The sequence below is a fragment of the Zea mays genome, chromosome 4 (assembly GCF_902167145.1).
Source record: "Zea mays cultivar B73 chromosome 4, Zm-B73-REFERENCE-NAM-5.0, whole genome shotgun sequence".
Taxonomy (NCBI): domain Eukaryota; kingdom Viridiplantae; phylum Streptophyta; class Magnoliopsida; order Poales; family Poaceae; genus Zea; species Zea mays.
In genome coordinates, this window is record NC_050099.1 from 132427998 (window position 1) to 132500086 (window position 72089).

The 72089-nt window shown below is 45.6% G+C and overlaps 1 protein-coding gene across 1 annotated transcript; it reads right to left on the reverse strand.

Annotated features, from left to right (window-relative positions):
- Nucleotides 1-29349: 29349 nt before the first annotated feature.
- LOC103653689 (pentatricopeptide repeat-containing protein At5g65560) lies at nucleotides 29350-57531 on the reverse strand. Its single transcript, XM_008680517.2, has 6 exons — nucleotides 57378-57531; nucleotides 56034-56101; nucleotides 37903-40548; nucleotides 30301-37818; nucleotides 30107-30220; nucleotides 29350-29970 (listed from the first exon to the last, which is right to left on the reverse strand). Exons 1-3 carry the CDS (start codon nucleotides 57529-57531, stop codon nucleotides 37903-37905), a joined length of 2868 nt encoding a protein of 955 aa, XP_008678739.2. The 3' UTR covers nucleotides 29350-29970; nucleotides 30107-30220; nucleotides 30301-37818.
- Nucleotides 57532-72089: the final 14558 nt, after the last annotated feature.

Sequence of the window (72089 nt, forward strand, 5' to 3'; positions counted from 1 at the left end):
GTTGCTAGCCTCCTTGTGCAGGGACGAGTACCATAAGGTGAGCGGCTTGGACAATGCTAAGCAGATCTGGGACACCCTCAAGATCTCTCATGAGGGGAACGACGTCACCTTACTCACCAAAATGGAGTTGGTGGAGGGCGAGCTTGGAAGATTTGCAATGATAAGGGGCGAGGAGCCAACCCAAACATACAACCGGCTCAAGACCCTTATCAACAAAATAAGGAGCTACGGAAGCACGCGATGGACGGATCACAACGTCGTCCGCCTAATGCTAAGGTCTTTTACTGTACTTGATCCACATTTGGTGAACAATATTCGTGAAAATCCTAGGTACACCAAGATGTCACCCGAAGAAGTCCTTGGAAAGTTCATAAGCGGGAGAATGATGATCAAGGAGGCAAGGTACGTGGACGACGCGTTGAACGGTCCAACCCATGAGCCTCAACCCATTGCTCTCAAGGCAACGAGGAGCAAGGAGACGCTACCTAGCAAGGTGGCACAAGTTGAGGCGGCCGGGCTCAATGATGAAGAGATGGCCCTCATCATCAAGCGCTTCAAGACGGCGCTAAAGGGTCGCAAGGGACAGCCAAGCAAGACCAAGACAAAGGGGAAGCGTTCATGCTTCAAATGCGGTAAGATTGGTCATTTTATTGCTAACTGTCCCGATAATGAAAGTGACCAGGAACAAGGGAGCAAGAGGGAGAAGAAGAAGGCATACAAGAAAGCTAAGGGTGAGGCACATCTTGGAAAGGAGTGGGACTCGGATTGTTCGTCATCCGACTCCGAAAATGAAGGACTCGCCGCCACCGCCTTCAACAAGTCATCCCTCTTCCCAAACGAGCGTCACACATGCCTCATGGCAAAGGAGAAGAAGGTATGTACTCGAGACAGTACTACTTATGATTCTTCTAGTGATGATGAATCTAGTGATGAAGAAATAGATTACTCTAGTTTGTTCAAAGGATTGGATAGAACTAAAGTAGATAAGATTAATGAATTGATTGATGCCTTGAATGAAAAGGATAGACTCTTAGAAAAACAAGAGGACCTTTATATGAAGAGCATGACAAATTTGTAGAGGCACAAAAATCTTATGCTTTAGAAGTTAAAAGAAATGAAATGCTTTCTTGTGAACTATCTTCTTACCATGAGACAATTTCTAGCTTAAGGAGCATGAATGATGATTTGAATGCTAAGATAGAGATAGCTAGTAAATCTAACTCTTGTGTAGAACATGTTATGATTTGCAAGAGGTGTAAAGATTTTGACATTGATGCTTGTAGTGAACACCTAGTGTCAATTTATAAATTGAATGATGAAGTGGCTAGTCTTAGTGCCCAACTTAAGACTAGCAAAAACGAATTTGATAAGTTAAAATTTGCAAGGGATGCCTACACGATTGGTAGACACCCCTCAATTAAGGATGGACTTGGTTTCAAGAGGGAAGCCAAGAACTTAACAAGCCATAAGGCTCCCATCCCCGCCAAGGAGAAAGGGAAGGCCCCTATGGCTGGTAGTGCTAAAAAGAACCATGCTTTTATGTATCATGATAGGAGACATGCTAGAAATGCAAATAGAAGTTATGATGTTTTTGATTCACATGTTTATGACTCTCATGCCATGTTTGCTTCTAGTTCTTCCTATATGCATGGTACAGATATGTCTAGGAGATATTTTGTTCATAGGCCTAGGAGAAATGTTGTTAATGTTCCTAGGAAAGTAAATGAACCCTCTACAATATATCATGCTTTAAATGCTTCCTTTGCTATTTGTAGAAAGGATAGGAAGATAGTTGCTAGAAAATTAGGGGCAAAATGCAAGGGAGACAAAACTTGCATTTGGGTCCCTTAGGATATTTGTGCTAACCTTGTAGGACCCAACATGAGTTGGGTACCTAAGACCCAAGCCTAAATTTGCCTTGCAGGTTTATGCATCCGGGGGTACAAGCTAGATTATCGACAGCGGATACACAAACCACATGACGGGGGAGAAGAGGATGTTCTCTTCCAACGTCAAGAACAAGGATTCCCAGGATTCAATAATATTCGGTGATGGGAACCAAGACAAGGTAAAAGGGTTAGGTAAAATTGCTATTTCATCTGAGCACTCTATATCTAATGTGTTTTTAGTTGAGTCTCTTGGATATAATTTGTTATCTGTTAGTCAATTATGCAATATGGGATATAATTGTCTTTTCACAAATGTAGATGTGTCTGTCTTTAGAAGAAGTGATGGTTCATTAGCTTTTAAGGGTGTATTAGACGGCAAACTGTATTTAGTTGATTTTGCAAAAGAGGAGGCTGGTCTAGATGCATGCTTAATTGCTAAGACTAGCATGGGCTGGCTGTGGCATCGCCGCTTAGCACATGTGGGGATGAAGAACCTTCACAAGCTTCTAAAGGGAGAACACGTGATAGGTCTAACCAATGTTACTTTCGAAAAAGATAGACCTTGTGCAGCTTGTCAAGCAGGCAAACAGGTGGGAAGCTCTCATCACACCAAAAAAGTGATGACCACATCAAGACCTTTGGAGATGCTTCACATGGACCTCTTCGGACCCGTCGCCTATCTAAGTATAGGAGGAAGTAAGTATGGTCTTGTTATAGTTGATGACTTTTCCCGCTTCACTTGGGTATTCTTTTTGCAGGATAAATCTGAAACCCAAGGGACCCTCAAGCGCTTCCTAAGGAGAGCTCAAAATGAGTTTGAGCTCAAGGTGAAAAAGATAAGGAGCGACAATGGGTCCGAGTTCAAGAACCTTCAAGTGGAGGAGTACCTTGAGGAGGAAGGGATCAAGCACGAGTTCTCCGCTCCCTACACACCACAGCAAAATGGTGTGGTAGAGAGGAAGAACAGGACGCTTATAGACATGGCGAGGACGATGCTTGGAGAGTTCAAGACCCCCGAGCGCTTTTGGTCGGAAGATGTGAACACGGCTTGCCACGCCATCAACAGGGTCTACCTTCATCGCCTCCTCAAGAAGACGTCGTATGAGCTACTAACTGGTAACAAACCCAATGTTTTGTATTTTCGAGTTTTTGGGAGTAAATGCTACATCCTAGTGAAGAAGGGTAGGAATTCCAAATTTGCTCCCAAAGCCGTAGAAGGGTTTCTGTTAGGTTATGACTCAAATACAAAAGCGTATAGAGTCTTCAACAAATCATCGGGTTTGGTTGAAGTCTCTAGCGACGTTGTATTTGATGAGACTAATGGCTCTCCAAGAGAGCAAGTTGTTGATCTTGATGATGTAGATGAAGAAGACGTTCCAACGGCCGCTATGCGCACCATGGCAATTGGCGATGTGCGACCACAGGAACATTTGGAGCAAGATCAACCTTCTTCCTCAACAATGGTGCATCCCCCAACCCAAGATGACGAACAGGTATCTCAAGTGGAGGCGCATGATCAAGGGGGAGCACATGATGTTCAAGTTGAAGAGGAAGAAGCACCTCAGGCACCTCCAACCCAAGTTCGAGCGACGATTCAAAGGAATCATCCCGTCGACCAAATTTTGGGTGATATTAGCAAGGGAGTAACTACTCGCTCTAGATTGGTGAATTTTTGTGAGCATTACTCTTTTGTCTCTTCTATTGAGCCTTTCAGGGTAGAAGAGGCCTTGCTAGATCCGGACTGGGTGTTGGCCATGCAGGAAGAGCTCAACAACTTCAAGCGCAATGAAGTTTGGACACTAGTGCCTCGTCCCAAGCAAAACGTTGTAGGAACCAAGTGGGTGTTCCGCAACAAACAGGACGAGCACGGGGTGGTGACGAGGAACAAGGCTCGACTTGTGGCAAAAGGTTATGCCCAAGTTGCAGGTTTGGACTTTGAGGAGACTTTCGCTCCTGTGGCTAGGCTAGAGTCCATTCGTATCTTGCTAGCATATGCCGCTCACCATTCCTTCAGGTTGTTCCAAATGGATGTGAAGAGCGCTTTCCTCAACGGGCCAATCAAGGAGGAGGTGTACGTAGAGCAACCCCCTGGCTTCGAGGATGAACGGTACCCCGACCATGTGTGTAAGCTCTCTAAGGTGCTCTATGGACTTAAGCAAGCCCCAAGAGCATGGTATGAATGCCTTAGAGACTTTTAAATTGCTAATGCTTTCAAGGTTGGGAAAGCCGATCCAACTCTTTTCACTAAGACTTGCGATGGTGATCTCTTTGTGTGCCAAATTTATGTCGATGACATAATATTTGGTTCTACCAATCAAAAGTCTTGTGAAGAGTTTAGCAGGGTGATGACGCAGAAATTTGAGATGTCGATGATGGGCGAGTTGAACTACTTCCTTGGGTTCCAAGTGAAGCAACTCAAGGACGACACCTTCATCTCCCAAACGAAGTACACGCAAGACTTGCTAAAGCGGTTTGGGATGAAGGACGCCAAGCCCGCAAAGACACCGATGGGAACCGATGGACACACCGACCTCAACAAAGGAGGTAAGTCCGTTGATCAAAAAGCATACCGGTCAATGATAGGATCTTTGCTTTATTTATGTGCTAGTAGACCGGATATTATGCTTAGCGTATGCATGTGTGCTAGATTTCAATCTGATCCAAGGGAGTGTCACTTAGTGGTCGTGAAGCGAATTCTTAGATATTTAGTCGCTACGCCTTGCTTCGGGATCTGGTATCCAAAGGGGTCTAACTTTGACTTGATTGGATATTCAGATTCCGACTATACTGGATGTAAGGTCGATAGGAAGAGTACATCAGGGACGTGCCAATTTTTAGGAAGGTCCCTGGTGTCATGGAACTCTAAGAAACAAACTTCCATTGCCCTATCCACCGCTGAGGCCGAGTACATTGCTGCAGGACAGTATTGTGCGCAACTACTTTGGATGAGGCAAACCCTCCGGGACTTTGGCTACAATCTGAGCAAAGTCCCACTCCTATGTGATAATGAGAGTGCTATCCGAATAGCGGAAAATCCTGTTGAGCATAGCCGCACAAAGCACATAGACATCCGGCATCATTTTTTGAGAGACCACAAGCAAAAGGGAGATATCGAAGTGTTTCATGTTAGCACCGAGAACCAGCTAGCCGATATCTTTACCAAGCCTCTAGATGAGAAGACCTTTTGCAGGTTGCGTAGTGAGCTAAATGTCTTAGATTCGCGGAACCTGGATTGAATTATAGCATACTTGTGTTTATGCCTTTGATCATGTTCCTTATGCATTTTGTTGCTTACTTGTGGTGCTCAAGTTGTACAAACACTCCCTGGACCTCACAAGTACTTTTTGCAAGTGATGCTCATATTTAGGGGGAGTTGTGTGACAACTTGACCCTTTGAGACTAACCGTGTGCTTAAGTTTGCTTGTTTTAGTCTCAAAGGAGGTTTGAAAGGGAAAAGGTGGACTTGGACCATGAAAGACTTCCACTGCACTCCGATGAGAGGGTAACTTGTTCCAAGTTCATCTCATGTACTCTTATTGCCTTTGTATTCTTATTGAAGATTTTGGTGAGGCAATGGGGTTCTAGGGCCAAAATTGATCTCGTTTTGGTGCTTGATGCCAAAGGGGGAGAAAATAAAGGCCAAAGCAATAAATGGATCAGCTACCACTTGAGAATTTTGAAAATAATAGAATAGAGCTTTTGTTTTGTCAAAATACTCTTATTGGCTCTTTTTATCAAAAGTTGGCTTCTTGTGGGGAGAAGTGTTGATTATGGGAAAGAGGGGGGGTTTTGAAATCTTGAATCAATTTCTATTAGAATGACTCTCTTTATGTCTTAACAAGTGTGTTTGACTTAGAGATAGAAATTCGAGTTTGATTTGCAAAAACAAACCAAGTGGTGGCAAAGAATGATCCATATATGCCAAATTTGATTCAAAACAAATTTGAGTTCTTATTTGAATTGATATTGCACTTGTTCCAGTTGCTTTATGTTGTGTTGGCATAAATCAACAAAAAGGGGGAGATTGAAAGGGAAATGTGCCCTTGGGCCATTTCTAAGTATTTTGGTGATTGAGTGCCAACGCAAGTGCTTTTGTGTTGATCTATGCAATGTAGTGGACAAAGTGCAAATCATGTCAAAAGGTATGTTTCTAGACTTAGTACATTGTTTTATGGACTAATGTATTGTGTCTAAGTGCTGGAAACAGGAGAAAACAAATTGGAGAGAGATAGCTTTGTTTCAGCCAAAGCTAGCTCTGTCTGGGTGCACCGGACTGTCCGGTGGTGCACAGGACAGTGTCCGGTGTGCCAGACTGGCTCAGGCGAACTTGCTGCTATCGGGAAGAAATTGACGGCGTAGGGCTATAATTCACCGGACTGTCTGGTGTGCACCGGACTGTCCGGTGAGCCAACGGTCAGCCGGGCCAACGGTCGGCCGCGCGATCCGCGCGAGACACGTGGCCAAGCCAATGGTCGGGAGGGGGCACCGGACTGTCCGGTGTGCACCGGATAGTGTCCGGTGCGCCAACGGCTCTAAGGCTGCCAACGGTCGGCTTCGCCAAATAAGGAAGGAAATCCGCACCGGACAGTGTCCGGTGGTGCACCGGACTGTCTGGTGCGCCAAGCGACAGAAGGCAAGAATTGCCTTCCCGGATTGCTCTCAACGGCTCCTAGCTGCCTTGGGGCTATAAAAGGGACCCCTAGGCGCATGAAGGAGTACACCAAGCATTCCTTGAGCTCTCTTGATCACTCACACTCCATTCTTGCGCACTTGTTCGACATTCTAGTGATTTGAGCTCTGTTCTAGTGTGCTAGTCTTTTGAGCTTAAGTCTGGGTCTTGTGTGTGCGTACTTGCTGTGATCTTTGTGTCTTGTGTGAGTTGCTAATCCCTCCCTTACTCCGTGCGTCTTTGTGAACTTCAAGTGTAAGGGCGAGAGACTCCAAGTTGTGGAGATTCCTCGCGGACGGGATTAAGAAAAGCAAAGCAAAACACCGTGGTATTCAAGTGGGTCTTTGGACCGCTTGAGAGGGGTTGATTGCAACCCTCGTCCGTTGGGACGCCACAACGTGGAGTAGGTAAGCGTTGGTCTTGGCCGAACCATGGGATAACCACCGTGCCATCTCTGTAATTGATATCTTGATGGTTATTGTGTTTTGTTGAGATTCCTCTCTAGCCACTTGGCAATTATTGTGCTAACACTTAACCAAGTTTTAGTGGCTTAAGTTTCAAGTTTTACAGGATCACCTATTCACCCCCCCTCTAGCTGCTCTCACTTTGCTTTAGTAGATCAATTGGACACTTGTTTTGAGATTCAACTTCGTTGTGCTGTCTTTGTGCTCTTCTCTCTTGTTTTGTGTGCGTGAGTTGTTGTAAGTTGGTCTCGTGTGTGTGATTATAGTTCCCCCTTACTCTTGTATTCACTTGAGATCTATTGCGTACGGGTGAGAGACTCCAAATTGTGGAGATTTCTCACAAAGGGAAAACTTGATGTAAGGAAGAAAATCGTGGTACTCAAGTTTGATCTTTGGATCACTTGAGAGGGGTTGAGTGCAACCCTTGACCGAAGGAGGTCACCACAACGTGGAATAGGCATTGGCCGAACCATAGGATAAAATCATCGTGTCACTTGTGCATCTTTTTACTGTGATTGTTTTCTTCCATAGAGTTCTCACATATTCACTTGCGGTATTATTCCTAAGTTTAATACATATCTTAAAGGAACAATCAAGTGAAGAGTTCTCTTCTCTCTGCCTCTATTCATATCAACTTGGTTTTAATTCTACTAACACTTATTATAAACCAAGTTTGTCTTGTTTAGAGTTGATTTTTGTAGGATCACCTATTCACCTCCCCTCTAGGTGTTCTCAGAAACCACCCTAGTTTTCATATTTTTCTGTACACAGATGTGCCCCCTAGAAAATCTTTGAAAAGTTTAAAAAGCATGTAAAAACTTTGGAGCTTGATTCCTCCAGCTTTCGAGCCAAATTTAGCAAATCTAAAAATGTCGAAACCAACCAAGTGGGTCAAGAATATATACATAATTTTTTCTAAGCTATTTTAAAAAAAATCTTAATTTCAAGTTTTTATGCCAAAGTTATGGATGTTTTAATAATGTCAACAAAATCAGGGTTTCAGTGAAGCACAAAATATTGGGAAATAAGATCGGTGGGTGGATTTTTTAGATGGTAATTGACCGGTGAGTTGAATTTATGGTTGGCAGTGGATGGGGTGACAAAAACCAAACAAAAAATGATCTAAACCAACAATCGGACTTTCCCTAAGACACAAACTCAAAATTGCGACTCCAAAACTGAATTGTGTAAAGGCTAAGTTATAGTTGTAGGATGGAGAAACACAAATCATATTGTGGGATTTCTATAGACTGTGGGATAAGCACAAAAATAAATCTAAAGGGCACATGAAATTACCTCGCTAGCATCATTATATTTGATACCACTTGATAGAAGGATTAGGCACGGTCTTTTGAAAGGTAAGTAGTTCTAGGTGGAGATTCAACATTGATGATCTAAGGCTCCAAATGAATGACTCCTCACAATCACTACAATATTGTTGTGTTGGTTATCACCCATGTCACATGGATGACCTTCCTAAGAAGGATTACTCTTGCAAGTGCAACCGATAACACAAGCAAGAATAGAGTAGTTGCAATCAACGGAATCGATTATGGAGACTGGGTTCAACAAATCAATGATCACGATACTATTCTTGATATATTGAATCTAAGCTAAAATCTAAGCTCTAATATGGTGGTGACTAATGAATCTATATAAGGGGTTATAGGCATGCAATACGTCTAATCATGCTCTTAGTGGACTCCAACATGATACATGGTCCAACGAGCCAAAATATGGTAACACAATACCAAGACAGAATCTGGATGTTGTCTTGTTTCGATGATTCCCATTGATTCTGAAGGAATTTTAAAGTGACATTAGTTGGATTAAAAATCTTATCTCATTAGCTTTCCATGCATATAAAGAACATTGAAAATAGAGTATGTATGAGCCATGAGCATAAATTTTGATGTGGACTGGTCCTAGAGTCTGAATTGGAGTCAAAGTTGAGTTGAGCTTGGATTCTTGCGTGATATAGCCATCCTACCTGATCCTCCTTGACCGTTTGGATTTTTCTAAGTTTATTATGGTTTACTTCTAAGTTTCTAGAGATTTAGTTGACGTACTCAAGCTCTTGTAACTAGACAATGTGTCCAAGAAAGTGATTTCCGCATCACTACCCTTCTCATCGTCATCATCACACCATCATCAGGGATGGAGGAGGTCGCGCAACAACGAGGATTCCCTCATATAAAACCCTAACCCATAGTAGATTGATTGTCTTTCGTGTCTTTTAGGGATAATGCCCTCTCTATTATATATGGGATTTGGCTTAGGATAACTACACACAAAAAGGAAGAAACTAACTCGATTACGATCTCCACCATTTGATCGCTTTAGTTCCAAACTAGTCGTGTAAGACAAAGTCAGATTATTGTAGAAAACAATAAAAGTTAGAAATAAAATTGGCGCTAATCGCCAATGCTGCAAGTCACAAGCCACGAAAAATTAAAATGCATGCATATGTGGCTTTAACTTTCTTTCTCTCAATGAATAGCAAGGGATAACCCCAATAGTCTTCAACAAGAACATAAGTTTATTTAATTTAGGATTAAGGGGGTGTATCTTATCTTCGGTTAGTCTCCTACTATGTTATGTGAGCAGTCATTTGCATTTATGCTAGAATAATAGGTGTTTTGGCCTATAATTTGCATGTACTTTGCTAAAAGGCTAATTTTCTTAGTGTAAACACCCTGAATCTTAATTTTTGGGGTTCAAGAAAAAATTCCAAATAACTTAGATTAAAATGTCCTTTAATACATGTTTTCTTACTTTGAAGTTATATTATTAAAAAATAAGAGTAGTATTAAATTTGATGTCTCAAATTTAGATTTGCCTTTTAAATTTAAAATAGAATTTTAATACTAAAAATAGAAATATTTTCTATTTTATTTGAGTTAATATTCATTTCATCAATATTACATTTAGAGGCATTTATTTAAGTAATAAATAAATAAGCAAAAGAATTTTTTACATCCATGCCGAGATTTTTGTTTGTGCATTTAAATTGACTTAAAGTTTGAACTCTATTTGAATTGAATTTGAAACTTAGAAATTAGAGAAGATGAAAGAAAAGAAAAACTGAAAATAGAAAAGAAAATTGCTACTCGGGTCGCTTTCTCCCTAGCCCAGTTTGCTGCCCCACTGTTTCCGCGGCTGAACGGGCTGACACGATCCATTCTTGTTGCTCCCACATGGCCTAATTCCAACCCACCGCCTCCTTTGTGGGCCCGCCGGTCAGACAACTCGGTCGCGCTTAAGCCGCTGCCCAATGGCCCCTGCATGTAAGTGGCATGGTCATGCATGTGGTGGCTGACGTGTGGCCCCATTATTTGATTCACCTTCGACGAATAGAAGGCAGGGTTGTTGCGCTTTCACTGCCATTCGAGCCATGGCCAGCTACCCCATAGCCACCCACCAAATTTGGTGCTAGATCCAGCTTCTAGAGTATATATGTGAGCGCCTTGTGCCCCGAACCCACAAATCCATGAACCTTGGTCGTTTAGCCAACCGAGAGCGCGACATTGGGGCAGAGGGAGGAAAGGGGAGCCACCATCGTAGGGCTTCAACCGCGAAACCGACGGAGATCCAAGACCGGTGTCGGCGTTTCGACCCCGGGGGGTCCCTGGACCGACGAGTAAATTGTCGCCGCGTGCCCCAGCCCAGATGGGTCGGCGCGAGACGGAACACGAAGGGGGGAAACTAGAGGGAGACAGGCGTAAAGGGGAAACCCGCGGCCTTCGTGTTGTCCTGCGCCCAGGTCGTGTGCGCTTGCAGTAGGGGGTTACAAGCGTCCGCGTGGGAGGGGGCGAGAGGCCTGTACGCGCCGTCCCGCTCTCCCGCGCGGCCAACCCTCTCGTAAGAGAGCCCTGGACCTTCATTTTATAGGCGTAAGGAGAGGGCCCAGGTGTACAATAGGAGATGTAGCAGTGTGCTAACGTGTCTAGCAGAGAGGAGCTAGTGCCCTAAGTACATGCCGTCGTGGCAGCCGGAGAGGTTTTGGCACCCTGTTCATGTGATGTCGTGGCCGTCGGAGGAGCGCTGGAGCCTTGCGGAATGACAGCTGTCGGGGCTGTCGAGTCCTTGCTGACGTCTCCTTGCTTCTGTAAGGGGCTGAGAGCCGCCGTCGTCATGGAGCACGTGGGGCGCCATCATTATTTGTTTACCGGGGCGAGCCAGATGGGACGCCGGTCTTGTTCCCCGTAGCCTGAGCTAGCTAGGGGTAGGGTAATGATGGCCCCCCTGTGACGTGAGGTCGAGGTCGAGTCCGAGCCCCGGGTCGGGCGAGGCGGAGACCATCGTCTGAGGCCAAGGCTAAGTCCGAGCCCTGGGGTCGGGCGAGGCGGAGTCCGTCGTCTTCCGGGGCCGAGGCCGAGTCCGAGCCCTGGGGTCGGGCGAGGCGGAGTTCGTCGTCTTCCAAGGCCGAGGCCGAGTCCGAGCCCTGGGGTCGGGCGAGGCGGAGTTCGTCGTCTTCCAGGGCCAAGGCCGAGTCTGAGCCCTGCGGTCGGGCGAGGCGGAGCTTCCTATGGCGCCCAAAGCCGGACTTGGTTGCTGTCAGCCTCTCTCTGTTGAGTGGCACAGCAGTCGGAGCGGCGCAGGCGGCGCTTTCTTCTTGTCAGGCCGGTCAGTGGAGCGGCGAAGTGACTGCGGTCACTTCGGCTCTGTCGACTGAAGGGCGCGCGTCAGGATAAGGTGTCAGGCCATCCTTGCATTAAATGCTCCTGCGATACGGTCGGTCGGTGTGGCGATTCGGCCAAGGTTGCTTCTCGGTGAAGACTGGGCCTCGGGCGAGTCGAAGGTGTGTCCGTTGCTTGAGGGGGCCCTCGGGCGAGACGTGAATCCTCCGGGGTCGGCTGCCCTTGCCCGAGGCTGGGCTCGGGCGAGGCGAGGTCGTATCCCTTGAGTGGACTGAGCCTTGACTTAATCGCACCCATCAGGCCTTCGCAGCTTTGTGCTGATGGGGGTTCCCAGCTGAGATTACGAGTCTTGGGGGTACCCCTAATTATGGTCCCCGACAGTAGCCCTCGAGCCTCGAATGGAGTGTTAATACTCGCTTGGAGGCTTTTGTCGCACTTTTTTGCAAGGGGACCGGCCTTTCTCGGTTGTGTTTCGTTCCGGTGGGTGCGCGCGAGCGCACCCGCCGGGTGTAGCCCCCGAGGCCTCGGAGGAGTGGTTTGACTCCTTCGAGGTCTTAATGCGTTTGGTGATGCTTCGGCCGGTCTGGTTGTTCCCTCATGCGAACTGGCTGTAGCCCGGGTGCACAGTCGAGTCCCAAGTTCTCGGGCTGGTATGTTGACGTTGTCAACGGTTTGGCCGGAGCCGGGTTTGCGAGAGCAGCCCCCGAGCCTCCGCACAGAGCGAGAGGACGGTCAAGGACAGACTCGACTTTTTTACATACGCCTCTGCGTCGCCTTTCCGCAAGGAGGAGGGGGGAAAGCGCCATGTTTCCCTTAGAGGGCGCCGAACATGGTGTCTCCAGTGAGTTGCTAACGGGTAATCCGAGTGGACGCCCATGCCCCATTCGTTAGGGGTCAGCTAGTGGCCCGGAGGCGCGCTCCAAAAGTACCTGCGGGTGATTTGCCGGACCCGGTCCCCTTTTGACGGGGTCCGAGGGATCGATGCCTCCCTCTGGTGGGATTCAGTTACAAGATCGTTCCCGTTGGTCTCAGAAATGTCCTAGGTTACCTCGGGAGCGTAGCCCGAGCCTTGGTTATGTATCGAACGTACCCAGGGTCATCCCTCGCTCTGCGTCTGAGGCGGCTGTCGAACCCTTCGGGTGCCAGCCTACGAACCCCTGATCAGTAGTGGGCGCGGAGCCCGAGTGGCCTGAGGCGGCCGTTGAACCCTTCCGAGGGGCCAGCCTTCGAACCTCTGACCAGTAGTGGGCGCGGAGCCCGAGTGCTCTGAGGCGGCTGTTGAACCCTTCCGAGGGGCCAGCCTTCGAACCTCTGATCAGTAGGGGGCTCGGGGCCCGCTTCCTTCACAGAGAAGGATCCCTTTCGGGGTGTCCCCTTTCCCGGTCCCTGTTGTAAGAGAGAGAAAGAGGAAGAGGAAAAGGATACGAAATCGAACGGCGTGGCGCACTTTTTTTGACGCGGTCATTATGGCGGAAGCGAAGCGTCGCTTGCTTCTCCTGCCAAAGGTGCCACCTATCCTGCCGCAGAGTTAATGCGACGGGACGAGTGGTTCGCGGGGCAGCCGTTGCGCGTGCGCGAGCCGTTCGAGGAACGGAACACTGGCGCGTCGTCTTCACGTCGTGGGAGAGGGTTCTCTCGCTGTCCCAGGAGGGGACGTGAGCTTGCTGACGACTTGACCGCTGCTTCCGCCCGCCTGCCACCGCCATTACTGCCGGCCCATTTCTGGCCGTATCGACCGTCGTGCCTTCTCCCGCGGCTGACGGACCCGTGACCGATGTGCTCGGTTGGCACTGTAGGGCCATGCGCAGGGTCGCCTCGAGTCGCGGTACTGGTTCCGCAGTCGAGGAGGCGCGGTATTGGCGCAAGTGGCGGTGCGGTTTCTCGCACGTAGTAACCGGCGCGCCGGTTACATGACGTGTGGGCCTGGGCCTCCATGCTGGACGCATTGAAGTCGAAAGGGTGCGCCCCCTTGGTGCGGTTGCACGCCGCCTGCGTGGCGGTTCGCCCTTTCACACGCTGGTCTGGGCGAAAGTGGAGGAATGCTTGTAACTGCTGGGCAGTTACGCGCATTGCGCACGACGGTTTTGGCTCCTTCCGTTCCGGGCCAACTTGCATGGTGCGTGGGACCCAACCCTCATGTCGTAGGGGGAAGGCCTTGGAGTGTGTTGGAGAAGACTCATCCCGCGACGGCTGAGGACGCAAGTGGGGAGAGTTGCCTTTAAAAGGAGGGTGACCCCCTCGAAAGGCAACGATGTCTTCGCGCTCCCCTCATGCATCGCGTCTTTCCACCTTCCGAGCCCCCAGATGGGGGGCGCCCGCAGTTCTTCCGCCTTGTCGTCGTTGGAGGAACGCAACTTCGCGGAAGTTGGTACCTTTCAGCCATCGTTCGGCTTCAAGGATTTTCATCAGGCAGCCCGGCTGCATCCCCTCATCGGTGGTCGCCCAAGACGGTGACCACCAGTTCGATGGTGGGGAGAAGCGAGCCGGGCTGCGATCTTGGTCCCTCCCTCAGCTTCAAGGATCTTCATCATCCTGGCTGGGGCGGAGGCCGGGCTGAGCCGGAGCTCTACCTCCCGCGCGGGTTCGTGGGTCACCTTCTCCCTCAGCATTCAAGGGAGAGGGCGCTCACCGGCCTAGCGGGAGGGTCGGACTTCGACAACGCGGGGCTGGTCGGTGGCGAGCGTCGTCAGCTTCAGCGCGTTGGGCTCGCTGGCTCAGCTGGCTCTGGCTCGGCTCCCGGTGCCCCCTCCCGCCGCGAGAGCGGTTGTCGTGCCGCGCGCATCGAAGGACCGCCCAAGACGTTGCGCGCTGCTAGGGCGGCGTTCGTGTTCTGGGGCTATCCTGCCTTTGCCCCGGTATGGCGCCTCTGCGCGGAGGTCGGTGCTTCGCTCGTCCGGGAGGATCCGAGTGGGGATCTGCCGGTGGGCAGATGGCTTCCACCGTCGGCGCTGAGGTGGTGGCGGCTGAAGAAGTCCTCGTCGCCGACGGGATCACCGCCACCATCCGTGCTCTGGGCCTCCGGCTCTTTGGCTTTGATAGCTTGTCCTCGCCCCTCGAGTGGAGACGTGGGCGAGGGCATTGTTGCAGCGGCGTCCGCCCTGAGGCCATCGACGCTGCAGTTTGGCCACCTGGAGCAGAGGTCGTTGTCGCTGCTGCCGGAGCGAGCGGCGGTGAGCCACTTGGAGCCTTGTCGCCCCGCAGGCCCTCCAATGTGGGGGGTTGTTCGTACCCGCGGGGACGGAACCGGAGTTCCGTTTGTAATGGCACCTTGAATGCCGGTGACTGTTCATTGTGGCTGTCGGGGCCTGAACATGTATGTATTTTTGGCACGGAGCCGTGTTTTTTCCTCATTTCGAGCGCTAGGACTCTCCTGTCGGCTAGCTGGACCGCTTCGCCAAGCGTGAGTTGCCTCGTGCGAAGGTGACGAGTGAGGTATCTGTATCCCGGAGGCGTAGGAGTCCCTCGGCTCGGTCGGCCTTGCCGCCCGAGGCTTCTCTTGCTTAGTTAAGGGGACCCTCGGTCGCTCTTCGATGAGCCGAAGCTGGAGGCAGCGGTGTTAGCATGGACAGAGGCAAAGTTGGCTCGAAAAGAAGACTTCGTCGGCCGGAGCCTGGCCGGGCCGCCCACTGGCGGGACCGACGCCGGAGTCGAGTTGCCGAAGCCACGAATCGGGCTGGTGTCCTCGGAGGACAGCTGGCTGAGGCTTCGGGGCGGCCGGCCGAGCCGTCTGCTCGGGCCGGATTCCTGGAGGAGACCCTGGCGGCGATGGCCCAGGCGCGGTGCTGACGTCGTCCTTCGGAGTGGAGATCCTCCGACCGCGTTGCCGTCCGAGGCTCGGTCGGACTTCGCCGAAGGCAGAGTTGACGCCGAGGGTGCTGCTGCTCCCCTTCCGTCGATGTCTGAGCCTGCAGGATCGGTTCATCTTGTAATGTGCGTATGTTTTCTGCGGTCGCCGAGGCCCAAACATACTGTCGTCGTGTTGTAAAGCTGCGTTTCTTTGCCTCTTGTTTCGAGTATCTGGACTTATTTGTCGGTAACAGAATTGTCTGCGCGAGCGAGAGTTACTTCTCGCGGAAGGTGACGAGTGAGGTATCTGTATCCCAGAGGCGTAGGAGTCCCTCGGCTCGGTCGGCCTTGCCGCTTACGTGTACTCTTACTCGTCCGTAGGATTCTGCTATCGATATAGTCGAGAAGGCACGAAAAATCGTTTCGGCAGAAGAGTTTTCGAGCGTTAAGACTTGTTCGGTCCGTAGAATCGCTTATCCGAGCGTGAGTTACTTATCGCAGAAGGTGATAAGTGAGGTATCCGTATCCCGGAGGCGTAGGAGTCCCTCGGCTCGGTCAGCCTTGGCTGCTTACGTGTACTCCGTCGTTTTCAGGATCCCACTTTCGAAGTAGCCGAAAAGCACGAAAGACGTTCTGGCAGAAAAGATCTTTTCCGAGGAAAATTTTGACGCAGAGGGGGTTCCCCCCTTCTAGCCCCCGAGGGAGGTCGGGCTTTGCTGAGGCAAGGCTGACCCTTCCTTGATGGTTAGACTTTGTATGTGAACGAGGTGTACGAACGACTTGAAAGCATCTTAAGGGTAGAAGCGACGTAGCTGTCGGATGTTCCAAGCGTTGCTGTAGACCTCGCCTTGACTGTTGGCCAGCTTGTATGTCTCGGGCTTCAGAACCTTGGCGATGACGAACGGCCCTTCCCAGGGAGGCGTGAGCTTGTGCCGCCCTCGGGCATCTTGTCGCAGCCGAAGCACCAAGTCGCCCACCTGGAGGTCTCGGGACCGAACCCCTCGGGCGTGGTAGCGTCGTAGGGACTGCTGATACCGCACCGAGTGTAGTAAGGCCATGTCCCGAGCCTCTTCCAGCCGGTCCAGTGAGTCTTCTCGGTTTGTTCGATTGCTTTGGTCGTTGTAGGCCCTCGCCCTCGGGGAACCGTATTCTAAGTCTGTGGGCAAGATGGCCTCGGCCCCATAGACTAGAAAGAACGGTGTGAAGCCCGTGGCTCGGCTCGGCGTTGTCCTCAGGCTCCAGACCACCAAGGGGAGCTCCTTCATCCATCGCTTGCCGAACTTGTTGAGGTCGTTGTAGATCCGTGGCTTGAGTCCTTGCAGAATCATGCCGTTGGCACGCTCTACTTGCCCATTCGTCATGGGGTGAGCCACGGCAGCCCAGTCCACCCGGATGTGGTGATCCTCGCAGAAGTCCAGGAACTTTCTGCCGGTGAACTGGGTGCCGTTGTCGGTGATGATGGAGTTCGGGACCCCAAAGCGATGGATGATGTTGGTGAAGAACGCCACCGCTTGTTCGGACCTGATGCTGTTTAGGGGTTGGACCTCGATCCACTTGGAGAATTTGTCGATGGCGAGCAGCAGGTGCGTGTAGCCCCCGGGTGCCTTCTGCAAGGGACCGACGAGGTCCAGACCCCACACAGCAAACGGCCAGGTGATGGGTATTGTCTGCAGAGCCTGAGCGGGCATGTGGGTCTGTCTTGCGTAGAATTGACACCCTTGGCAGGTGTGGACAATTCTAGTGGCGTTGGCCACCGCGGTCGGCCAGTAGAAACCTTGTCGGAAGGCGTTTCCAACAAGGGCTCGGGGCGCTGCGTGGTGACCGCAAGCCCCCGAGTGTATTTCTTGTAAGAGCTGCTGGCCTTCGGCGATGGATATGCATCGCTGGAGGATGCCTGAGGGGCTGCGGTGGTAGAGCTCCTTCCCGTCCCCTAGCAAGACGAACGACTTGGCGCGGCTCGCCAGTCGCCGAGCTTCGGTTTGGTCGAGGGGCAGCTCTCCTCGATGGAGATATTGCAGGTACGGGGTCTGCCAGTTTCGATTAGGCGTGACCCCGCTCCGCTCTTCCTCGACGCGCAGAGTCTCACCCTCGGGGGCCGAGGGTGCCTCGGGCTGAGCCAAGGGTGCCTCGGGCTGAGACGAGGGTGCCTCGGGCTGGGCCGAGGCCTTCTCGGGCTCGGGCGTGTCGTCGGTCTTGACTGAGGGTTGATGTAGGTCTCGGGAGAAGACGTCCGGGGGAACCGTTGTTCGCCACGAGGCTATCTTAGCCAGCTCATCCGCAGTCTCGTTGTATCGTCGGGCGACGTGGTTGAGCTCGAGCCCGTGGAACTTGTCTTCCAGGCGCCGAACCTCGTCGCAGTAGGCTTCCATCTTCGGGTCGCGGCAGTGGGAGTGATGACAAGCTGCGAGTCGCCGCGAGCGTCGAGGCGTCAGACCCCTAGCTCGATGGCGATGCGCAACCCGTTAACCAGAGCCTCGTACTCAGCCACGTTGTTGGACGCCGGGAAATGGAGGCGCAGCACGTAGCGGAGGTGCTTCCCGAGGGGCGAGATGAAGAGCAGGGTCGCGCCTGCCCCTGTTTTCATCAGCGACCCGTCGAAAAACATGGTCCAGAGTTCCGGTTGAATCGGAGCTGCTGGAAGCTGGGTGTCGACCCATTCAGCCACAAAGTCCGCCAAGACTTGGGACTTGATGGCCTTCCGAGGGGCGAACGAGATTGTCTCACCCATGATTTCCACCGCCCACTTTGCAATTCTACCTGAGGCCTCTCGGCACTGGATGATCTCCCCCAGGGGGAAGGATGACACCACAGTCACCGGATGAGACTCGAAGTAGTGTCGCAACTTCCGTCGCGTCAGGATCACCGCGTACAGCAGCTTCTGAATTTGTGGGTAGCAGATCTTGGTCTCGGACAGTACCTCACTGATGAAGTAGACCGGCCTCTGGACGGGCAATGCATGCCCCTCTTCTCGTCTCTCAACCATGATCGCGGCGCTGACCACCTGAGTGGTAGCGGCGACGTAGATCAAGAGGGCTTCTCCGGCAGTGGGGGACACCAAGATGGGCGCGTTCGTGAGGAGCGCCTTCAGGTTCCCGAGGGCTTCCTCGGCCTCAGGGGTCCAAGTGAAGCACTCGGCCTTCCTTAAGAGGCGCGAGATGAAGCGGCTCAGAGCCGCAAGGCATCCCATGACCCTCTGTACGCCTTTCAAGTCCTTGATGGGCCCCATGTTGGTGATGGCCGCGATTTTCTCCGGGTTGGCCTCGATGCCCCGTTCGGAGACGATGAACCCCAAGACATGCCTCGGGGGACCCTGAAGACACACTTCTCGGGGTTGAGTTTTACGCCTTTCGCCTTGAGACACAGGAATGTCGTTTCAAGGTCGGAAAGGAGGTCGGAGGCTTTCCTCGTCTTGACTACGATGTCATCGACGTAAGCCTCGACCGTTCGACCAATGTGTTCGCCCAACACGTGGTTCATGCACCTTTGGTATGTCGCACCCGCATTCCTCAAACCAAATGGCATAGTAACGTAGCAGTACATGCCAAAAGGTGTGATGAAAGAAGTCGCGAGCTGGTCGGACTCTTTCATCCTGATTTGGTGATACCCTGAATAGGCATCGAGGAAAGACAGGGTTTCGCACCCAGCAGTGGAATCCACGATTTGATCGATGCGAGGCAGAGGGTAGGGAACCTTCGGACATGCTTTGTTTAGACCAGTGTAGTCTACACACATCCGCCATTTCCCTCCTTTCTTTCTCACAAGCACAGGGTTGACAAGCCATTCGGGATGGAATACCTCTTTGATGAACCCTGCAGCCATCAGCTTGTGGATATCCTCGCCTATGGCTCTGCGCTTTTCTTCGTCGAATCGGCGCAGAGGCTGCTTCACGGGTCGGGCTCCAGCTCAGATGTCTAGCGAGTGCTCGGCGACTTCCCTCGGTATGCCAGGCATGCCCGAGGGACTCCACGCAAAGACTTCGGCGTTCGCGCGGAGAAAGTCGACGAGCACTGCTTCCTATTTGGGGTCGAGCTCGGAGCCGATCCGGATCTGCTTGGAGGCATCGTTGCTGGGTCGAGAGGGACGGATTTAACCGTCTCTGCTGGCTCGAAGTTGCCGGCGTGGCGCTTCACGTCTGGCGCCTCCTTGGAGAGGCTCTCCAGGTCGGCGATGAGGGCCTCGGATTCGGCGAGGGCCTCGGCGTACTCCACGCACTCCACGTCGCATTCGTACGCGTGTCGGTACGTGGGGCCGACGGTGATGACCCCGTTGGGGCCCGACATCTTGAGCTTGAGGTAGGTGTAGTTGGGGATGGCCATGAACTTGGCGTAGCATGGCCTACCCAGCACTGCGTGGTAGGTTCCTCGGAACCCGACCACCTCGAACGTGAGGGTTTCCCTTCGGAAGTTGGAGGGAGTCCCGAAGCAGACGGGCAGATCGAGTTGTCCAAGGGGCTGGATGCGTTTCCCGGGGATGATCCCGTGAAAAGGTGCCGCTCCTGCCCGGACCGAGGACAGATCAATCCGCAGGAGCCCGAGGATCTCGGCGTAGATGATGTTGAGGCTGCTGCCTCCGTCCATGAGGACCTTGGTGAGCCTGACGTTGCCGATGACGGGGTCGACAACGAGCGGATATTTCCCCGGGCTCGGCACGCGGTCTGGGTGGTCGCCCTGGTCGAAGGTGATGGGCTTGTCGGACCAGTCTAGGTAGACTGGCGCCGCCACCTTTACCGAGCAGACCTCCCGATGCTCTTACTTGCGGTGCCGAGCCGAGGCGTTCGCCACTTTCCCACCGTAGATCATGAAGCAGTCGTGGACCTCAGGGAACTCCTCTGCCTTGCGATCCTCCTTCTTGTCGTTGTTGTGGGCCCTGCCACCTTCCGCAGGTGGTCCGGCCTTGTGAAAGTGGCGTCGAAGCATGACGCACTCCTCGAGGGTGTGCTTGACGGGCCCCTGATGATAGGGGCATGGCTCCTTGAGAATTTTGTCGAAGAGATTAGCACCTCCGGGAGGTTTCCGAGGATTCTTGTACTCGGCGGCGGCGACAAGGTCCGCGTCGGCGGCGTCGCGTTTCGCTTGCGACTTCTTCTTGCCTTTCTTCTTGGTGCCGCGCTAAGTGGACGCCTCGGGGACATCTTCCGGCGGGCGGCCCTGGGGCTGCTTGTCCTTCCGGAAGATGGCCTCAACCGCCTCCTGGCCAGAGGCGAACTTGGTGGTGATGTCCATCAGCTCGCTCGCCCTGGTGGGGGTCTTGCGACCCATCTTGCTCACCAGGTCGCGGCAGGTGGTTCGGGCGAGGGACTCCGATCCTCCCCGCTGTCGTAGCGTCCCCCACGCCTGGGGTGGTAGCCTCGGCGCACCCTCTCGTCGAGGTGGGTTCGATGGTTGCGGTGGTGGTGCTCGTTGCCGAGGCGACCCAGGGCCGCAGGCGCTGTGTTGCGCGTGCGCCCGGTGTGGACCGAGGCTTCCAGCATCAATCGGGAAGTCGCGGCGCGATGCTCCGAGGGGTACCCCTGCCTTCGGGAGGCAGAGCTTTCGGCCCGTCGGACCGCGACATCCTTCAGGAGATTCTTGAGCTCTCCCTGGATACGCCGCCCTTCGGTGGTTGATGGCTCCAGCATCGCGCGGAGAAGTATCGCTGCTGCAGCCAGGTTTTGGCCGACCCCACCGGAAGTCGGTGGCGGCCTCGCCCTGACGTCATCGGCAATGCGGAGCTGGATGCCCTGGGGCAGATGACGCGCTTCTCCGGGCGGAGCTCGGTCTGCCCATTCCTGCCTGGTGTTCCGCTGGAACGGCTCAAGTGTTCCTGCTCCCTCGTCGAGCCTGGCCTGCATCTCGCGGATTTGCTCGAGCTGTGCGTCCTGACCCCCCACAGGGACTGGGACCATAGCTAGCTCCCGAAGGATGTCAACGTGAGGCGCAGGCCTAGGGGATCACCGTTTTCCGGTATACCAAGATGGTTGCCTTCGCCGGGACCCCCTAGATCGACGTGGAAACATTCACGACTTGGGCCGCAGTCCTCGTCGCTGAAGCTGCGGCTACCGTCGGAACAATCGGGAAGGCAGTAGTTGCATGCGGTTATGAAGTCCCGCATGGCACTGGGGTTACCGAGTTCGGAGAAATCCGAACAAAAGTCGGGCTCGTCATCTTCCTCGGATCCCGAGGGTCCGTAGGTCGAGACGGCCGTCAGCCGGTCCCAGGGTGACCGCATACCGTACCCCGGAGGGTTTGGACATGCCTCTATGAAGGCTTCCACCGAAGCGAAGTCGCCTGGTGGGTCGAGGCTGAATCCAAAAGGCACGAGATGTGAATCGGTCGGTACCTCTTGGTCGACGGGCGGTGACGAAGTCGCGTCAGGGGCAGACTGCACCGTCGTCTCAGGTACGAGGGTGACGCCCAGCAAGTCCTTTGCGAGCGTGCTGGCGTCGTCCGTCCGCTTGGAGTTGGCATGTTGCGGGGAAACAGCACTCGTCTTCGTCTCAGACACGAGGTTGACGCCCGACGTGTCCCCCGTTGGGGCGCCGGCGCCGTCAACTCGCTCGACAGCCGACGAGGTGCCGCCTCCTGCTTGGCCTTGGTTGCCCCGCCTCCTCCTCCGTCGGCGGGGGAGGCGACGGGACAAACCCGAATGTCGTTCTTCCACCGCGTGGGGAAGACATCGTTGATTCCGCCGCCGGCGGGCGGGTTGTCGGTCGCCATTGTCGCTGTCGCGCGGCGGAGGAAGGAGTATCATGTCGTAGCTGCCGTCGAGGGACATGAACTCAAGACTCCCGAAACAGATCACCGTCCTGGGCCGGAAAGGTTGTTGGAAACTACCCATCTAGAGCTTGACGGGAAGCTGTTCGTCAACACGCAGCAGGCCCCTACCTGGCGCGCCAACTGTCGGCGTTTCGACCCTGGGGGGTCCCTGGACCGACGAGTAAATTGTCGCCGCGTGCCCCAGCCCAGATGGGTCGGCGCGAGACGGAGCACGAAGGGGGGAAACTAGAGGGAGACAGGCGTAAAGGGGAAACCCGCGGCCTTCGTGTTGTCCTGCGCCCAGGTCGGGTGCGCTTGCAGTAGGGGGTTACAAGCGTCCCCGTGGGAGGGGGCGAGAGGCCTGTACGCGCCGTCCCGCTCTCCCGCGCGGCCAACCCTCTCGTAAGAGAGCCCTGGACCTTCCTTTTATAGGCGTAAGGAGAGGGCCCAGGTGTACAATAGGAGATGTAGCAGTGTGCTAACGTGTCTAGCAGAGAGGAGCTAGTGCCCTAAGTACATGCCGTCGTGGCAGCCGGAGTGGTTTTGGCACCCTGTTCATGTGATGTCGTGGCCGTCGGAGGAGCGCTGGAGCCTTGCGGAAGGACAGCTGTCGGGGCTATCGAGTCCTTGCTAACGTCTCCTTGCTTCCGTAAGGGGCTGAGAGCCGCCGTCGTCATGGAGCACGCGGGGCGCCATCATTATTTGTTTACCGGGGCGAGCCAGATGGGACGCCGGTCTTGTTCCCTGTAGCCTGAGCTAGCTAGGGGTAGGGTAATGATGGCCCCCCTGTGACGTGGTCGGTCCGTGCCCTGGGTCGGGCGAGGTGGAGGCTCCTCCGAGGTCGAGGTCGAGTCTGTCTTCCGAGGTCGAGGTCAAGTCCGAGCCCCGGGTCGGGCGAGGCGGAGACCATCGTCTGAGGCCAAGGCTGAGTCCGAGCCTTGGGGTCGGGCGAGGCGGAGTCCGTCATCTTCCGGGGCCGAGGCCGAGTCCGAGCCCTGGGGTCGGGCGAGGCGGAGTTCGTCGTCTTCCGGGGCCGAGGCCGAGTCCGAGCCCTGGGGCCGGGCGAGGTGGAGTTCGTCGTCTTCCGGGGCCGAGGCCGAGTCCGAGCCCTGGGGTAGGGCGACGTGGAGTTCGTCGTCTTCCGGGGCTGAGGCCGAGTCCGAGCCCTGGGGTCGGGCGAGGCGGAGCTTCCTATGGCGCCCGAAGCCGGACTTGGCTGCTGTCAGCCTCTCTCTGTTGAGTGGCACAGCAGTCGGAGCGGCGCAGGCGACGCTGTCTTCTTGTCAGGCCGGTCAGTGGAGCGGCGAAGTGACTGTGGTCACTTCGGCTCTGTCGATTGAAGGGCGCGCGTCAGGATAAGGTGTCAGGCCATCCTTGCATTAAATGCTCCTGCGATACGGTCGGTCGGTGTGGCGATCCGGCCAAGGTTGCTTCTCGGCGAAGACTAGGCCTCGGGCGAGCCGAAGGTGTGTCCGTTGCTTGAGGGGGCCCTCGGGCGAGATGTGAATCCTCCAGGGTCGGCTGCCCTTGCCCGAGGCTGGGCTCGGGCGAGGCGAGGTCGTGTCCCTTGAGTGGACCGAGCCTTGACTTAATCGCACCCATCAGGCCTTCGCAGCTTTGTGCTGATGGGGGTTACCAGCTGAGATTAGGAGTCTTGGGGGTACCCCTAATTATGGTCCCCGACAACCGGGCTAAGGTGGTGCGCCATCGTGTGAGGATTCATTTCTCGTGGTTAACTGGGCGCTTGGATGGTCGGGCGTACGACAATTGCTCGTCGGAGCAAAAATCGTGCCGCCAAGCCGCCACACACCATGGGCAGAGCATGGAATGACACGGTTCTTTATGAGTGATTCTCTGTGAGTGCCTTATCTTCCCGTTCTCCTTAGCCTGTATTTCGATTTCCACCGATTGGCTGAGAGTTTAGCTCTCGGGGGGAGTTACCAGCGTTAACGTGTTGCTCTATTGTGGAGGCCGGTGACATCACTGTTCTCAGCCGATGAGAAAGGAAGATGCAATATGGGTCATTGATCGGACATCTAGCGGTCGAGATCAGAAGAAGAATAATGTTTCAGTTATTTAAATCAAGCGCGTAGAGGCTTATGATAGATGTTGACTTGATGAAGGGTCCTTGCACCCCGACGTGTTGTACCCTTCTCTGTGCCTCCTTCTTCTGCTTCTTGTTAGCTGGCTCTGAGCATGAACCGCCTGTTATCGGGAGTACCAGCTTCGGAGCCGAAGCAGCTCCAGCTTGAATGTTGAACGAAGTCATCAGCTCAAAAAAGTGGAAGTGAGTTCACCGAAGGTGGGCGCCAATGTTGGGGACTTGTTCTCAAATGCTATGAATTAAGAACAAGGCAACATAAAATGTTAAATTTTAATGCCCTTCGTCCGTTGAAGCATTATTTCCCCAAGGATATGCTTCGGACGAAGGGTATAATGTCAGAATTACGAAGGTAATACCTTCGTAATTTAAATCACAAAGATAATATAAAATAACGTAATACATAAGGCATTAAAGATAAGTAAATTGGAGATAAATATCATCATTCACATACTATAAATTTAAGATGTTTAAACATAATACTTAGACACATTTATACCTTTGCCTTGACAAAGGGTAATCTCCGAGTGATGCAATCGCAATTACAGGAATGCGTGAACAGTAAAGGAATACTGTTCACTATTTATAGGCACAGGACACAGTCTGTGAGCAATTACAATCATACCTCTCATAAAAGTTTACAACAACGACTCAAACTCTTATGGACTAAAAGGTCATTCTATCTTTAAGTCGGTTTGTAATTCCGAAGCTTCATGAACGGCACCCTTCGGCATCACGTACAGACAGCTTCAGCCGAAGCTGTTTCTTCCTGCAGGACCTTCGGCGATGAAGCATGGTCCCAACAGGCGCTTTCTCTACCAGGGATCTAGGATCCAACGACATCCATCATGTACTGGTTCATGAAAACACCCAGATCTAATCTGGGCCACCAGTTTCAGATCAAGCGGTCCAGATCAAATTATACACCTTTGGCCGAATAGATTTGCAAAAGAGACCCTGTCTTTCTAAGAAACCAACCTGACGTCCATTAGTCAATTAAGATAAATGAATATAAATCAGGATTTTGCAGTTTAGCCCCTAAAAGATATTTTTAGGTATAGATTTAATATTAAAACACTTAGAAACTTGTAAAATCCATATCTTATTTGTTTTAACTCAATTTTTAGGGGTTCTCAAACCTACGATCTTGTAGCGACGCATCCAATATTATTGTTTTGTTTGTTTCCATCTTTGGTGTAATGTTATTTTTAGTTTTTCCTTGTCTATCTTTATGTATTATTGCGATAGAAAAGTGAGGTTACGAGGAACCTAGAGATCAAATTGGAGAAGTACTTGTAGTTGCACCAGAAAAGGAAAGTTGTGTCCTTGATCATTTTCTTTGACCTAATATTGTTCATGATTTTTAATCACCGTGGCACTGTTAGGTTAAGTTGATGGGACCTAATAGGTTATCTAGTTTTGTTTACCTTACACCTTGCATATAAATGAATTATTGGGTAGTCTTGCTAGTGCTATACCTGGTTTACGGATTAATGTTACTTATGATTCATGCTCATGTTCCATTATGATTTACTATTGTTGCCTTTATTATTATACATGATAAGATCATTTTGTTAATTAGAACATGGAGCGACCACCCGAGACAACAGTGCTACCACAAGACTATATGGCTCTAGTCTTGGCTAATTAATTAGGGAAGCTAGTGTGTGAGGCCTTACCCGAAAGTGCCAAGCGGGGAGGAGTTGTACAAGCATAGTGCTGACTGTAATTACTGCGATGGAGTTACAGGCCGTGGAACATGGCTTATGCTCCTCTACCTGAATCCGTAGCGGGTTTTCTCATGCTAGTGAAACTTTGTAAAGGCCCCGTAGTGAACCATTGCTTACTCACCTTGGTAGTGTTTAAGAGTCTACGCAACCCGAGGCAAATAAGGGACCACAACTTATTGGTAAAGATGGGCAATATTTGTAGAGTGTAAAACTGGTATATGAGTCGTGATCATGGTCAAGAATGGCTCGGACCCTCACATGAGTAAATTATGGAATTAAATTTAATCTGTCATGCATTGCATTGTGGGTTTTATTCATCATTGTGATCAATTATTTAATTGGGTTGGTATACACTTATACTTAGTAATTACTAATAAAATTTTGACCAACTTCTTTAAAAGCAATGCTCGATCTTAATCAATTTCTTTGGTAAGCCTTACACTACACATGAGCCCCCTTCCCCGCCCCGCGTAAGTGAGCTCATGCACATTATTCTCCACACTTGTTAGCCATGTACCACCAAAGGAGCTCATTCTTGCTATAATCAGACTATGGAGCTCATTCTTGCTATAATCAGACTAGGTGAAAAGCATGTACCACCAAAGGAGGACTACTACGATGAATTTGATGAGATCTAGGCGTCGTCTCACAAGCAACTATGGAGCCGTGGAGATAGTATCTTAGTTTGTTTATTCTACTATCAGTTATTTTTGTAAGACATTCTCTTTATGCAATAAATATTATGACATTCATCTATTACAATGAGTAATTGTATATGTTGATCTTATTTTGGCGCACATATGAGATGCATCTGGACTCATCCCATAAATTTTGGTGGAATCAACACATTTCTCATGTATATACTAATTACTATCTTATGAGGAATGAGGTGATGATAGATCAACTCATTCTATTCCGCAAACTAAATAAAAAAAGTAAGGAGTGAGAAGAAGATGGATCACCTTATTCCTCAAATCAAAACACACTCTTAATTGCCACCGTAGTCATCACGGTTTGAGCAAGGTGCGGCTGAATACAAAATAGCCCACAATTTCAACCTTGGATGAATTGTCTTATGTTTCCTTCGTTCAAAGTCAACTTATAGACCATATATGGCATGGCTCCGAATGACTTCGACTTGTTGGTACATACATAAAAATGTTGGAGCCAACGGAACAAAAAAATGTGATTTTCTCTGACTTCTATTCTATTTTGTTGATTCATTTCATCATTTGTGTAGGAAGTGCCTGCGTATTGGCTCCAAGACAGAGCTTAGTCTGCCAGGTGTTGGAACAGCGTGTAATCTATTCATCATGACAGTATAATCTTCCGTTCTACTACGCACGTAGTACGAATAAAACTCGCAACGCAAGATCATCTCTGATTTCTCAAAAGAAAAAGGAAAAAAACAGTCAAACAGCAGCAACAGATGATCAAGGACAGCCATCACGTAACACACCAACATCGTAGTGAGTTAAGAAAATTTCCTAAAAATTTAAAATTTCAAACGTATTATAACAAAGTTATGAATTCAGACTTTCTTACCTAAAATTTAATAAATAGTAAATATAAAATGTTGGCTATATAAAAACTATAATAATATGATAGTAAGTTTTTCTATATAAATTACTCCTATTGGACTATATAACTACGTGAATTCCATTCTTATTAAATTTCATGCATACAAATATTTATTTGAGCAAAGTAAATAAATGTAAAATATTTGCATTCATGTTGGTATTTTGGTTGTGCATACAAATATGGTTTCAAAATTTAAAATCAGATTTGAATTGGGATAATTAAATCTAGAAATAAAAAATAGAAAAAATAGCAAATAAAAGACTTAAGGAACACAACCCACATGATTTTTTCCTCCTATTTTTTTATTGTTCCATTTGCCGGATCTTGCATCATTGTTACCTATTCTAGATTTGAGTTTGTTAGTGTTCCTAATAAATAGGATATAATTGTAACAGATAAGTACCAGATTAGATCTATCATGTAACAGATTTGGGTTTGAGTTTGTTAGAGTCCCTAATATATAGGATATGGTTGTAACAGATAAGTACCAGATTAAATCTATCATGTAACCGTCCACCTCTGAGCCTATATAAATACATGCCACCATAACACCTCAAGCCATCAATCAAAGACTCATCTCATCCATAGCCTCGCAGCAGCCACCGCTCGCCGATGGGCCTGTCACCGCGGGCAGGATGCCGCAGCCCAGTACCTGCGTGAACAGGATCGTGCAAGGGAGAAACGGCTCTGGCCGTCGATCCAGTGATGAACGCTCATGATTGAATTTCAAATACCCCATCGTGATCGAAAATTGTAGCCGTTGATCTTGGATCTGTTGGCCGAGATCAGATTGCGGGATCCTTTAATCTCGAGCGTTGATTTTAGATGCGGCCACTGTGATAGAATATCAGTTATTTATGATCATGCTTTTATTACAAATGTGCTATTTACTGTTCATGACAAGATCATTATGTTAATTAGAACATGGAGCGACCACCCGGGAAAATAGTGCTACCACAAGGGTGGTATAGCACGCCCTTGGCTGACTAATTAGAAAGCTAGTGGAGGACTACCCTACCCGAAAGGGGCAAAGGCAGTAGGGGAGTGGTCGGTATAGTGAGGTTCTCGAGCTGATTTTGCTGCGATGGCTTTTCAGACGGAGGATTCCTATGCTGCGCTCCCTAGAAACTGTAGCGGGTTTTTTGAAGCTAGTGGACTTTATAAAGGCCTCGTAGTGGTACCCTGCCTCACTTCCTTGGTAGAGGTGTATGAGGTTTGATCAACCCCATGGCAAATGGATAACACGACTTGTGAGTAAAGATGTGCAACCTCTGCAGAGTGTAAAACAGGTATATCAGTCGTGCTCACGGTCATGAGCAGCTCGGACACTCCCATGATTAACTTATGTAATTAAACTCAATTTGTAATTTGCATTGCATTGTGGGTGTTGATTAATCTTGATCTCTTATTTAATTAGGTTGATAACTACTTATATTTAGTAACTGCTAATAAAATTTTGACCAACTTTAAAAGCAATGCTCAGCTTTAATCATCCTCTTTGGTAAGCGTTACACTTCACATGAGCTCACACCTTTGGTGAGTTCATGCACATTATTCCCTACAACTTGTTGAGCGATGAACATATGTGAACTCACCCTTGTTGTACTCACATCCCCAAGGTCAAGAACAGATACCCAAGATGAGACGCAAGGAGAATGCTGCAATGAGCTCGTGAGATGTCTAGGCTATCGTCTCCCAGTCAACTGTGGTTGCTGGATCGTTGTCTTCATATGATGTAATTAGTTAACTATTTTATACAACACTCTGTTATATATAAATGATATGACATTCGTTTCTATATAATGAGTCAATATATGTGTGAGACTTGATCGCAACATACTTGATGATTTATTTTCGCGTTACTACCCACGGAACCCGGGTGTGACACATCATGGCGTGCAATCAGGCCTCAATTTGCACGTCCTCAATAACCACCACGGCCAGTCGGCCTGGGCCCTGGCCTCACACGGCCGGCGGGGACCACACAGGTCCATGATGATGCATTCACTTCATCTGATACATTTGCCTCCGCAGCAGTGGGAGTCCAGACGAGGACCAGTAGAAGGCGACAGGCCATATACGAGGGCACGCCTCGGCAGTAGGCGACCCTTGTTTGTTCTGCTTGGGGCCGTCGGGCCGACGCCGACCGCGACCGAGCCCTGATGCCTGTAGCTGTTTGGCACGTTCCGGACGGTGACCCCACCAACGTGTCACGTCACGTGTGGAGGAGGGGCCGCAGCCCGCAGACACTACTGCCAATCTGCTACGGGTACAGGGTACTCCTGTAGTCCTGTTTTGGACCATTGCTGTTGCTGAATGCAGTTGTTGGGACCATCGGCAGTCGGCCCCTCGACTGGTAGGCGAGCAGTCGGTCTCCTGGACAGCAAGTTAAAACAGCACAACAAGGCTCAGTTGGCCCAACAACGATTCCAAGTTTCTGAACGAAAGATATGCACTGCAACACATCCTCTAAAATTGCTCTTCAACGCCAGTATTTGCTGAAATTTGATACCTGCAACAGTTGAGTGAAGCTATTTGTAATCTCATACTGTTGGAAGTCCCGCATGTTGTGCTCGAAAGTGCTGTCTTCTGCTACCTGTGCTTGCGAGCCATGGCTCTCTTGCAACTTTATCCAAAGAAAGCATCAAACTGATTAACCTCTGCTGAAGTTGTGACAAAACTATAGCATAGGAAATGACAATATACCTTTGTTTTTTTTGTGCTCTGCTCCTTCCTTTTTTCCTTGTCTAGCCATGTTCTTGGCCTGAGTGAACTTCTTGTTTGAACTTTTTTTTTCTTCTTTAGGCGTTCATTCCTCAGTTGGTCATCATCTGGTACCTGAACATCCACAGGAGCTGCACAAGGACCTACATCCAGAAGCATCGAATTGCTCCAAAACATCCTTAATGAGGATGTCAAGTTTGTTATCTATCAACAAACACCATTCCAATGAACTTGCTACTTGCCCTATGAAACTGAGAATTTTTTGAGTGAGATAATTTTTACGATGCATAGCATCCAACTTCGGATTTTCAATTACGCTTCTTCCATGGTTATCCTATACATCTCCATAGTATGCTTCTCATGTCCATCGCTTCAATATATATTGTGGTGGTAGTGTCTTGATGTTCATCAAATCAAGAACTTTCAAAGCATGACCGTATTATTTTCATGTTTGGTGTAATGTTATTTTTATGTACTCGTTGTCTATCTATATGTATTGCTACGTATAGAAACGAGGTGACGGGAATTTGAAGACCAACATTGGAGAAGTAACTGGAGTTGCACCAAAAAGGCAAGTTGCGCCCTTAATCACTTTCTTTACCTAATAATGTTCTCAATAATCATCGTGACATGCTCAGCTTAACTTGATGGGACCTAATAGGTTACCCTAGTTTTGTTCACCCTACACCTTGCAAACAAATGAACTATTGGGTAATCTTGGTATTGCTCTACCTAGTTTTGGGATTAATATTATATCTGAATGATGATCATATTCCATTATTATTGTTGGTTTAATTATTGTCCATGATAAGATTATTGTGTTAATTAGAACATAGAGCGACCAACCGAGAAAACATTGCTACCACAAGGGTGGAATGGAACTGTTGGGGGTCTGCTTCGTCGCCGAAGGTCCCATGAGAAGAAACACCTTCGGAAGATTGACACAAAGCCGAAGCTATCAATCAGAAGGCTTCGGAGTACATTTCCAAAGGCACCGACTTAAAGATGAAATGACCAATCGGCCCATGATAATTTGTATTATGATTGTAAACCTTTGTAAAGGGCATGAATGTAATTCCCAACAGGCTGCGTCCTGTGCCTATAAATAGATGAACAGTACCCCTGTACTGTTCACGCTATCATGTAATCACTCGCGCGCAACACTTGGATTTTTGCCTTCTGTCAAGCCAAATGTATAAATATGATTAAACATCGTGTTTAAATATTCAAGTTTGTATAATGAAACATATGAATGACATAATGTGTTTGTTCGTGCTATCTTTCATGTTTCATATGTTTCACCTTTTATTATCTTATAACCGTGATGATGAAGGTATGTCCTTCATGACCTTCGTCCGAAGATCGTTATATCCTAAGGGAAATAATGTTTCGATGGACAAAGGACTTTAACATTTAATACTTTGTGTTGCCTTGTTCTTGATTCATAGCATTTGAGAACAAGTCCCCAACAGGAACGCCCTTGGTTGATTAATTAGGAAAGCTAGTGTGAGTTAATCCTTTCCCGAAAGGGGCAAGCGGGGTGTGGGGAGCTGCCGGTATAGGAAGGTTCTCGGGTCGATCTGTGTGTGATAGCTTTTCAAATGAGGGATTCCTATATTGCCCCCTCCTGCCTGATTCCGTAGCGAGTTCTCTCATGCTAGTGGAACTTTGGAAAGACCTCGTAATGCTACCCTGCCTCGCCTCCTCGGTAGAGGTGTATGAGGTCCGTACAACCCCGTGGCAGATAGGTATCACGGCTTGTGGATAAAGATGTGCAACCTCTGCAGAGTGTAAAACTGGTATATCAGTCGTGCTCACGGTCAAGAGCGGCTCGGACCCTCACATGAGTAACTTATGAAATTAAACTTAATCTGTCATTTGCATTGCATTGTGGGATTTATTATCAATTGTGATCAATTATCTAATTGGGTTGGGATTTATTATCAATTGTGCTCAATTATCTAATTGCTAATAAAATTTTAACCAACTTATTAAAAGCAATGTTCAGCCTTAACCACTTTCTCCTTGGTAAGCCTTACACTTCACATGAGCCCCATCGTAAGTGAGCTCATGCACATTATCCCCCACAACTTGTTGAGCGATGAACGTATGTGAGCTCACTCTTGCTAAACTCACACCAGGTCATGAACAAGTACCGATGGAGAAAGATGAAGGATGCTACAATGAGTTTCGGAGAGGTCTAGGTCGTCGTTTCCCAGTCAACTATGGTGTTGTGGAGGATCGTTGTCGTCATATGAAGTATTTATTTAGTTATTTTGTACAAACCCCCCATATGTGATAAAGATGTGACATTGATTTCTGTATCATGAGCCATCATGTGTGAGACTTGATCCTAGCACACATTTGAGACCCGCCCGGGTTTGCCCTTAAATCCGAGTGTGACACTTTGGAGGTCAACTCGTGAGAGGACACCACTATGCCATCCCCGCTCGAGCCAACTTTGGCGTAGGGATCAATGACATAGCTCTGTTGGCCATGTCATCTTTCTGTTACCGGAACCGCAATGCTCTAAGCCAGACTGCTTTCAGGTACTACCCACAGCGTCGGTCTAGATAGGTTCTCACCCGAATCCACTCGGGCACAACAGAGGGCAACATTCGCTTAGAGACTTTGCTAGAGTACACTACAACTTTGAACACAGAGCATGATGCTGCCCTAATAGAGCTTGACTACATAAGGAGGAAGTATGCCAGACTATAGACTTAGCTGGATAACGGAGGACAACACCAACCAGATATGGATCCAGCAAACTCACCAGAGCACCCAGCTCTCCCATACCATCACTTCGATGTCTGTACCCATCTAGGTTTCCCTTGAGATGTAATAGGAGCAGGGCTAAGGAATAAAAGTGTATTAGAACAATGTTGCTATTATTAAATGATGTAATGGTTTGATGTTTGAATAAATGAATGAGTTGGATCTTTGATTGAGTGTTTAGGTCTTGTGGATTGATGACCACAAGAGCTTTTATAATCTATTTGAACTCAGAATGATACTGTGTTCAAGATAGTTTTACCAAAATCCTTACCATTTGCATCTTTTCTAAGGCCTCATTTTCTAACCCTCCAGATGGTAAATACTAGGGGACAGAGTCAAGGCCTCATTTTACAATACGCACATCTTTTCCATTCTTCTATCGAGGGAATTGTATGCGACATTTAATGTTGTCATTCTTAAGTAACTCATCAAATATTTTATCACACTTAGCAACACTAAATGTGAACTTAACTTTCCCCTTTTGTGCCAAGTGCAGGTGAGAGTGAGCAGAAGATTTAGTCTTAGTAGGCCAAACAAGCTTAGCGACATGTAACTTTTTCCATCCCCTGAACTACCATTGTCGTGATATTCATCCTAGGGCTCAGGTGGCCAACTATCTTTTTGTCGGTCTTCTGCACTAGAAGTCTAGAACGGTCACAGGTGACTTCGATATTCCGGATGGTCCGACCTGTGTGACCAGGCTTCACCTTCGAGCATTGTGGTGGGCTCCGTGTGACTTCGGACTGTCCGGCATAAGGTGTCGAACGGTCCGATGAAGGGCCAAACGGTCTGAGATCGTGCGTAGACTGTCTGGTCGTGCTCAGAGCCGATCCACCGTATAATGAAGAAGACAACTACAGTTTCCCCGGATACAAGTTCATCGACATATCATAATATAGTTGGGACTGAGAAAACACATTTGTTGTCGATGTGTTTGGCACAATTGTTTCGGTGCCCAATTCATGTGACAAAAAATTAGGCGTATGAGATTTTACAAATGCATGCGTCATTTTCTCTATATCCTATGTCATACTTTCAATCCGGTTATCAAAAGAAATTTTAATAGATTGAATATCATCGAATGATGCGGTGTCACTTACAATGGGGAGTTGCTGCAACAAGCTGACAGTGAATCGCAGTTTATTTCATTCTCCCGGACGACCTTCTGGTGGCAATCTATGCTGAAGCGCGAGAGGTACCGCTTCTCCATCCCCTCATGCTTCTAAGCTTGTTGTCGCTAGAACTCCTCGTCCCACTTCTTTATGTACTCTTTTAATTCCTCATGCTCAATGGCCGATAAATTAGTTAGCCTTGTGTCGCTGTCTAGAGAAACATCGTTGAGACCTTTAGAATCGGACATAGAAACCGATTTTTGTAGATTTGCAATCTTCGCCCCTAGCGGAATCACCAAAAAGTGTACTGGCTCCGATGTGGTACCAAACACTAGATAAAATAACCTGACGGTGCTCTCTGTAGGAGCACGAGAGGTCCGCGACCTCGCTACAGGAGCGAGTCTCCTCTGGTCGCGTGCAGGACGGTTTGCTCTCTGGGCAGGACGGTCCGCGACGGCGCAGGGTCTTCTTCGCAGGAACCTGAATCTTGCCTCCCGGGAGGGACCTCGTCGAGGAGGAGAGATCATAGGGTTGTCTTGGGGTCGATAGGCCACCCAAGACGCCTCTAGATGACGTCGAGCCGAAGAGAGGTGAAGAAAAAGGTGGAGGAAAAGTAATACTAGGGCTAAACTAAGGCTAGGTTACTCCTACTCCTAATGAAAAGAAAAAAACAATGCAAATAAGGTAGATTTGATAAATAGATTTGATTGGATCAATTATGGCGTGTCAATCGGTCGTACCCCTTCGTTTATATAAGGGTGAGGTCTCAACCCGTTACAAGTCGGTTTCCAAACAAATCCCATGGAATTTGCTAACAAATCCCGCAACAAATCAGGAACCCTAATTGATTCTATCCACACGCGGACCGTCTGCACCGCTCCCACGGCCCGTCCGGCATGCAGGCCGGACCATCCAGCTGCACATTTTTGTGCTCATCAAGGTTCCTTGTAAACTCACTCTTCTACTCGCAGCAATACAAATAAATAGGCAAACAATAAATAAAAATAGGATTACACCAAACAATGAAACAAACTATGTAAGACTAATACATGCATTGAGATGAATTCGTAGGTTCAAGAACCACCAAAATCGGAGTTAAAACGCAAAAATATGAAATAAACAAGTGTATGGGTTATTTTTAGGGACTTATTTGTGAATTCCATGGACCTACACATAATTATATATACAAAGTTGAGGGCTTTGGTGTAAACCTTCTCTGCTAGGATGGCGGGTTCCATGTTTATGAAGTTCAGGGTCTAATCTATGAAAGACAGGGACCTGTGTAATGATATTTAAATTCAGGCGGACTACGAGTTATTTGTTATAAACATCAGGGTATGTCTAGCAAAACAGCTCGGCCGGCTACTCGTGCGCGCTCTGGACCATTCATCTAACGATCTACGGTTCCGACCTAATCACACCGAACTGTTATCCTCGTTATAATCATATCCGCTCGTTGTCGAATCAATGATCACGATGTGTCTTTGTCCCCTAACAACGCTCAGTGCGACGGAGCACCCGCCCCTACGGCGGCGAGCTCGCCGACATGATGTGCCATCGCCCCTAGTGCATGATTTACCATGCTACCTACTGCGACATCATGCAAAAACCTTAGCGAACACATTCAAGGAGACATACCAATGGTTGAGGCGACGACAAGTGCTGACCATGGCGAACGGAGGCTCCACCATGACGCTCGGCTCCTTTGCTCGACTTTCTTGTGCTCCAAAAGATCTCATGCCCATCTACGCACTCGTGCACATTCCACTTGATCTTGCGATGCTCCCTTACTCGCCCCAAGGCCTCGCCACCAACCCGATCGTGACTAGGTGAAAAAGGGTCTAGACAGCGTGGGGGGACATGGCTAGGCGAAAAAGGAGTCCAGCCGAGCGCTGCTGACCAAGGTCCAAAGCGGACACAGGTAAACGACACAGTGTCACAAGCGCACGAGCGGGAAACCCTATCTTGCGGGTCTCATGTGTCGGTGCACAAGATCATAGCGATAACGCCAGAAACCGAACGAGATTTTCAATCGTGATTCAGGAGTCATGCGCTGCGTCGATAGAGTCATCCTGCACTAAATCCAAACTGATATTTTTTTTATCCTGGTGCAGCAGCAGCAAAAAGCAAAAGGAAAGGTAAGAGAACCCGGCTAATGGCCACTTCCACTCTTCTAGCTTCCAGCATATAGTAGGTCATGTTTGAGTACACTATAGCTACCTACTAAAATTAGTTGGAGACATTTAAACTGTCTAGCTAACAGTTTAGCTATTACCTGCTTTTAGCTGAAGACATCCAAACACTCCCTTATTATAATAGGGAATCCGGTCATAAATATTAAGCAAAAGACAACAAGTGTATATATGCTTTCAATATATAAGATCAGCCATTACTTTTACACCCATCATATGCCTCAAACCAAATGAACAATTAGTATTTATTTTCTCTCACGAATTATGTACTCAAATCAACCTATATTGATCTTAGAATTGAATAAGAAGAAAATCTTAAGAATGTTTCCCCATAAAATTGTAAATGCTGAAGATGGCTTATTGGCTCTCTTGTTATTCTAATGCTCTACAAAACTGATACTTTTTTTAGCACAACTACAAACTATTTTCCTAAACCGTGCAATGAACGTGTCCATCTACAATTCTCTTGGACTGGCTCGATTACACATGGTACTAAGATAAGGGATGTTCAAAAACCATAAATACCTACCAATCTTTTTCTTTTGATAAAATCTTGTAGGAAGTGAAAACCTGATATGCACTTGTGGCTCCAGCAGAAATCAACTCCCTCGAGTTGTCAAAACTCGAAATGCATAAATAAACAGTCAGAAGTCCCACGTTTAGCTTCTCAGGCAAGTCAGCAGCACCATTCTACAGAACTCCAATGATGCACAGTTCTAGAAAAATTAAACATAATTCCATATTGATGATTGTGAAGGAACGGCTCAGCGTAATGGTGAGAAGTCTTTCCACTAAGCCCAAAGGTTCTAGGTTCGACGTAGCCTCTCTTTAAAATGCAGGGATTAAATCTGTCTCGGTTATTCCATCGCCAAACCCTACTCATGTGCAAGCCGCCAGCAGTGTGGGTCTATCCTGTCCAGATTGATGATTGTGATTCCATAGGAAATATTATTCTTTGCATTTTAAATTAAAAAAACAAAGTTAATAGTTAAGTTTATTGAACTAACGCTTTGACTTTAAAAATCTGTACCATATTGAACAAAAAATGTACAAGGACAAATCCGGAAAGCTCATGAAACATGTGTCAAGCAGTTATGTTGTCTTTTAAGAATTGTCAGAATTCATGCACCATTACTGAACTATTTCTCCATAGTGTTGGGCTTTTACTTTTGTATTGCTCAGTCAACATAAAGTTAAAGGTTACTCGTGGTCATGTGTGGAGCAAAACAAATTTGATATGAAATATCTACTTCAAAAGCTTTCGGCAGGGCATTATAAAACACACAATGAAACATCACAACACTAGTACACAACAATATAAGAGTCAAATAATTACCTTTGAGGGCATGAACACAGTGTGACTGTGCATCCAACGATCCATGATCTATGCAATTCTGGCGTGCATTGCTTGGCACAGGCTGTGCTTGAAAAACAAGCACCTGATGAGCACAGATTGACTTATGGAGACTTTGCTGTGAGTTATGAAAGTGTTAGTTGACAACCTATTCCCTGGTGGGCAATTCCTCTGTCAGCATTGCATATGTTTCATCACTTGGTTTGCATTTCATCTGTTCTAACATGGATATCATGTCATGGCACATATCTGCATGACCCTTCCTTATGAAGCCATCAATTATAACTTTCCATACAATTTCATCGGTATTGTACTCTTTCCATCTCGAACTTCTGAAAATTTCTTTAGCCCTATCTGCTTGTCCCTCAGCAGTAAGCCCAGAAAGCAGATACTGGTAAAATATTAAGTTTGGTAAAAAACCATGTCCAATCATGGAACAAAGCAATGCCCAAGCATCAGAATACATCCTTAATTTGCAAAAGCAATTAACAAGAGCATTGTATATATCTTCATTCAGAGGTAGATTCTCTTCTTTCATAAGAGAAACCAAGGAAGTCACCTCATCCAATCTTCTTTCTTCAGAAAACCCCTCCAGAATGGACAAATAAGTTCTTGCACTAGAAGGGACGCTGTTCTTCTTCATTAGCTCAAATAATTCAAAGACATCAGCAAGCTCTATAGTCTTCCACACAGAAGTTGCTTTCAAAGGTACATGTTCTGCTAGCCTCCTCTGTAAAAGATGTCTAAGCAAGATAAAAAAGGTAAAATGATTTGGCATAGAAGCAACACCCGTCATGTGCTTCAAGATTGTAACTGCACGATCTGTCTGTCCAATACTTGTATGGCCATCAATCAAAGTGTTATATGCCATTGCATCTACAATGGTCCTACATTTTTTCATCTCCGTCACAACATTTTCTGCTTCATCAAGCCTGCCTTCATTGCAGTATGCCCGCACAGAAGTAGTATAAGTGACAACATCAGGACTACACCCCTGTGACACCATTTGCCCCCAAATCCTTGTGGCTAACCCATAGTTCCTCTCGTTGAAAAGTCTGTTGATTACAATTGTATAATTCACCGTTGAAGGCTTGACATCTTTTTGTAGCATCTCATCTATAAAGAATAATCCTTCTTGTGATCCCTTCGTCTTGCATAGATTTTCAATGAATGGGCTATATGTATAGGTATCTGGTGCATAACCAGCTGAAATCATATTTTCCAAAAATGTGCACGCAACATCGAATTTACCAGCCTTGCATAACCCATTTATCACCGTATTGAATGTCACAGAATTAGGTCTTATGCCTCTATATTCTAGGCCATCAAAAAGAGAGCAAGCTTCATCAACTTTCCCAGTCTTACACAGAGCATCAATCAACACATTGTAAGTGTACTGATCAGCAGCTAAACCATTTCCTTCCATCAAACGGAGTAATCTGAAAGCGCTTCCTATATGACCATCAATGCACTGGCCTCGAATCAACAAATTGTATGTCACAACATCTGGCTCTACTCCACATTCTCTCATCTGGTCCAACAAAGCCATTGCTTTGTACACTTTCCCAGCATTACAGAAACCTTGCACAATTGCATTGTATGTCCAGACATTTGGTTCACACCCTTTAAACCTCATGGATTCAAACACCCTCACTGCACCACTCATCCTCCCCTCCCTGCAGTAGGCATTCACGACAATTGTGCATGTTACAACACAAGGCATCAACCCACTGTCAAACATCTCATTCAGTATTTTCTCAGCCTCTTCAGCCTTCTGCTCCCTACACCATAAATCGACCAGTGCTGCATATGCACGAGTGGTTGGCCTCCATCCCAGCTCCTTCATCTTCTGCAGCATACATAGACCCTCCTCTCCTCTTCCGGCATCACACAGCCCCTTTACCAAGGCCGCGTGTGTGTACATGTCTGGTTGCGTCATTTCCCTGAACAACTCCAGTGCCTCATCGATCCTGCCTGCCTCACAAAATCCTTCGATCAGAGCAGCGTAAGAAACCGCATCTTGTGAGAATCCTCTGAACGGCATTTTGCAGAACAAGTCATGGGCCACTTCCAGCTGCTGCGTGCGACAGTAACCCAATATCAAAGAGTTGAACGTGAAAGCGTCGGGGCGCCAACCGGAGCGGACCATGAGGCTGAGGTACCGTTGGGCGTGGCGGAGATCGGCGCGGCGGCAGAGGGCACGGATGAGTGCATTGTAGGTAGCACCCGTGGGTGCAGGCGGGGCGTGGCGGTACATGTGGGCGAACAGCCGGAGCATGAGCGGCGTCAGCGCGTAGCGGGAGAAGTGGGTGAGGAGGGAGCGGAAGGGACGGTCGAAGAATGGACGGAGCGGCGGCGGGGAGAGGGCGTGGAGGCGGAGCACGACCGGGAGTGAGATGTCGAGGAGGTGGCGGGACGGCGCGGCGGCGCGGGCGACTGCGGCCGCGAGGCGGAGCGGCAACGGGACGAGGAGTGTGCGGGGTAGGGACGGCGCGAGGAGGGCAGGGAGTTGCGGGAGCGAGGGGTGGAAGCGCCAGTCCGGGGAGGAGAGCACAGCGGCGAGATGCGCGATGAGCGCGGCGGGAGATGGAGAGGGCGGAGGGGATGCCATGGGGGGGGTGGAGACGTTGCGGGGAATGCCGGAGATGGATGAGCTGGTGGTGGAAGCGGCGGTGACGATGACGACCGGGCCACCGGGGGGATTCGTTTGCACGTCGAGAATTAGCGACGCCGGCACGGCGCCGTCACAATTGTTGGGGATCTCATGTGCAGACGTGCAGTTCGACTGGACTTCCTAGCCCTCGATACGAAGCCAAAATTGAGAGTCTCAAAATTACAAATTTCTCACGAACAAATATGAAGTCCAAGGTTCTCCAGCCAAAGCGTGTGGTGGTGTTGTCGATGTCGTTGGACCTCGGCGGAGCTCCGGCAGGTTTTGTGTCCACACGAGGGTGGAGTCGCTTGACCTAATTGGCAGGTTAGCTCTCCCTCACCTCGTCGCTTTCTTCTCGCTCTGGACGATTTCTTCTTCTGCACGTGCTAGTTTCCACGGAGGCTGGCAGTGGGTTCAACGTCGCCCTCCCTCAGGGTGTGAGGAGTGGCCTCATCTCAGATCTAATGGTGCTCGATCATCGCTGACGTCCGAAAAGATGGAGGCGAAAGGGTGCACTCATAAATGGGAGAGAGGCAATAACAAGGAGAATACCCAAGAGCAGCAGCATTGAGGAAGGAATAGGAATTTGAGCTGGCGCTTGAAGCCACCTCCAAGGAGGATTGACCCCAAAGGCGATTTCGCAGGCTCATCATCAACTAGAGAGATGATGGTGCAAGGTAACCCTAATGCTATGATCCCTTCACCAGTGGTAGATCGTGATTTTGGGAGGAGATTTTTCTACCAGATCTGTGGGAAAGAGGGTCACCACGCTAGGGACTGCTCAAAGTCTCTATGGTGTGAGATCTGCAAGACACCGGACTAGTTTTGGGCGGAGGCGATTAACACAGCCTGCTACTCCATCAACGGATTATACCTTCACAGAATCCTCAAGAAGACATCGTATGAACTCCTTACTGGTAAAAAGCTCAATGTTTCTTATTTTAGAGTCTTTGAGAGCAAATGCTTTATTCTTATTAAGAGAGGTAGAAGTTCTAAATTTGCTCCTAAAGCAATAGAAGGCTTTTTACAAGGTTATGACTCAAACACAAGGGCATATAGAGTCTTCAGCAAATCCACGAGATTAGTTGAAGTTTCTTGTGACATTGTGTTTGATGAGACTAATGGCTCCCAAGTGGAGCAAGTTGATCTTGACGAATTAGATGATGAAGAGGCTTCGTGCATCGCACTAAGGAACATGTCCATTGGTGACGTGTGTCCAAAAGAATCCGAGGAGCCCACACAAGCACAAGATCAACCATCATCTTCCATGCAAGCATCTCCATCAACTCCAGATGAGAATAAGGCTGAAGAAGAAGAGGATGAAGATCAAGACATTGATCAAGGGGGAGATGAAGATGATAATGAAGACAAGGAAGATGAACAAGAGATTCAGGATCAAAGATCGCCACACCTAAGAGTCCACCAAGCAATTCAAACAGATCACCCCGTCAACTCCATACTCAGTGATATTCATAAGGGGTAACCACTAGATCTCGAGTTGCTCATTTATGTGAACATTACACTTTTGTGTCTTCTATTGAGCCATACAGGATAGAGGATGCATTAAGAGATCCGGACTAGGTGGTGGCAATGCAAGAGGAGCTTAACAACTTCACGAGGAATGAGGTATGGTATTTAGTTCCGCGTCCTAACCAAAATGTTGTAGGTACCAAATGGTATTCCGCAACAAGCAAGATGAGCATGGTGTGGTGACAAGGAACAAAGCCCGACTTGTTGCAAAAGGTTACTAACAAGTCAAAGGTTTGGATTTTGATGAAACTTATGCACCCTTAGCTAGGCTTGAGTCAATTCGTATATTACTTGCCTATGCTACTTACCATGGCTTTAAGCTTTATCAAATGGATGTGAAAAGTGCCTTCCTCAATGGCCCTATCAAGGAAGAGGTCTATGTTGAGCAACCTCCCGACTTTGAAGATAGTGAGTACCCTAACCATGTGTATAAGCTCTCAAAGGCGCTTTATGGGCTTAAGCAAGCCCCAAGAGCATGGTATGAATGCCTAAGAGACTTCCTTATCACTAATGGCTTCCAAGTCGGAAAGGCCGATCCTACTCTCTTCACTAAAACTGTTGCAAAAGACTTGTTTATATGCCAAATTTATGTTGATGATATTATATTTGGGTCTACTAACAAGTCAACTTGTGAAGAGTTTAGTAGGATCATGATACAGAAATTCGAGATGTCAATGATGGGGGAGTTGAAGTATTTCCTTGGATTTCAAATCAAGCAACTCCAAGAGGGAACCTTCATCAGCCAAACTAAGTACATTCAAGACATACTTAAGAAGTTTGGAATTAATAATGGCAAACCCATCAAGACACCCATGGGAACCAATGGGCATCTCGACCTCGACACAGGAGGTAAGTTCGTGGATCAAAAGGTATACTAATCAATGATAGGTTCTTTACTCTACTTATGTGCATCTCGACCGGATATTATTCTTTCAGTATGCATGTGTGCAAGGTTCCAGGCAAATCCTAAGGAAGTTCACCTTAGGGCCGTGAAAAGAATCATGAGATATTTAGTTTACACTCCTAAGTTTGGGCTTTGGTACCCCAAGGGATCTACCTTTGATCTAATTGGGTATTCCGATGCCGATTATGCCGGATGTAAAATTGATAGAAAGCGCACATCAAGGACTTGTCAGTTTCTGGGAAGATCTCTGGTGTCTTGGGCTTCAAAGAAACAAAATTCAGTAGCTCTTTCCACTACTGAAGTCGAGTACATTGTTGGAGGTCATTGTTGTGCGCAATTACTTTGGATGAGGCAAACACTTAGGGACTATGGCTACAAATTTAGCAAAGTCCCTCCCCTATGTGATAATGAGAGTGCAATCCGCATGGCGGATAATCTCGTTGAACACAGCCGCACTAAACACATAGACATCCGGTATCACTTTTTGAGAGATCACCAACAAAAGGGGGATATCGAAATTGCTTATGTTAGCACCCACAACCAATTAGCCGATATCTTTACCAAGCCACTAGATGAGAAGATTTTTAGCAAACTAAGGAATGAGCTAAATATACTTGATTCTCAGAACTTTGATTGAAACATTGCACACATAGCTCATGTATATACCTTTGATCATGTCTCTTTCATTTGGTACAAATGCATATTTCTTATTCTTCTTGTACCAAGGCTAAGACTAATGTGCTTTCAAGTATATTTCTATGCTTAGTCTCACATTGAAAGGGAAATGGAGTATTTGGCAAGGACAAGGCTTCCACTACGACTCTGACGGTATCATTTATCCTTTACCGATACTCATATAACTCTCAATTGGTATAACCCTTCACTCATATTTCTTTTACCAATAGGGAGAAAGTATTAGGAGAATTGTGTAGGGCTCACAAGTTCTTCATTTTTGGCGATCAATGCTAAAGGGGGAGAAAGTATTAAGCCCAAAGCTAAAGGACCGCACCACCATTTCAAAATTTTCACAAATGTTTATTTCAATTGGTATTTAAAGTTGATTTTCAATTGGTATCCTATTTTCAAATATCAAATTTAGTATGAAGAATTTCAATTGGTATAATATTATTTGGTATCCATTTCAAAAAGGGAAAATCATTTCAAAAAACCTCTTGAAAGCTAAGGGGAGTATTATATCAGGGAAAGCTTTCATTTAGTCAAAGGAAAAGTGAAAGTCGCCTAGAGGGGGGGTGGATAGGCGAAACCTGAAAATTATAACTTTACACCCCAACTAGATCCCTTGATTAGTGATTAGAACAAGATACACAATTATCGGAGTATAAAATCTAAGTCCTTTGCTTGTAAAGAGTATTGCTTTCAAATGATGCGGAATTGATAAATCAATACTACTAATAAGTCTATGAGAATAAAGCAAGAGGGCTTAGGTAAGAAGAGCAATAACACAAGTTCTTTTTTGCAATGTGTTGCTTCACTAAATGAGGATTTAACTTAAAGCAACACCAAATAGTATTAGCAAAGAATAGTGCAAGAAAAAGAACTTAGAGAGGGAAAGAACAAACAAATCACAAGCAATAAGCACACGAGACACGGGTGATTTGTTTTACCGAGGTTCGGCCCTCGAAGGCCTAGTCCCCGTTGAGGAGTCCACTAAGGACGGGTCTTTTTCAACCCTTTCCCTCTCTCCACCGATCACCAAAGACCGCGAGCTCTTCTTCTTCTCAAGGATCACTTAAGACCCCGCAAAGACCACCACACTCTTTGGTGTCTCTTGCTAGCTTTTACAAGCCTCCAAAACTTGGAGGAAGTTCAATGGGAGTCAAAACTCCACGCACAAATGATCACAAGATGTAGTGCTCACTAACTCTCAATAATTCTCACAAGGCACTCTTGCTAGACTCACACGAGAGGCTTTCTTTTGCTAGCTCTCTTTTTGTGGCACTTGTGTTGGTTGTAGTGGCCTAAATCTTGCGCATAGGATGGATCAATGAATATATGTGGTTGGGAGGGCTTGAGTATGACAACTAGATGACTTGGAATGTTGCTTGGACTCCCACCTTGAAGTGACCGGTTGGGGTGGTATTTATAGCCACCAACCAAATTGTAGCCGTTGGAGAAGGGTGCTGTCGCATGGCGCACCAGACAGTCCGGTGCGCCACCAGACACTGTCCGGTGCGCCACCAGACACTGTCCGGTGTGCCAGCCACGTCATCCGGCCGTTGGATTCTGACCGTTGGAGCTTCTGACATCTGGGCCACCGGACAGTCCGGTGGTGCACCGGGCAGGTCCTGTAGACTGTCTGGTGTGCCTTCTGGCGCGTGCCTGACTTCTGCGCGCACTGTAGCGCATTAAATGCTGTTGCAGGCGACCGTTGACGCTGGAGTAGCCGTTGCTCCGCTGGCACACCGGACAGTCCGGTGCTTCACCGGACAGTCCGGTGAATTATAGCGGAGTGGCTCCTAGAATTCCTGAAGGTGAGCAGTTCGGAGTTGGAGTCCCTGGTGCACCGGACACTGTCCGATGGTGCACCCGACAGTCCGGTGCGCCAGACCAAGGCACACTTTGACTGTCTTTTGCTCTCTATATTTGAATCCTTTCTCGGTCTTTTTATTGGTTTGTTGTGAACCTTTGGAACCTGTAGAACTCATAATCTAGAGCAAACTAGTTAGTCCAATTATTTGTGTTGGGCAATTTCAACCACCAAAATCAATTAGGAAAAGGTGTAAGCCTGTTTCCCTTTCAATCTCCCCCTTTTTGGTGATTGATGCCAACACAAACCAAAACAAATATAGAGTGCATAATTGAACTAGTTTGCATAATGTAAGTGCAAAGGTTACTTAGAATTGAACCAATAAAATCTCATAAGATACGCATGGATTGATTTCTTCTTTTTTTATAATATTTTGGACCACGCTTGCACCACATGTTTTGTTTTTGCAAATTCTTTTGTAAATTCTTTTCAAGGTCTTTTGCAAATAGTCAAAGGTAAATGAATAAGATTTTGAGAAGCATTTTCATGATTTGAAATTTTCTCCCCCTGTTTCAAATGCTTTTCCTTTGACTAGACAAAACTCCCCCTTAATGAAATCCTCCTCTTAGTGTTCAAGAGGGTTTTATATATTAATTTTGAAAAGGGTCATACCAATTTGAAATTGTATCAAAAATAAGATACCAATTTGAAAACACTTCTTTAAATACAAATTGAAAGACTAAAATTTTGAAATTGGTGGTTGTTCGGTTCGGTCCTTTTGCTTTGGGCTAATATTTTCTCCCCCTTTGGCATGAATCGCCAAAAACGGATACTTGTGAGTGAAATATAAGCTCTTTGTAACTACTTTCTCCCCCTTTGGTAAATAATATACGAGTGAAGATTATATCAGATTAGAGGGCTGGCGGAATACCGGCAAGGAAGGATAATACCGAAGATGTAGAGTGGAAGTGATGTCTTTGCCGAATACTCTATTTCCCTTTCAATCTAAGACTTAATACATGATATGCTCATGGAAACGTATTAGTCTTGGCCTTGGCACAATAGAGATAGGAAATATGCAAATGTACCAAAGGAAAGAGACATGATTAAAAGGATATGTCAATTAAGCTTAAACAATTCTATATAATATAGATTGCTCCCCCTAAATATGTGCTTTGAGAGGAATACAAATTTTTGGTCTTAAATGCCAAGTGCACATAATTAGGTTAATGAGATTATGTCTATATTATAGAGAATGTGAAGTGCATTGTGTCATAGTATAAGTGTGATGCTCATGACAGTTTATGCACTTATGAAAGCATGTTATAAACATCTCAAGCATTTACCTTTAAGGATTTCAAAGAGCCTTAAGGACCATCCACCTTTGGACCAAAGGCAGCTTATCCTCGTTACAAGGTTAAGCTTTAAGCTCTTTGACAATAAAATTACTTCACCCAGTTTTAACAAAGATGCATGAATAAATGTTTGATAAGTTAAACTAGGTATGAAGCAGGGATAATGCATGGACATGCTTTCTCTTCCTTTTAAACATGATATGCAAGGAATGTAGGAAGATTTAGGTACATGTATGAATGAGATGGAGTAGTTTTACCCTTTTGTACCTTCACATCGAGATGCTCTCTTCATTGTGCTTTGTTCTTAGTCTTAGTCACTTAAGACCTATATTCAAGACAGAGTATGGAAATATTTTGCACGAGAGAGAGTTCTACAACTAGTGATCCTTTTCCAAGACATTGTTAGCATATATCAAATGGATCACAAGGTGCATAATTGTATCATGAATTCTCCTTTTAACTTAGTGCACATCAAGAGAGATATCGATTGATAGTATATGCGACACTAAGAATTATAAAGTTAATTGAAGTTATTCAATGATCAAACAAACAACAGATGCGATCAAAAGAACAACATAGGCATCAGATTATCAAACAAGCTTAAAACAGGAGAATCCAGTAAATATGCTACTTTAACATTGAAAGTTACAATCCTTGATAAAGGTGACATTATTTTAACAAGTTGGATTGATATGTAGTAGCATACATCATGAGAAACTTATTCTCATGCAAGAGACTATATGAGATTACTAGGATAAAGCGATAGTCTCGATATGATCAAGATATAGAAATAGGCTCCCCCTAGAGATATGCATCAAAGAATTGAAATGAAAGGAATAGATGCATTCAACTTTAGAGACGAATAGGGAGAAGCACCATTCATCTTGATCAAGGCTTATAAAATTTGCAATAAACAATTTATGCCTAGTATTCTTAATGAAAAAGATTTAGAGTGCTTACAACTACACCATTGATTGTTTTGAAGATCTCATTATCCAAGTAGGTGTTGTTGCTCTTGATGTCTTTCTCTTTCATGTGAGTGTCCTCCCTTTGTAGTTGTTTTTTTTCCTTCCAAACTTATTGAAAATACTCAAGAAAGATGTTAATAGCACAAGGGAGTATATGATGAATGATGATTTCTTTAGATAAAAATAAGGACAATTCATCATCCACAAGTCACATAGACATGAAGTAAAATCCTTAACATTTGTACACATCATTAGAAAGGAGGAATATGCACCTTTTTAAACAATTTTAATCGACCATAGGAAATTTACTTCTTCATATTGAATTTATTATCATAACTTAGAAGCATATCAATATAAGAATAGATATAGCAAAGGCATGAATTAGATTCTAATGGATAAGTGCATTAATGAGAATGAGATTGAATGCACAGCTTAGCCAATTTAAATTCAATAAATAATCTATTCTTCACAAAGGTAGAATATGATAATTTAAAGTTAATAATCATTGATGGGAACTGAATTTGATAAATAAGATGAGTTCCCATACCTTTGCTTTTACCTTTCATCCTTTGGGGGAAGAGTTCCCCTTGATGCTTGTGGCTCGCACTTACTTACTTGTAGATTTTCATAAGTAAGCTCAAGAGATATGTCATTAGTAACACAAGCACTAGCTTCCATTTGTGTAATCATTTTGATAAGGAATGGAAAATGGATTACTAAAGCATGGAAACTCTATAATATGAACTAGGCTATTCCATGATGTATGCTTAATTTTGTTTTCAAAACAAGCATAGATAATTCTTTAAGATTATGGAAATAAATCTAATTCATAACATGGAGAGCTATAAATATAGAAGAATCATATCTAACTTAAGCAAGAGGCAAAACAACATAAATCATTGGATTGACTTATCTTTTCATGTTAGATTGCGCATCTCCAAAGAGAAACTCATTCTCTATATGTGAGACTACTTAAGTTACTTAGATAAAAACATTAGTCTCACTATTCAAGTTATAGAGAGAGATTCCCTTTATAAGTGTCCAAAGGATTTGAATTCCTTACATGACACCTTATTCTTTTAGGAACTTGGAATATCTCTGTATATCTAGAATCATGGCAATAATAAGATAATTAGTGTAAAAATGCCATGGGGTACTTTCAACAATTTAAAGCATGTAGATTGCCATGGTATAGAAATGATGAATATACAATCTACCATATGAAAGAAATTTCTTCAAAGAATGGTGACATAATTTAAAAACATTTGAAGTGCTTTTTTTCTATGTGACTACACAAGACACATAAGAAATGATAATTTAAGATACTTGCACTTAAAAGCATAATTGTTACCATCCTTTGGCTTTCCTCCATGTTGTAGGCCTTGACTTTTCGGCATAGGATTAATTCTTTATTTCCTACAACATTGATATCTTCCCCGAGATGATATGAGTTTTAGATATAACAATTCGAAATAACTTTGGGTCAATCTTGGATATAGATCATTGATGATTTATAGCTTGAGTTAATAGAAATTGAGTCGACTCTCTTAAGCACCCCAAAGCTTCATACCATCTTTTTCCTGCAAAGCTTGTCAAGCATATTTTGGTACCCATCGCTTGATGGGTCCATTAAGGTTAGTCAACAAAGATCTAGGAACCAAAGAGTCCTTTGTGTTAGCACTTGGTAAACTCATTACCTTTCTAGCACAAGTTGCAATTTTGGGTTGCCTAGTTACATGAGAAATAATTGACAAGCTAGAGGTGAGGTTGTTACCAATGGGACAATCCTTGCATTGATGTCCCTTCTTTCGGCATATGTAGCAAAGGCGATCTTCAAGTTTTGAAGATTTCTTCTTTCCTTGTTTCTTGCTTGCTACATGGTTAGTTAATATTTTCTTTTCTAACATTATGCCTTTTTGTTTTAAATATGGACAAGACTTAATTAAGTGTCCCTTCTTTGAGCATTTAAAACAAAGTTTATCATCCTTAATAATCAAGTCATTTTTAATATAGGGACATGACCTAATCGAGTGTCCCTTTTCAAAGCATTCACTACACTTCTTGCTTCTCTTAGTATGAAGTGTGACTTGATTATTAACTTGGATGTTACCTTGTATGGAGGCATGGTTGAGGTTTTTGGAAGAGATATTGATTTTCTTCTTTTGTTCCCTCCTCTTGGCAATCCTCAAGTCCTTGACATTTTCTTCAAGGGATTTAGTGCATGCCACGGTTGTCTCCGTCTCAAGCTTCTTCACCATGTGATCACGGTTATCTTGAGAAGGTTGAGCAATGCACTTCCGTTTAAGTTGTGTCAAGCTCATCTTTAGCCTCTCATTTTCTTCTTTGAGCTTTTGATATGTATCATCTTTTGTTCCTGCAAATTCTAGCTCAAAGGAAGATTTGCTTGTCGATGGACAAGCATAAGCACATGGTAATATAATTTCAATTTGAATACATGTGCATGAGTGAGGTTGTTGAGATTTTAAGTTTTCTATTACAACCTCATGAGCAATGTTTAATATGATATGATCATCCATAAGATTTTCATGAGAATATAGAAGCATATTATATTTTTCTTGAAAAGCTAGATTTTCAACTTTTAGCTTTTCTACTTGGTCCTTAAGCAAGGCATTCCTATTTACTAATTGAGCGATACAATGTAAAGTGTTATCTTGCTCAATTGAAATAGTTTCATACCTTTGGACCAAATCAACATGAGAGCACTTTAGCTCCTCATGTTCTTTAGTCAACTCGTCAAAGTATAGCATTTTCATGGAGAGAACATTTTCTAGCCTTTGACGAGTTTCGCTTTGCTCTCTCGCTCTTTCTAGAAGTTTGAGCATGACCGCCTTATCTTCTTGGCTTAGGCGAGCGTAGAGTTGCATGAAGCTCCTTTCTTCCTCCTCATCCTCATTTGTGCTTCCGCTATCATTTTCATTAGCCACACAACATATGTGGGAATCGAAATGGGAAGACAAACCTTTTGGGGAGGTGGATTCATCGTTTGGTCTCCATCGTTCATTTTCTTCTTCTTCTTTCAAAGGGTTAGTCTCACAAATACCAAAGGAAGTAGAAGCACAAAATGAACTATCATGTTTGGACTTATCAAATTTAGTTTTAATTCTAGTCCAAATATCATGCACATCAGGAATATGTTCATAATAATTCATTATGAAGGCATGATAATCTTCCTTGCTAAGAGAATTAACTAGGATGTCAAAAGCTAGATAGTTTAAGCATATACATCCTTGATCTTCTTCGGAAGTATTTTTCTTATCATAACTAGGAGGTATAATACTCTTGTATAAGATTTGTTCTAATCGTGGATCTACGGTTTTAAAAGCATTTATCACTCTAGTAGACCATGAATCATAATTAGAACAATCGGAAAGTAATATCTCAAGAGTTACCTCCTTTTTCTCCTTCAGAGTTGTCTTCTTGTTCTTTTGGGATCTTCTACGAGCCATCACTTCGAGTTGTTAGACTCAATATGAAGTGCCTAGCTTTGATACCAATTGAAAGTCGCCTAGAGGGGGGGGTGGATAGGCGAAACCTGAAAATTATAACTTTACACCCCAACTAGATCCCTTGATTAGTGATTAGAACAAGATACACAATTATCGGAGTATAAAATCTAAGTCCTTTGCTTGTAAAGAGTATTGATTTCAAATGATGCGGAATTGATAAATAAATACTACTAATAAGTCTATGAGAATAAAGCAAGAGGGCTTAGGTAAGAAGATCAATAACACAAGTTCTTTCTTGCAATGTGTTGCTTCACTAAATGAGAATTTAACTTAAAGCAACACCAAATAGTATTAGCAAAGAATAGTGCAAGAAAAAGAACTTAGAGAGGGAAAGAACAAACAAATCACAAGCAGTAAGCACACGAGACACGAGTGATTTGTTTTACCGAGGTTCGGCCCTCGAAGGCCTAGTCCCCGTTGAGGAGTCCACTAAGGACGGGTCTTTTTCAACCCTTTCCCTCTCTCCACCGATCACCAAAGACTAGCGAGCTCTTCTTCTTCTCAAGGATCACTTAAGACCCCGTAAGGACCACCACACTCTTTGGTGTCTCTTGCTAGCTCTTACAAGCCTCCAAAACTTGGAGGAAGTTCAATGGGAGTCAAAATTCCACGCACAAATGATCACAAGATGTAGTGCTCACTAACTCTCAATAATTCTCACAAGGCACTCTTGCTAGACTCACACGAGAGGCTTTCTTTTGCTAGCTCTCTTTTTGTGGCACTTGTGTTGGTTGTAGTGGCCTAAATCTTGCACATAGGATGGATCAATGAATATATGTGGTTGGGAGGGCTTGAGTATGTCAACTAGATGACTTGGAATGTTGCTTGGACTCCCACCTTGAAGTGGCCGGTTGGGGTGGTATTTACAGCCACCAACCAAATTGTAGCCGTTGGAGAAGGCTGCTGTCGCATGGCGCACCGGATAGTCCGGTGTGCCAGCCACGTCATCCGGCCGTTGGATTCTGACCGTTGGAGCTTCTGACATCTGGGCCACCGGACAGTCCGGTGGTGCACCAGACAGGTCCTGTAGACTGTCCGGTGTGCCTTCTGGCGCGTGCCTGACTTCTGCACGCACTGTAGCGCATTAAATGCTGTTGCAGGCGACCGTTGGCGCTGGAGTAGCCGTTGCTCCGCTGGCACACTAGACAGTCCGGTGCACCACCGGACACTGTCCGGTGCTTCACCGGACAGTCTGGTGAATTATAGCGGAGTGGCTCCCAGAATTCCCGACGGTGAGCAGTTCGGAGTTGGAGTCCCTGGTGCACCGGACAGTCCGGTGGTGCACCGGACAGTCCGGTGCGCCAGACCAAGGCACACTTCGGCTGTCTTTTGCTCTCTATATTTGAATCCTTTCTCGGTCTTTTTATTTGTTTGTTGTGAACCTTTGGCACCTGTAGAACTCATAATCTAGAGCAAACTAGTTAGTCCAATTATTTGTGTTGGGCAATTTCAACCACCAAAATCAATTAGGAAAAGGTGTAAGCCTGTTTCCCTTTCAAAAAGCACTTGAAATAGGGGGAGGAATTTCAAATCTTAAAAATGCTTCCTGCAATCATATTCCTATACTGTTGGGGGCCTTCGTCTTCTGAAGGTCCTCAAAAACACGACTAACATGTTTTCCAGTATAGTATACTGTCACAGGAGGCTTCGGCTTTGAGATGAAGGTGTAGATGGTATGAAAGGCGCGATCTGGAAGAAGGATGAACCAGTTCCAAAGCTGTGGATGGAGAAGCTTCGACTTAGCACAACGACGGTGATGGAGAATGAAACCGACCTAAAGGGGAAAAGACTGCTTAGTCCTCGACAACTTACCTTTTGGCTAATAGTAAATGTCAGGGACATGAATGTAATATTGCCCAGGTTGCGTCCTGTGCCTATAAGTAGATGAACAGTAACACCATACTGTTCACGCTGACTTGTAATCGCTCACACGTCACTCTCGGACTTTTACCTTCTGTCAAGCCGAATGTACAAATGTAATTTAATATCATTAATGTTTGTTCATGATTACATAATGACAATATGAATAATCTAATGATTTAATATAATTATTCATGCTCTTTCTATGTTTCATATGTCCCTGTTTATATTCTTACATATTGAAATGATGAAGGTATGTCCTTCATGACCTTCGTCTGAAGACCATTATATCCTAAGGGAAATAATGCTTTGAAGGACGAAGGTATTTAACCATTAACATTTGTGTTGCCTTGTTCTTAACTCATAGCATTTGAGAACAAGTGGCCAACATTGGCGCCCACCTCCATTGAACTCACTTGACCACCTTTGGCAAGCTTTGACCTTCGTCATGCCGCCGAAGAAGTCATCAGGGCCAAGGGCTGCACTGCAGCCACTGGACGTTAATCAAGAAACATTACACGAAGCTAGGAGCCAGAAAAGGAAGGCCACCAGTCCAACACCTTAGGAGGAGGAGTTGGACCAAGAAATCAGGGACCTCGAAGCCATCCATCAACAGGTTCAGAAGAAGAAAGAAAAGATGCTTCGTCTCGCCGATCTTTAGAGGAAGATTGATGAGGCCACTGAAGAAATGCGTCATCTTACTCAAGATGACCATGACCGGAGGCCTCAACACAAAGAGCTTCGTCAAGACAATCCATACAACGATGATGAATGATATGATGATTTCCATCATGACAATTTTGCTTTTGATAATGCTTCTCCTCTAGCAGTAGAGTTGCAGGCTACCCCATGGCCCCCATCATACAAGCCACCTCAGCTTCCTATGTATGATGGCCACTCAGACGCGAAGCAGTTCCTAATGAGCTACGAGGCAACCATATCTTCATATGGGGGCAATACTGCAGTCATGGCGAAATCCTTCGTCATGGCAGTCAAAAGTGTAGCTCAAACTTGGTATTCGTCTCTCAGGCCAAGGACAATCACATCATGGCAGAAGCTTATGGATATGCTAATCACTAGCTTCCAAGGCTTTCAAACGAAGCTAGTCACTGCTCAGGCTTTGTTTCAGTGTACACAAGACCATGAGGAGTACCTTCAGGCGTATGTCCGAAGGTTCTTGCGTCTAAGAGCACAAGCGCCTACAGTGCCCAATGAAATTGTCATTGAGGCCATGATCAAAGGGCTTCGGCCAGGACCTACGGCTCAGTATTTTGCCAGGAAACCCACACAAACCCTGGAGAAGCTTCTTCAGAAGATGGATGAGTACATCCGGGCTGATAATGATTTTCGCCAAAGAAGGGAAGAAACATACATGTTTTTTGAGATGACCAGGGGCTTCAGTTGAAGAATTCACCCCAGGCACGTCAGATTGATTCATAATTCCAACCTAAGTGATGACAGAGGAAGCCAACCTCAAAAGCAGCAACACAGCTCTCAATCTTTAGGGCAACAACAAAGCTCCTTCAGGCCACCAGTTCCAAGGGCAGAGGCGGCAGGGGCTTCGGAGGAAGATACGGGGATCAACCCAGAAGGCTATATTGCTTATTCTGTGGTAAAGATAAGGGCCACACCACAAGAACATGCCAAGTCACAATTCAGAAGCAAAAGGAGATTGCCGAAGCTGAGGCGCGGCACAATCAGTCGAAGCAGGTCCTACATACTGCTTCATGCTACTCTCCCTATGTACCAGAGTACGTAGTTAATCAACAACCTACGGCTTCTGTCGCTTCAGTAAGTCACTCTCAAGCTTCCTGGGCCCAGCTCCCATTACCACCACCATTACCACCTACTCAGACCCGAAGCCAGCAGCCAGAAGGGCACCAACACGCATAGCAGAAGCGTAATTTTCAGGAGGAGTCCGAAGCTCGCACAGTCAACAACACTGTGCCTGAATCCAAGCACATCTACTTAAAGAATATCCTACCCTTGATGTATCTTTTTCTTTTCTGTCTTCTTATTTTTCTTGTACAAAAAACAAGTCATGAAGGACTTAATTTTGGTCTCATGTAATAATTGATTGCCCGTATCATTAAGTAAAATGCTTCTTCCTAACAGACTTCCGAAGCTACAAAAAGACGTTCTTAAGCGAGCGGAATAAGTTCTGAAGATACAAAAATTCGTTCCTAAGGGAGCACAGAGTAAGTTTTGAAGCTACAAAAGTCATTCCTAAGGGAGCTCAGAGTAAGTTCCAAGGCTCCAAAGTCGTTCCTAAGGGAATGCAGAGCCAAAATACCACCGAAATAAAAGGTGAAGAAGCTCCAAAGTCGTTCCTAAGGGGATGCAGAGCTTAGATACCACCGAAATAGAAGGTGAAGAAGCTCCAAAGTCGTTCCTAAGGGGATGCAGAGCTTAGATACCACCAAAATAGAAGGTGAAGAAGCTCCAAAGTCGTTCCTAAGGGGATGCAGAGCTTAAAGACTCCAAAAGACATCCCTAAGGGGATGCAGAGTCTTGGTTGTTCCAGTGTGGGTGTGTGTTCGGCATAACCATCATATTGCATCATATCATCGCACCATTCCGCATAACATTACATCATACATCATATGGCATCAACAACAAAAAGATTGGATACGAAGCAAATCTTCGGCAATAATTTGTTGAATGAAAATGTGCTGAGGCACGAAGCAAACCTTCGGCCAATACAATTTTATCACAACAGATTCGCCATAAAAAGGGGGCTTTTTTCTTTACGAAGCATGAAAAGAAGGGAAGGTGTTTTTTCGCCGAAGGCTCAAAACAGTATGTGCGTAAATTTCATGCATCACAAAGAAATATATTACAACAATTTACATGTCTGATTAATTGTTTCGTACACCAAATGTTACATCGTATCATTACAATAAAAGCCTAATCTTCCTTAAGGATCTTTTCGGTGGCTTCATTCAGTAGCCTATCGACGACTTCGTCGACGATTGAGTTAGCAACGCTCATTACATCCAGCGCTTCTTTCATGACGGGATCGGCTAGGGGGTCGTATGGCTCAGGCAGCGGTGAGAGTTCAGCTGTAATAGACAAACTATTAGTTTGAAGCCAGAAAATAAACCCCGAAGCTAAAATTCAAAAGCAATACCTATACGCCTTGCGCGCTCGGCAGCTTCTTCGGCTTGCTTAGCTTCTTCTCGGGCATCATGGGTTTCTTTTTCATTTTTCTTTATGATTTCGTTGGCCAATTCTCGGCCACTGTTCACCCAAACATCGGAGTAAAACTTTCCACCCACTAAAGTAGCTTCGGCCGAAGGTTCTCTCGTGTCGTCTGTGGAGAAGGCGGCTTCAGTCTGGGCCACAACTTTAACATGGTCGCAACCAGCCTTCTCCAGAATTGCCGCAATCCCTCGAGCACCGGTGAAAGCACAAATGTCCCCGCGATCGCTGAGGATCTCTTCAAAAGCTTCGGCTTCCCCGCTTATCCAATCAATGACACCCTCGGGATCACCTCGAATGAAATTCTCTTCGGAAGAATATGCACCAACCTTGGCAAAGCTGGTTTTCAATTTTCTCACGCAATACAAGGATTTTTCAAAGCATCTCTCCTCGGATTCGTGAAGCTCCTCAACATTTTTCTCCAGCCTAGTGTTCAACCATTCACTTATTTCCTGTTTCACTTTTGCTAGTTCAAAATTCTCATTAGCTTCGGCAAGTTTTTTCCGAAGGTCTTCAACTTCGGCTTTATGAGTTTCGGATTGAGCGTTAAATTTAGCTTTGTTTTCTTTCACTCTGTCTACCAATGAAAGCAGGATTTTATCTTTTTCTAAGGCTTCATTTCTCAGCTTGATGACCTCTGACCGAAGGTTGCTGAGGGCTATCTGGCAACTTTCATCTTCAGCATTCTTTTGTGCCCTCAAAGCATTGGTAAGAATTAAGCCCTAAAAAAATAGAATCAGCACGACAATACAAGATAAGATAATCTATTTTCAAGCTCATCACTTTCGTACCTTCAGACTGTTGTACGCAAGGCTGTCTACGAGGTCATCTTTTGACATGGCGGAGTGGCCAGCTTCAAGCTTCGGAAATCCCATATTTTTGGCCATCTCCCGGCAGACAGATATTTCCTTGTTGTCTGGAAGACAGTATAGGAAATCATCTTCGTCCGTGCCATTGTACACCAAGGCCCCCTTCGGGTATTTCAGTTCCCGGGCGTAGTGTTTGATTTCCATGATTTCTTCTTCAGATAGCTTTTTTCCCAAAGCATGTCGAATAATAAAGTCAGAATCTTCGGATAGTGCTTCGGGAGTAGGAGATCTAGCTTTTCAGACGCATCTTTCTTCTCTAGAGCCATGCCAGTATCTGGAGATTCTTGCTCAGCTATCTGCTCGGTTACAGCAGGCTCTACCCCTGTGGGCACTGAGGGCCCAGCTTCGATGTCAGCACGAGTCATAGCAGTTTCGGCAACCTTTTTCATAGGGGCAGGAGTCAGTGCCCTTGTTGTCTCCATGACAGCGTCTAGTACGCTAGCCATTCTTCTCCTCGTGGGAGTTGTTGTGGGAGCCTTTGCAACCTTCGGCAATTCTGCCTCTGCTGGCGGGCTCAAGATTTTTGGCAGCTTTGGCTCTGGCTCTTTGACCGCCTTCTCTTTGGCTTCGGCATCATGTTCTGGTGTTTCGACTGGACCGGCTTCAGGAACCTTCGACAACTTAGTTAGGTCTTCCCCAGGGATGGTGGGAGCAGGTTGCTCTGCTTCGACAACAGCGAAAGATGTCCCTTCACCAAGCTTCGACACTATGGTCGTCTCAATGTATCTCGGCCGATGTGTTAAGACCTTAATCTTTTTGCCCTTCAGCACAACAGAGATGGCCGAAGCGGCAATTTTCCTTTTCTTCCCTGCTTTCGCGAGGGATAGCAATAATCAGGATATACGAAACCAATGACGTCAAAAACTCTATTCAATCTTTTCTTGCCTCGGCCTTCGAAGGCCAATGCCATTGCATCATCTTCGGCCCTTGTGTAGGCCCCAAGCAATTCATCACTAGTTGCCTCAATACTGCTTAACCATTCATCGTTTGGCTCATCAAACTCGCCTTTATATCTGAAAGTATATTTTAAATAGACCAAGCCACCCTGACTAGACCCGACAACAGCCTCCTTCGGCATCTTCCATTCATTCACAAGCGGCCATACTCTATAGGCGATATGTTTTTGAACCAGGTCTCTTGTGCCAATAAAAGTACACAGTGTTGAAGCTTCTCTGGCATGTCTCTATATCGTTCTCAAGAGCGGTGGCTGGCCTCCTGATGCCGAAGCGAGACCAGATGGGGTGTTGAATAATTCCTTTTATATCTTCCCTCTCAATTAAATTATTCTTAACATAAAACCACTCCTCCATCCAGGCCTTGGGCCTCCTTTTTCGGAAAGTTGGAACCAGGTAACTTACATCGGGGCGGGGCACGAAGTCATAACAACCAAAGTTATTGTGATACTGCTCCTTGCCAGTAGCCTTCGTCTCGTACAACAGCTCGTGCATGTTGCATAAGCATTTTGCGCTTGGCTCCAGCCCCTGGCTTCTCATGGCCCAAATAAAAACTCCCATCCTAATAATGGCTTCGGGGGTAATTTGATGTAGGAAAATTTCAAAGGTATTTAGCACTTCGACCAGGAATCTGCTTAATGGGAAACGAAGCCCTGCCTTCATAAAACTTCTGTAAAAACCACCTCATCCTCTTCGGGAGCAGGTGCAGCGCTATCTCCTCTAGCTCTCACAATTGAAATATCTCAAAAATATCTCCCTTTCATAGTGTCAATTTGACTTTGCTTAATGGATGATTTTCTGAAGATAGTGTGACTTGGTCACCAGGACTGATTTTCTGCATCTTCGTCTTCACTTTCCATATCAAAGCTCCCACTATCATCAGAATCTTCAGACAAATCAGCTAGTATCTCGTTTGTAATCTTCTCTGTGTTTGTTTTTTCCATGGCCTCGTAAAAACCAGCCAGTGTAGGATCAGCAACCTTCTTCTTGTTAGCCATTTGGTGGGAAATTGAACGAAATGCCAAAGCTCACAAAACAAGTGAAATATGACAGCAAGAAAATTAAAACTTGAGAAAACAACACAAGCAATTGAAATGGCACAGCAGATGCTGTCGCTGTGGGTTTCTATTTATATGCTTAGTGCATTGCAACTTGGCGGGCCCCATTTGTCATTGACTTTCGCTATTCTAGCGAAGGGAAGGTGTTTTTTCGGACCTTCGGCTAAAGGTTTTCGTTCATGTCGCAGACTAAATTTGTTAGATACAAGAACAAATTAATACTGCGAGGGGCTACTGTTGGGGGCCTTCCTCTTCCGAAGGTCCTCAAAAACACGACTAACATGTTTTCCAGTATAGTATACTGTCACAGGAGGCTTCGGCTTTGAGATGAAGGTGTAGATGGTATGAAAGGCGCGATCTGGAAGAAGGATGAACCAGTTCCGAAGCTGTGGATGGAGAAGCTTCGGCTTAGCACAAGGACGGTGATGGAGAATGAAACCGAGCTAAAGGGGAAAAGACTGCTTAGTCCTCGACAACTTACCTTTTGGCTAATAGTAAATGTCAGGGACATGAATGTAATTTTGCCCAGGCTACGTCCTATGCCTATAAATAGATGAACAGTAACACCGTACTGTTCACGCTGACTTGTAATCGCTCACACGTCACTCTCGGACTTTTACCTTCTGCCAAGCCGAAGGTACAAATGTAATTTAATATTATTAATGTTTGTTCATGATTACATAATGACAATATGAATAATCTAATGATTTAATATAATTATTCATGCTCTTTCTATGTTTCATATGTCCCTGTTTATATTCTTACATATTGAAATGATGAAGGTATGTCCTTCATGACCTTCGTCTGAAGACCATTATATCCTAAGGGAAATAATGCTTCAAAGGACGAAGGTCTTTAACCATTAACATTTGTGTTGCCTTGTTCTTAACTCATAGCATTTGAGAACAAGTGGCCAACATATACCTTTGACTATTTGCAAAAGATTTAGAAAGGATTTTTCCAAAAGATTTGCAAAAACGAATAAGTGGTGCAAATGTGGTCCAAAATGTTAATAAAAGAAAAGCAGTACATTCATATGTATAAAGCCTTTCATTGGTTTAATTCCAAGTAACCTATGCACATCTACCTCAAATGCAAACTAGTTACATTTCTACACTTAATATTTGCTTTGGTTAGTGTTGTCATCAATCACCAAAAAGGGGGAGGTTGAAAGGGAAATGAACTTAATCATTTCCTATAATCGATTTTGGTGGTTGACGTCCAACACAAACCACATGGACTAACTAGTTTGTCTAGATATTATTTATCTCTGGTGCATGAGGATCAACACAAACCAAGAAAGAAATTCAGTTGAGGACACAAACAAAATTGGAGCAAAAGGACTTAGAGTGTGCTGCCTTTAGCGCACCTGACAGTGTCCGGTGCACCAGGCCCGCGCGCAACGAACCAGCCACTCTCGGAAATTCAATGGGCACGCTCCGCTATAATTCACCAGACTGTTCGGTGTGCACCGGACTGTCTGGTGAGCCAGCGGAGCAACGACTCTCTACGCGTCAATGGTCAACTGCACAGATGAAAAGTGATGAACAGTGCCACGCAGAAGTCAGAGCAGAGAAGTCAGAACCCACCGGACATGTCTGGTGTGCCCACCGGACATGTCCGGTGCCGCTTGAAGACAGAAGACGCCAACGGTCAACTGCTCCAAACTTTAACGGATAGCTGACGTGGCGCGCACCGGACAATGAACAATGCAGTGTCTGGTGCGCCCATCGCCAGCAGAAACAGCCAACGGCTAGGAAGTGGTTGGGGGCTATAAATACCCCCAACCACCTCATTCAAAGCCATCCAAGTATTCTGAACTTCCCATTCAATACAAGAGCAGAGCCAACCATTCAAAAACACATTCAAAGCATTAAATCCACTCCAAGTTTCCAAAATCAACTCTAGTGCTTAGAAACTTGAGAGAGGATCATTTGTGTTCATTTGCGCTCTTTGTTGCTTGGATTGCCTTCTTCCTTCCCCATTCTTATCCTTAAGTGCTTTGTAAAGCTAGCAAGAGACACCTAAGTGTGTGGTGGTCCTTGCGGGGTCTTAATGACCCGTTTGATTAAGGAGAAGGCTCATCTGGTCTAAGTGACCGTTTGAGAGAGGGAAAGGGTTGGAACATACCCGACCTTTGTGGCCTCCTCAACGGGGACTAGGTTCTTTGGAACCGAACCTCGGTAAAACAAATCACTGTGTTCACTTGTGTTGATTTCAATTTGATTTGTTTTCCCTATTTCCTCTCTCTAACGTTTCCTTGCTAGTATTGATTTGAGTTTGCTCCCAAACGACATCCGCATCATTTGAGCAATACATAGCAAGAGAAACAATCTTTCGCACTCAAATTTAATTCTAACGCTAACCTTGGCCTTAGTGCAAGTTTAAGTTTATAAATTTTAGGTTTTGTCTATTCACCCCCCTCTAGGTGACTTTCACTTGCCTTTGCCGAATACTCCATTTCCCTTTCAATTTAAGACTAAGGATAGTAATACACCTGGAAGCACATTAGTCTTAGCCTTGGCACAAGAAGAATAAGAAATATGCATTTGTATCAAATGAAAGAGACATGATCTAAGGTATATTAATGAGCTATGTGTGCAAGATTTCAATCAAAGTTCCAAGAATCAAGAATATTGAGCTCATTCCTAAGTTTATTAAAAGTCTTTTCATCTAGGGGATTGGTAAAGATATCGACTAATTGGTTGTGGGTGTTAACATAAGAAATTTCGATATCCCCTTTTGTTGGCGATCTCTCAAAAAGTGATACCGGATGTCTATGTGCTTAGTGCAGCTGTGTTCAACGGGATTATCCGCCATGCGGATTGCACTCTCATTATCACATAGGAGAGGTACTTTGCTCAATTTGTAGCCATAGTCCCGAAGGGTTTGCCTCATCCAGAGCAATTGTGCACAACAATGTCCTGCAGCAATGTACTCAGCTTCTGCTGTGGATGGAGCTACTGAGTTTTGTTTCTTTGAAGCCCAAGACACCAGGGATCTTCCCAGAAACTGACAAGTCTCTGATGTGCTCTTCCTGTCAATTTTACATCCGACATAATCGGCATCAGAATACCCAATTAGATCAAAGGTAGATCCCCTAGGGTACCATAGCCCAAAATTAGGAGTGTAAGCTAAATATCTCATGTTTTTTTTTCACGGCTCTAAGGTGAACTTCCTTAGGATTTGCCTGGAACCTTGCACACATGCATAGAGAAAGCATAATATCCGGTCATGAAGCACATAAATAAAATAAAGAACCTATCATCGACCGGTATACCTTTTGATCTACGGATTTACCTCCCATGTCGAGGTCGAGATGCCCATTGGTTCCCATGGGCGTCTTGATGGGTTTGGCATTCTTCATTCCAAACTTCTTGAGAATATCTTCAATGTACTTAGTTTGGCTGATGAAGGTGCCTTTTGGAGTTGCTTGATTTGCAATCCAAGGAAATACTTCAACTCCCCCATCATAGACATCTCGAATTTCTATATCATAATCCTACTAAATTATTCACAAGATGACTTGTTAGTAGACCCAAATATAATATCATCAACATAAATTTGGCATATAAACAAGTCTTTAGCAATTGTTCTTGTGAAGAGAGTAGGGTCAGCTTTTCCAACTTTGAAGCCATTAGTGATAAGAAAGTCTCTCAGGCATTCATACCATGCTCTTGGAGCTTGCTTGAGTCCATAAAACGCCTTTGAGAGCTTATAAACATGGTTAGGATACTCACTATCTTCAAAGCTGGGAGGTTGCTCAATGTATACCTCTTCCTTGATAGGGCCATTTAGGAAGGCACTCTTCACGTCCATTTGATATAACTTAAAGCCATGGTAAGTAGCATAGGCAAGTAATATATGAATTGACTCAAGCCTAGCTACGGGTGCATAGGTTTCATCAAAATCCAAACCTTCGACTTGTGAATAACCTTTGGCAATAAGTCGGGCTTTGTTCATAGTCACCACACCATGCTCGTCTTGTTTGTTGTGGAATACCCACTTGGTACCTACAACATTTTGGTTAGGACATGGAACTAAATGACATACTTCATTCCTCGTGAAGTTGTTGAGCTCCTCTTGCATTGCCACCACCCAATCCAGATCTCTTAGTGCATCCTCTATCCTGTATGGCTCAATAGAAGACACAAAAGAGTAATGTTCACAAAAATGAGCAACTTGAGATCTAGTGGTTACCCCCTTGTGAATGTCACCAAGTATGGAGTTGACGGGGTGATCTCTTTGAATTGCTTGGTAGACTCTTAGGTGTGGCGGTCTTTGACTTTGAATCTCTTGATCATCTTCCTTGTCTTACTGTCTTCATCTCCCCCTTGATCAATGTCCTCCTCTTGAGGTGTCTCATCGTCTTGATCTTCATCTTCTTCTTCTTCTTCTTGAGACTTATCCTCATCTTGAGTTGGTGGAGATGCTTGTATGGAAGATGATTGTTGATCTTGTGTTTGTGCAGGCTCTTCGGACTCTTTTGGATACACATCCCTAATGGACATGTTCCTTAGTGCAAAACATGGAGCCTCTTCATCATCAAATTCATCAAGATAAACTTGCTCCACTTGAGGGCCATTAGTATCATTAAACACAATGTCACAAGAAACTTCAACTAATCCAGTGGACTTGTTGAAGACTCTATATGCCCTTGTGTTTGAGTCATAACCAAGTAAAAAGCCTTCTACTGCTTTAGGAGCAAATTTGGAATTTCTACCTCTCTTAATAAGAATAAAGCATTTGCTCCCAAAAACTCTAAAATAAGAAACATTGGGCTTTTTAGCTGTACGGAGTTCATATGATGTTTTCTTGAGGATTTGGTGAAGATAGAGTCGGTTGATGGAGTAGCAAGCGGTGTTAATCGCCTCCGCCCAAAACCGATTTGGTGTCTTGTACTCATCAAGCATGGTCCTCACCATGTCCAATAGAGTTATATTCTTTCTCTCTACAACACCATTTTGTTGAGGTGTATAGGGAGAAGATAACTCATGCTTGATGCCCTCCTTCTCAAGAAATCCTTCAATTTGAGAGTTCTTGAACTTCGTTCCATTGTCGCTTCTCATCTTCTTGATTCTCAATCCGAACTCATTTTGAGCCCGTCTCAAGAATCTCTTTAAGGTCTCTTGGGTTTGAGATTTTTCCTACAAAAAGAATACCCAAGTGAAGCGAGAATAATTATCCACAATAACAAGACAATACTTACTCCCGCCGATGCTTATGTAAGCGATCGGGCCGAATAGATCCATGTGGAGTAGCTCGAGCGGCCTTTCAGTCATCATGATGTTCTTGTGTGTATGATGTACTCCAACCTGCTTCCCTGCTTGACATGCGCTACAAATCCTGTCTTTCTTAAAATGAACATTTGTTAGTCCTAAAATGTGTTCCCCCTTAAGAAGTTTGTAAAGATTCTTCATTCCAACTGTGCAAGTCGGCGATGCTAGAGCCAGCCCATGTTAGTCTTAGCAATTAAGCACATGTCTAGTTCAACATTGTTATAATTGAAATCAACCAAATATAGCTAACCATCTAACACTCTGTTAAAAGCTGATGAATCATCACTTCTTCTAAAGACGGTAACACCAACATCAGTAAAAAGACAATTGTAGTCCATTTTGCATAATTTAGAAATAGAAAGCAAGTTGTAATCTAAAAATTCTACAAGAAAAACATTAGAAATGGAATGGTCAAGAGATATAGCAATTTTACCCAAACCTTTGACCAAACCTTGATTTCCATCCCCAAATGTAATTGCTCTTTGGGGATCATCATTTTTGTCATATGAGGAGAACATCCTTTTCTCCCCTGTCATGTGGTTTGTGCAGCCGCTATAGATTATCCAACTTGACCCGCCAGATGCATAAACCTAAAAACAAATTTAGGCCTTGTTTTTAGGTACCCAAACTGTCTTGGGTACTTTCACATTAGAAACAAGTACCTTGGGCATCCAAGCACAAGTCTTAGGACTCTTGTGTTTGCCCCCAACATATTTGGCAACTACTTTGCCTGATTTGTTAGTAAGCACAAAAGATGCATCAAAAGTTTTAAATGAAATGCTATGTCCATTTGATGCATTAGCAATCTTCTTCTCAGACATTTTGATATGAGTTGAATGCCTAGAGCTAGAAGCCTCATTACTATACATGTAAGCATGATGAGAAACAATATGAGATTTCCTAGCATGAATTTTTCTAATTTTGTGCTCAGGATAGTTTTTAGGATAGAAAATGTAACTCTCTCTGTCATGAACCATGGGAGCCTTGCCCTTTATAAAGTTAGAAAGCCGGGTTTTGGTGGCATTAAGCTTGATGTTGCTTTGGCTTCCTTGTTGGAAGCCAATGCCATCCTTAATGCCAGGGCGTCTCCCATTATAGAGCATGCTACGGGCAAATTTAAATTTTTCATTCTCTAACTCATGCTCAGCAATTTTAGCATTTAATTTAGCTATGTGATCATTTTGTTCTTTAAGGTGATCATTCATAGCATCAATATTAACATCTCTACACCTAGTGCAAATAGTGACATGCTCAACAGTAGATGTAGAAACACTGCAAGCATTCAATTCTTCAATCTTAGCAATTAAACTAGCACTGAAAGTCGCATAGAGGGGGGTGAATAGGCAAATCTGAAATTTACAAACTTTAAGCACAACTACAAGCTGGGTTAGCGTTAGAAATACAACCGAGTCCGAAAGAGAGGGTGAAAACAAATCAACCAAAGAAATAGAGCAGATGACACGGTGATTTGTTTTACCGAGGTTCGGTTCTTGCAAACCTACTCCCCGTTGAGGTGGTCACAAAGACCGGGTCTCTTTCAACCCTTTCCCTCTCTCAAACGGTCACCTAGACCGAGTGAGCTTTTCTCCTTAATCAACGGGTCACTTAAACCCCTCACAAGGACCACCACAACTTGGTGTCTCTTGCGTTGATTACAAGTTGCTTGAGAACAAGAATAGAGGAAGAACAAAAGCGATCCAAGCGACAAGAACTCAAATGAACACGAAAATCTCTCTCTCACTAGCCACTAAGTGTTTGGAGTGAATTTGGACTTGGAGAGGATTTGATCTCTTGATTTGTGTCTTGGAGTGAAGTCTAGAGCTCTTGTATTGAATGCAATAGCTGAAAACTTGGATCCTTGAAGTGGTGGTGGTTGGGGGTATTTATAGCCCCACCACCAAACCAACCGTTGGGGTTCGGCTGCTGTCGATGGGCGCACCGGACAGTCTGGTGCGCCACCGGGCACTGTCCGGTGCGCCAGCCACGTCACCCAACCTTTAGGGTTCTGACGGTTTCGACCGTTGGAGCGCTGACTTCTTGGGGCACCAGACAGTCCGGTGCCGCACCGGACAGGCACTGTTCACTGTCCGGTGCGTCTTCTGGCGCTGCTTTGACTCTACGCGAACTGTTCATGCACTGTTCACCTTTTGCAGACGACCGTTGGCACAGTAGTCGTTGCTCCACATGGCACACCAGACAGTCTAGTGCTACACCGGACAGTCCAGTGAATTATAGCAGAGTGGCCTGGAGAAAACCCGAAGGTGAGGAGTTCAGAGTTGATCTCCCTAGTGCACCGGACAGTCCGGTGCGCCAGACCAGGGCAGCCTTCGGTTTCTTTTGCTCCTTTCTTTTTGAACCTTAACTTGTTCTTTTTATTGGTTTGTGTTGAACCTATGGCACCTGTAGAACATATAATCTAGAGCAAACTAGTTAGTCCAAATTTGTTTGTGTTGGGCAATTCAACCACCAAAAGCATTTAGGAAAAGGTTTGACCCTATTTCCCTTTCAATCTCCCCCTTTTTGGTGATTGATGCCAACACAAACCAAAGCAAATATATAAGTGCAATATTGAACTAGTTTGCATAAGGTAAGTGCAAAGGTTGCTTGGAATTAAACCAATATAATTATTTTAATAGATATGCATGGATTGTTTTCTTCTTATTTGACATTTTGGACCACGCTTGCACCACTAGTTTTGTTTTTGCAAATTCTTTGGAAAATTCTTTTCAAAATCCTTTGGCAAATAGTCGAAGGTATATGAATAAGATTTAAAGAAGCATTTTCAAGATTTGAAATTTTCTCCCCCTATTTCAAATGCTTTTCCTTTGACTCAAATAAAACTCCCCTAGATGAAATTCTCCACTTAGCTTTCAAGAGGGTTTTGGGATGTACCAATTGATATACTTCTCATTAGAGGAATACCAATTTGAAATATATCAATAAAACCAATAAAAATTTCAAAACACAATTAAAAATTAGGTGGTGGTGCGATCCTTTTGCTTTGGGCTAATACTCTCTCCCCCTTTGTCATGAATCGCCAAAAACGGAGACTTTGTGAGCCCTTTTTAAATTTTCTCCCCTTTGGAAAACAATATATGAGTGAAAGATTATACCAATGTGGAGAGATGGCGGAATACCGACAAAGAGTAGATAATATGATGGAGTTGAGTGGAAGCGTCATCTTTGCCGAATACTCCATTTCCCTTTCAATTATATGACTAAGTAGAAGAATACACTTGAAAACACGTTAGTCATAGACATAAAAGAGATATAATCAAAGGTATATAAGTGAGCAATGTGTGCAAAATATCAATCGAAATTCCGAGAATCAAGAATTTAGCTCATTCCTAAGTTTGGTAAAAGTTTTCTCATCTAATGGTTTGGGAAAGATATCAGCTAATTGTTCTTTGGTGCTAATATAAGCAATCTCGATATCCCCCTTTGTTGGTGATCTCTCAAAAAGTGATACCGAATGGCTATGTGCTTAGTGCGTCTGTGCTCAATGGGATTATCCACCATGCGGATTGCACTCTCAGTATCACATAGGAGAGGAACTTTGGTTAATTTGTAGCCATAGTCCCTGAGGGTTTGCCTCATCCAAAGCAATTGCGCGCAACAATGGCCTGCGGCAATATACTCGGCTTCGGCGGTGGAAAGAGCTACTGAGTTTTGTTTCTTTGAAGCCCAAGACATCAGGGATCTTCCCAAGAACTGACAAGTCCATGATGTGCTCTTCCTATCAATTTTACATCCTGCCCAATCAGCATCTGAATAGCCTATTAAATCAAAGGTGGATCCCTTGGGATACCAAATACCAAACTTAGGTGTATGAACTAAATATCTCAAGATTCTTTTTACGGCCCTAAGGTAAACTTCCTTAGGATCGGCTTGGAATCTTGCACACATGCATACGGAAAGCATAATATCCGGTCGAGATGCACATAAATAGAGTAGAGATCCTATCATCGACCGATATACCTTTTGATCTCCGGATTTACCTCCCGTGTCGAGGTCGAGATGCCCATTGGTTTCCATGGGTGTCTTGATGGGCTTGGCATCCTTCATTCCAAACTTGGTGAGAATATCTTGTATGTACTTGGTTTGGTGATGAAGGTGCCTTCTTGGAGTTGCTTCACTTGAAATCCTAGGAAGTACTTCAACTCCCCCATCATAGACATCTCAAATTTTTGAATCATTATCCTACTAAACTCTTCACAAGTAGATTTGTTAGTAGACCCAAATATGATATCATCAACATAAATTTGACATACAAACAAATCATTTGCAATAGTTTTAGTAAAGAGAGTAGGATCGGCTTTGCCGACTTTGAAGCCATTAGTGATAAGAAAATCTCTTAGGCATTCATACCATGCTCTTGGGGCTTGCTTGAGCCCATAAAGCGCCTTAGAGAGTTTGTAAACATGATTAGGGTACTCACTATCTTCAAAGCCGGGAGGTTGCTCAACATAGACCTCTTCCTTGATTGGTCCATTTAGGAAGGCACTCTTCACGTCCATTTGATAAAGCTTGAAGCCATGGTAAGTAGCATAGGCAAGTAATATGCGAATTGACTCAAGCCTAGCTACGGGTGCATAGGTTTCACCGAAATCCAAACCTTCGACTTGTGAATATCCTTTGGCTACAAGTCGGGCTTTGTTCCTTGTCACCACACCATGCTCATCTTGCTTGTTGCGGAATATCCACTTGGTTCCTACAACATTTTGATTAGGACGTGGAACAAGATGCCATACCTCATTCCTCGTGAAGTTGTTGAGTTTCTCTTGCATTGCCAACACCCAATCCGAATCTCTTAATGCATCTTCCACCCTATATGGCTCAATAGAAGACACAAAAGAGTAATGTTCACAAAAATGAGCGACACGAGATCGAGTGGTTACCCCCTTATGAATATCGCCGAGGATAGAGTTCACGGGGTGATCTCTTTGTATCGCTTGGTGGACTCTTGGGTGAGGTGGTCTTTGACCCTATTCATCTTCCATGTCTTAATCATTGTCATCTCACCCTTGATCATTGTCCTCCTCTTGAGGTGGCTCATCTTCTTGATCTTCTTCTTTATCATCTTGAGCCTGTTCCTCATCTTGAGTTGGTGGAGATGCTTGAATTGAAGATGATGGTTGATCTTGTGATTGTGGAGGCTCTTCAGATTCCTTAGGACACACATCCCCAATGGACATGTTCCTTAGTGCGACGCACGGAGCCCCTTCATCATCTAGCTCATCAAGATCAACTTGCTCCACTTGGGAGCCATTAGTCTCATCAAACACAATGTTACAAGAAACCTCAACTAATCCAGTGGATTTGTTGAAGACTCTATATGCCCTTGTGTTTGAGTTATAACCAAGTAAAAAGCCTTCTACAGCCTTAGGAGCAAATTTATATTTTCTACCTCTTTTAACAAGAATAAAACATTTGCTTCCAAAGACTCTAAAATATGATACATTGGGCTTTTTACTGGTGAGGAGTTCATATGATGTCTTCTTGAGGATTTGGTGAAGATATAACCGGTTGATGGAGTAGCAGCGGTGTTAATCGCCTCGGCCCAAAACCGATCCAGTGTCTTGTATTCATCAAGCATGGTCCTCGCCTTGTCAAGTAGAGTTCTATTCTTCCTCTCCACTACACCATTTTGTTGTGGCGTGTAGGGAGAAGAGAACTCATGCTTGATGCCCTCCACCTCCTCAAGAAAGCCTTCAATTTGAGAGTTCTTGAACTCCGTCCCATTGTCGCTTCTAATATTTTTTTATCCTCAATCCGAACTCATTTTGAGCTCGTCTCAAGAATCCCTTTAAAGTCTCTTGGGTTTGTGATTTTTCCTGCAAAAAGAACACCCAAGTGAAGCGAGAATAGTCATCCACAATTACAAGACAATACTTACTCCCGCCGATACTTATGTAAGCTATCGGGCTGAATAAATCCATGTGGAGTAGCTCAAGTGGCCTGTCGGTCGTCATGATGTTCTTGTGTGGATGATGGGCATCAACTTGCTTTCTTGCTTGGCATGCGCTACAAACCCTGTCTTTCTCAAAATGAACATTTGTTAGTCCTATAATGTGTTCTCTCTTTAGAAGCTTGTGAAGATTCTTCATCCCAACATGGGCTAGTCGGCGATGCCAGAGCCAACCCATATTAGTCTTAGCAATTAAGCAAGTGTCGAGTTCAGCTCTATTGAAATCAACTAAGTATAGCTAACCCTTTAACACTCCCTTAAATGCTATTGAATCATCACTTCTTCTAAAGACAGTAACACCTACATCAGTAAATAGACAGTTGTAGCCCATATTGCATAATTGAGAAACAGAAAGCAAATTGTAATCTAAAGAATCTACAAGAAAAACATTGGAAATAGAATGGTCAGGTGATATAGCAATTTTACCAAGTCCTTTGACCAAACCTTGATTTCCATCCCCGAATGTGATAACTCTTTGGGGATCATTGTTTTTCTCATAGGAGGAGAACATCCTTTTCTCCCCTGTCATGTGGTTTGTGCACCCGCTATCAATGATCCAACTTGAGCCCCTAGATGCTTAAACCTACAAAACAATTTAGGCCTTGTTCTTAGGTACCCAAACGGTCTTGGGTCCTTTCACATTAGAAACAAGCACCTTGGGTAACCAAACACAAGTCTTTGAGCCCTTGTGTTTGGCCCCAACATATTTGGCAACTACTTTGCCTGATTTTTAGTTAAAACATAGGAAGCATCAAAAGTCTTAAATGAAACAATAGGCTCATTTGATGCAATAGGAGTTTTCTTTTTAGGCAATTTAACATGAGTGGATTGCCTAGAACTAGATGCCTCACTCTTATACATAAAAGCATGATGAGAGCCAGAGTGAGACTTCCTAGAATGAATTCTCCTAATCTTATGTTCGGGATAACCAGCAGGATATAAAATATAGCCTTCGTTATCCTGAACCATGGGAGCTTTGCCCTTAACAAAGTTAGACAATTTCTTAGGGGCATTAAGTTTAACATTGCCTCCCTGTTGGAAGCCAATGCCATCCTTAATGCCAAGGCGTCTCCCTCTATAGAGCATGCTTCTAGCAAATTTAAATTTTTCATTTTCTATCTCATGCTCATTAATTTTAGCACTAAGTTGAGCTATGTGATAATTTTGTTGTTTAATTAAATCTAGGTGATCATGGATAGCATCAACATTAATGTCTCTACATCTCATGCAAATAGAAACTTGATCAACGGTGGATGTAGAGGGTTTTCAAATATTTAATTCATCAATCTTAGCATGTAACATGGCATTCTCATTTCTAAGATTGGAAATAGAAACATTGCAAACATTTAAATCTTTAGCTTTAGACATTAATTTATCATTCTCAATCTTAAGGCTAGAAAGTGATTCATTCAATTTGTCAATCTTAGCAATCAAACTAGCATTTTCATTTTTAAGATTGGCAAATGAATCATCACAAGCATTTAATTTCTCAACCTTAGCAATTAATTTGGTATTTTCAATTCTAAGGTTAGAGATAGTGTCATGGCAAATGCTAAGCTCACTAGTTAATTTTTCACATTTTTCTAACTCCTGAGCATAAGCATTTTTCACCTTAACATGCCTTTTATTTTCCTTAATAAGAAAGTCCTCTTGGCTATCCAAGAGTTCATCCTTCTCATGAATAGCACCTATCAATTCATTTAATTTTTCCTTTTATTGCAT

Excerpts from the sequence above, each read along its gene's own strand:
- LOC103653689 (XM_008680517.2), bottom strand. The coding sequence starts at position 57,531 with ATGGAGACAACAAGGGCACTGACTCCTGCCCCTATGAAAAAGGTTGCC. Across the intron at positions 56,102-57,377 it reads GCAAGAATCTCCAGATACTG|CTGAACTCTCACCGCTGCCT; the intron begins GCATGGCTCTAG and ends TGTCTATTACAG. Across the intron at positions 40,549-56,033 it reads TCATGAAAGAAGCGCTGGAT|GAAGTCCAGTCGAACTGCAC; the intron begins GTAATGAGCGTT and ends ATCGAGGGCTAG.